At 33.9% G+C, this 57,022-nt stretch overlaps 3 protein-coding genes across 3 annotated transcripts in view; 1 reads left to right on the top strand and 2 right to left on the bottom strand.

Annotated features, from left to right (window-relative positions):
* Positions 1-132, bottom strand: part of LOC106761498 (LRR receptor-like serine/threonine-protein kinase GSO1) — a 3,448-nt gene extending 3,316 nt beyond the window's left edge. Inside the window, exon 1 of the mRNA XM_014645058.1 lies at positions 85-132. Coding sequence (XP_014500544.1) covers positions 85-132 — 48 coding nt within the window. The remainder of the gene's footprint in view (positions 1-84) is intronic.
* A 13,390-nt stretch (positions 133-13,522) lies between these two features.
* Positions 13,523-38,320, top strand: LOC106761509 (receptor-like protein 12). The gene is made up of 6 exons (XM_014645068.1): positions 13,523-13,573; positions 15,190-15,293; positions 15,364-15,439; positions 15,706-15,774; positions 30,399-32,327; positions 38,177-38,320. The coding sequence occupies exons 1-6, from the start codon at positions 13,523-13,525 to the stop codon at positions 38,318-38,320; spliced, it is 2,373 nt and encodes a 790-aa protein (XP_014500554.1).
* Positions 38,321-40,894: 2,574 nt separating this feature from the next.
* LOC106761520 lies at positions 40,895-41,751 on the bottom strand. The gene is made up of 2 exons (XM_014645080.1): positions 41,590-41,751; positions 40,895-41,293 (listed from the first exon to the last, which is right to left on the bottom strand). Exons 1-2 carry the CDS (start codon positions 41,749-41,751, stop codon positions 40,895-40,897), a joined length of 561 nt encoding a protein of 186 aa, XP_014500566.1.
* Between the last annotated feature and the right edge of the window lie 15,271 nt (positions 41,752-57,022).

Consider the following 57,022-nt stretch of genomic DNA (forward strand, 5'->3'; position numbering starts at 1 on the left):
ATATATATATATATATATATATATATATATAAACATAATCTTTTCTAAATAACCCCTTAGATAAAAATAAAAATCCATGAATACCTTTCCATTGGCAACAATTAGCAGTGGTCCAAGACGAGAGCATGCCATATCTATCAACAAAGCCACCCTTTAAGTGGAGAAGTGCCTGCCTCTACCTCTGCATGCACCTCACCCGTTTTGCACAAACATTTCACCCTGAGATAGCAAACACACAAAAATTAAGACTAGAATAAATTTTATATAAATTGGCATCATTTTTTAAATTATGGTAATGAAAACTGTGAAATTAACAAACGCATAAGCTGATACCGTGAAGAATCACAATGCCAATGGCCTTATATATAACATACTCTGAGGACTAGAAACTTTTTTCAAGAATAAGGACTATAACTTCTTTCAAGAATAAGGACTATAACTTCTTTCTAGAATAAGGACGCCAACTTTTTTCCGGAATAAGGACTAAAACTTGTTTCTAGAATAAGGACTAAAACAGAGGAAAAAGAACAGAAGATTTAGAAATTTCTCGTCAAAAAAATAAGAAAAGAATATAAAGAAGACTTGGAAAGATAAGCAGTCAAATTTTTTTCTATGATGTATGAAATTCCCATTTTTTTGTAAACTACATTTCCATTCCATTATTTGATGTTAAAATGTTTAAATGATTTGAATAAGTTATTTGATGTTCAAATAATTTTTTTTTATACCTGACATAAGGGCTTTTAGTGTTAAACACGTGTAATGGATATTTTTAGAATTAATGTTATTTGGTTATTTTAATTAAAAGAAATACCAAATTGGTTTTATAATTCATCCCCTGACAAACTCTTTTATCTTTCATCACATCACCCGTAATTCCTATTTTTTTGGTTAAATACAAGGCACAATGCCATTTTTGTAATATACTTTTATATAATAAGATGAAATATCTTTCTATTTTTATTTTATCAACTTCATTTAATTAATTGTGTTTTCAAAATAATTTGAACATTCCTGACTAGGTACTTATAAACGCGGGACTTTAAGATAAGTTAAATTTAAGTTTTGTTGAAGAAAAACTCTATCTTGATTATAAATGAGCAATAACTCTTTACAAAAATATTAAAATGGTATAATTTTGTCTTTAAAATTACTGAAATGATGTAATTTTAAAATGAGGAAATTGTGTTAGCTTTGTACAATGTTATTGTGAAGAAGTCGTGCAACTTATTTCGTTTGTTATTTTTAAATGAAAAAACTATAAAATAGGTTTTAGGGTTTAATTGGAGTTTTTTTACATTAGAGAAAATTGCGAATTTGGAGTTCCTTATATCGGAAAACATTATAATTACGTGTGTGTTGTCTCTTGGAATTGAGTATCATTTTATACGATTGGGAATGTTATGTTAATCATCGAAGAAGTTAAGCATCAAAGAGGTTAATTTCAGTCCCTATTTTGTCATTTTTAGTCTCGATTGTGGTAAGTGTTCTACTTTGTTGTTTTAGGGTTTCGTTTTCGCCACTATGTTTGTTATTGTCACATTTTGATGATATTGTTCTTTTGCATGTTGTGAATTGAGTAATTTTTCATAGACTTTGTTAATAACACTAGTGCAAATATAACCTTTTACAATGAAATTTTACATAAGAATTTTAAAATCTATTTTCATTAATATAAAGAATATATTGCGCAAAGAACAAATATATCTATTTTTTACACCAAATATTATGCTAGTTAAAAGTATTCATTTTCTTTATACCACTCTTCAATAATATAAATTTATAGGTGCTAACAATAAGAAAATAATTTTTAATTAATAAAATAAATAAAATGGTACTTATTATCCAATCCAAGTTTCAATCATTGTAATGGATGAGAATTGTTTCATAATCTATGGATTATTTATTGCTATTATTAGTAAACAATGGCATGGCTGCAGCTATTGCAATAATTCGTTGTTAAAAATCTTTGGATTTTTGGACATGATTTGAATTCACTAGGGCTGGCATAGTTCATTCAAAAATCATTAACTATAGTTAATCTGTACTATTTTATACTTAAAAAACTAAAACTATTTATACTAAAAACTTGGTTCAGTTTAAAAATACCGAACTTCTTACACAATTAACTGTTAATTGGAGTTAACTGAAGTTTAGGTCATTTCTTCTCAGTCACAATTTTCTCCCTTTCTCTTACATTCCATTACATTCCTTTCTTAGCTCGCTGCCAGTCAAACGCCATCAAAGCCTCGTTGTCAAAGGTTTGCCGCCGCCACCGTCGATTCTTCGCTGTCGTCGTCGCAGGCTCGCCTCCCTGTTGATGGCTTTTCTGTACTCTGCCGTTGTCGAACTGTCGAAGGCTCTACCACCTTCGTCGAAGGTTCGTTGCCATTGAAGGCTCGTCCTCGTTGAAGGCTCACCGCTATCGAAGGTTTTTCCGCTCTTTGTTGTCGTATAACTGTTAAAGGCTCTGCCACTATTTCACTCTATGGTACGTATAGCACCGCACATGCTGAAATGCTGCCATTTCTTTGTTTTGTTATGTCCCTCTCCCTTTTCAGGTGAAAAGGTGGTAACTTTTTTGATGGAATTTTGATGGGTGTCTCTGTTGTTTTACTTGTGTGGAGTGGGAGAAACTAGGGTTCTTTTGTATTTTTTTTTTGTTGTTCGTGTGGTTAGTTATGATATGTTGCAGTGTATGGATCCATTTGTGTTGTTTCCTTAATGTTTGCTGTTGAAAAATTGGTTTTTTGTTGTGATTCTATGTTGTTTCTCCTTGTTTCCTTTGGCTCGTGGGTTAAGATTAAGGAACTCTTTGAAGATTAAGGTTCTAAATTGTGGTAGCAAAGTCTGTTGAGTTTCTTGGTATTGTAGGGAATTGCTGCTGGAGTTATGGTTGTGGACTGTTTCTTTAAAATCTTGTTCAAGGTTTAAAAGATCTATAGACTCTTTCAAGGTTTCAAAAATGATTTGTAGTTGTAATTGTGCCACAATTTCAAGGTTTTTTGGGGTCTCCAGTTATAAATGGGGTCGCATTTGTTGTATTTATTTAGTTTTCGATAATGTCCAGGTGAATTATTGTGCACAGTTTACCTCCCCCATCAACTCTGGATATGTTGATTCCAGCCAATGTTGTTGGTAAAGCGTTGGGTAAAGGAGGGGCAAATGTAGCCAATATCAGGAAGGTTGGTTCACACTTCTCAATTTATTATTTTCTACGTTATTCTTGAGGTAATTAATTTTTTATGTGAAATTTTTCGTAAAACTAATTTGCGCTTTGGTTCTTGCTGCCATGTCACTCTGATTGTGCTTTCCAGTTGTGATACTCCCTTTAATGGATGACGTCTCTTTACCTTGTTATATTGCCAAGCCAGTTTATAATTGTCTCTAATTTGTCTAGGTGAATTGAGAAATATTTGTTTAGCTTTAATTGAGAACTGTAATTGTCTGTAATTGAGAATTGTTTTCATCTTGCTATGTATCATTTAGTTTTAATTCTGAAATGTTTTCACAAAACAGTTTACTGTTTTGTATATCAGTTAACTGAACTAAAAAATAGTTCAGTACAGTTTTTTTGAACTATTTTTTAGTTCAGTCCAGTTTTTTTAAACTACTTTATAGTTAACTGTAATGGATTTATAGTTTGGTGCAAACAGTACAGTTTGCCCACCCCTAGAATTCAAACAGTATGTGTAATAAGGCATAGTAATTATTTCATTTAGAACCTCAAATTCGAGCTTAGAACTTGCTTTCAACTTTGATTTACTATTTTTTTTTAAATTTTTTGTGTTTGTGATAAACTAACCAAATTCTTTAAGGGTGTTGCTCCCTCCACCTCTCCAAGTTCATGCATCTCCTCATTAATTTTTTTTTTATTCCAGAAAGGTCCCTATATGAATGCACCCCCACACCTCCACCACTTCTGCGCAGAATGCATCTCCACATTCGTCGATGGAGGTGTATATTCGTTGAAGGCTGAACAGATTTTCCATATCCGTTCAGCTTTCCACGCTTTCTTTCACCATTAACATTCATCCTACTTACTTGCATGCAAAGGAAAAATCCATGCTCTTCTCCTTTCAATAGTACTTGTTCGTTAATCATACAAAAAAATATCTCTCTCTCTTCGAACAATCTAGTCCCACACCCTTAACTATATACAACCATACCTTTTCTCCCCTGACAAGCACTAAACCAAGGTCTCCTCTTTATCTAACATCCATGGCCCCACACAAGGAATACACACCTACTAATTCACAAATTCAATACCTATATTGTTTACTACAAACACACTAAATGTACAAAACAACTAACCTCGTTGGTGTTTAAATCCTCAACAATTCAACAACATAGAAACACTAACCTCTTGGAGACCAAACGAGAATGAGAGAAAGGGAAAGTGGTGGGTGGGGCTACAGAGAAACGAAATGGAGAGAAAGAAAGAAAGGGAGAGTGGGGGTAGGGTTAGTGAGAGAAATAAAGAAAGAGAAGGGGGGTTGGGGTTGCAAAGAAAGACAAAAATAAAGGTAAAGTGGTGGGTGGGGTTGAAGAGGAAAGAAAATCAGAGTATTGCTGCTAGAGAGTGAAAGTGAAAATGAGAAGGTGTGGGGGTGTAGGGGGTGACATCAAAAGTTAAAAAGGTAAATAATAAATGTAAGAAAGGACAATTTTGGAATAAAAACAAAATTAAGGAGGTGTAGGGAGTAGCTGGAGAGGTGGAGGGAGTAACTCCCATTCTTTAAACGTGCTTCTTTTTTCTTCCTTTTATTGGGAATAAGGCCCAACATCCCTCCAGACCCAAAAGGGTCCACTTCGCTTGAGAGTCCGCTGAGAGATAAGATATCTCATGGGAAAAGGGCGTTGATCCCTGCACCTCCACATATTTGGTCCTCTACCTCCCCATTCCAATTTTATCTCTTCTTTTATTATTTACATTTTTATTTTTTATTTATATTCCTATTATATCCTTAAGTAAAATTTATTTTATAAGTTAATTTTAATTCCAATCTCTTAACGTAAAAAAATCTAATTTATTTTATCAACGTTCTGCGCTCTCTCTCGTTTCTTTTTCATTGTTGTTTTTTGGAATTCTTTTGTGCTCTCTTTTCTGAGAATTGGTGGAAGGAAAGTTGCAACAGAGTTCTTCATCTTCATCTCCGTTGACGGATATCTACATCCGTTTTCCATTTATGCCCGACGTCTTCTTTCTCATAAATCCTCACAAAGAACATCACACCCACAGACAAAGCAACACTGAAACTTTATATTACATACATTTAAAAAATCACATCCAAAAATCAAGACAACTATGCTCAAGAAACGAAACGAGATGGAAACTAAGCTCTCGTGCAGAGCCCTCCATAGAAACCAACAACAACATGCACGAAAGAAAAAACCAAAACAAACAAGCTAACCTCTCAAAGACCAACAACCAAAAACGAAACACCATCGCACCGCCGCACACACCAAAAAGCCACGAAATGCACAGTAGAGGACTAAGAGTTGGGAGTCAGAGGTTAACAAATGAAAACGATAGTGAAAAGGAGGAAACGGATCTGGAGTCTGAAAGTGGGAGTGTTGTTTATTGCCATGAATAAAATAGAAAAGGGGAAAGTAAGAAAGGGAAAGTAAGAAATCTAGGGTTTTAAATAAAAGAGGGTTAAAAAAGTAAATAAAAAAGTTCAAAGAAGGTTATTTTAATAATATAGAAAAAATTAAAAAAAATGGGGAGGTGGAAGGCCAAAAGGTGGAGGTGCAGGGATTAATGCCTGTGGGAAAAAGGCTCTGGCAGACAAGCTGCCTTTGTCACACGCAAAAGAGAGAGAGCTCAAAGCTCTTATGGAAACTAGAGAGAGAAAAGTGTGGAACTCCTTGCAAGCGATCAACCATGGATGTTGGGAGGAGAAGAGATGGAGATCTACACAAGGGCTTCATGAAAGGTAAGAAAAGAATAAACTTTGTTTGATTCTCTTAAATGGTATTTTTGCATCATACAACTACTGAAAATGAAAGGGGAAACTCTATTTATAGAGTTTATGGGAAGAAGGGGAAAAACCAAAAATCATAAAACCTTAACTAACTAAAATAAACTGATTATTGTCTTTAGACAGTAATCTAACCAATTATATTCGGTCTCAATACCTTTATCTTATTATCTCATGTATTGATTGTTTTATTTTTCACTTTATTTTTCCCTTTTCCTCCTTTATAATCTAATTATTTTTCATTTCCATTGTTGTTTCAGTTTACAGATAGATTGAATGTTGTGAACAATGGCTTCATTCAAGGCCTTATACATTATGTCCGTTTTTTTTAGAAGTATATATCATCTCGGTTATGTAAATAACCGATATCATATCTACTTTATATAGTGGTTTCCTAGACAATCGAAACCAAAAAGTTGATCAAAATTTTAAAATTGTCACTTGTTTTGTTTTTTTTTCTAAGAAGGACATATGACATCGGTTATTGGAACAACTGATACCAAAAGGTTGATGAAAAGGTTAAAATTGTCACTGAAATTTATAAATTTTTTTTATTTGATTAAAAGTCTTTAGGCATTAGTGTTACGAATAATTGCTGCCATATGTTTGCCTAGGGTTAAATTTGCAAAAGAAACATAGGTTACCACTTCAAAGTCTATGAGCTAGTGTCATTGTCTATTGCTCAACTCACTTCATATGATTGTCGTGGTTATTTTTTTTGGTGTTTTTGTGTTTGTGTTTGTTCCTTAGATTAATCTGTTGTTAATATTTGTCTTCAAGTATTGTAGCACTGTGACAGGATTATGGTGGGATTTGAAATATTTCTCTGAAACATGATGTCCATTCTTTTTCATTGTTGCTCGCCTTTCACACTTCCATTGTCTTATATTTATCATGAAAATTTATCTTTAATATGAGCCTATAATTTTCTAGCTTGTTGTTTATTTTTTGTATGTTGAATTTTTGATTAATTTTATGCTTGAATATATTTTGTTTTATTCAATCAGCCTTTATTATTTACTATCTCCAAACTTTTTGAATAAATGTATTTTCATAAAAATTAATATAAGAAGAAACAATACTAATAATTTAGATGTATTGAATCTTGAATTATCTGGTTGGACGATTATGTTGAAATTGAATAAAAAAATTATTTACTATCTCCAAACTTTTTGAATAAATGTATTTTCTTAAAAATTAATATAAGAAGAAACAATACTAATAATTTAAATGTATTGAATCTTCAATTATCTGGTTGGACGATTTAAGAAGATTAATAATTGTTTTTCTTTGAGAGGTTTGAGAGGTTTTCACAACCACATCAGAGTCACGAGTAGGTTCAACTTGGAAAAAAAAAACTACTGCAATGTAACATATATTCTTCCTTTATATGGACATATTCCATATTATAATTGGCATACACTAGTAAAAAAAGGCTTTTAGCATGTTATATACACCTCAACTTCATAAAAACTGAAGCCTATAAAAACGCGATGGCATTTATGTAATTATTGAAACATTATATGTCTCAGTTCAATAGGAACCAATGCCTATAGGGTTGATTTCCTCGGTTACATGGTCAACCGAGGCAGAAAACTCTACACCACCTCACCAACCCCATCTACAAATCAGACTTTTCGTCCGACAACTTTTTTGAAAAACACTGCAAAATCCCTCTACAAACATTGATATACTCTACAAAATCTCAAAAAAGGACATACTGCCTCGGTTCGTCTTTGAACTGAGGCAGTATGTCTTGCCAGACCTAGACATCATCTGGAACTTAACGTTCCAAAATCCAACCTTTATTCCCTCGGTTGGCATTGACCCGATGTCGTAGGGTCTTTCTGCTTCGGTTAGTCTATAAACCGAGGCATATAAGTTGAGCGTAATTTCAAAATTGTCATTTCATTTTTCATTTTTAATTTTTTTTAACAGTTTAGGCATCGATTTTTCCTTGAAACAAAGTAGTAGCCCTTTCTTAGGTTAAAAAAAGTTAACTTACTGTTCTTCTTCTTCCTCTCGCATTATTTGCTTCCTCTCGCGCTTTCTTCTTCTATGTTGGTGCCTTATTGCCGCTACCTCTGCTGCTTCCTCCAACGACTTCATGGTGCCTCCATTTCTGTCGCGCTCAGGGCTATGCGCTGCCTCCATTTCGTTTGTGTGTTCTTCCACTGGTGCCTCCAAGGAAATTGGTGTTGTCACTGCTTGCTTCCTTCGACAACTCCATGGTGCCTTCATTTCTGTCGCATTACTTCCTCTGGTTCTTCCTTCAACAACTCCATGCTGCTCCTACCGCTGCTTCTATCTCGCTGCTTACATTTCATTTTCTCGCACATTGTCGTTTGTCACTTGTGTGAACGAACGAACTACTCTACATCTCCATTTCTTTCGCTCATTGCTCTCTTGGTTGCCTCCATTTCTTTTGCGCGCATCTGTCACAGTTGGTTCATTGTCTTTTCTTGTGTTTGAGTGTTAATAATTGGTGGGAGATTCATATATTGGTCATAATACTAGCAATTATATTGTTATTTGGTCATTAAATTGATATGTGTTTGATATAATAATTGTTGTGAGATGTATTGGCCATAAGGTTAAGATGAATACGTGTTTGATAATTGTTTTTGTGAGATTGATATATTGGTTATTGTTATTTGATGATTAGATTGATATAATGGTTATTGTATTAAATTGGTTGATTTGCTGATTAAATAAAGTTTAAGATTAAGAATCATGAGACTAATTGATGTGTTTTTTGTTGGCTTAATACCCCTGATGGTCCCTATTTTCGTAAGGTTTGTTCACTTTGGTCCTCATTTTTTTTTGCGTTCAATTTAGTCCTAAAGATTGTAAAATTTGTTCAATTTCGTCCTTTTTGGAGACGCCGTCTAAATAGTTAATGGCAAACAGTCCAGACGTGCAAGGGAGTAACGAGTTGGCATACATTTGACCACGTGGATCCCCTTGAGGCACAATTACGTGGATTGTGAAAGAAATGTTTTTTATTTATTGAAACCCAATCTTTGACAAGTGCAGATTCTGAAATTAGGTTTTTCTTTACTTTGTTCCAGTGAAAGGCAGGGTCCGACAGCTTAACCAATCTTCTTCCCATTGTTAGTGGTTGGCTAGCCATGTCTCAATCGCAATCTTCTTCTTGTTGTTGCCAGGGCGTGAGCCGCCGAAATTGTCATTCCTCACATGGTGCTGGTTCAATGGGGGTAGGGATAGTTCCAATTTGCAATTGTGGTGAGAGGACAGTAGTAAAAATGGCTAGAACTTCAAAGAATCCTAGAAAATACTTTTGGGGTTGTCGTAACTACAAGGTGATGTGAATAAAAACATTTGTAATTAAACTCTATTTTGTTTATGTGATGGTAATTAACACTGCCTTTGATGAATAATAGAGTGGAGCTGGAAATGTGACGTGGTGTAACTATTTCAAGTGGTGCAATGAAGAAGAAGTTGATGAAAAGGATGTTATCATTGGTAGGCTAAGGAGCAAGATTTNTNATATGGAGAAGACNGTGNNAGCTTTGAAGAGAAGGATCCACTTATTAGTATTAGTGATGTGTATTGTTATTGTACTGATCATAGTGATGTTGTGTGGGTAATTAGATCGAGGCTTAATACCCCTGATGTTGATGTCTTCGAAGTGGGTTTTTAGATTGACGTGTTCTGTGTGTGTTTAGGTCATCCCAAATGTGGATTGTAATGTGTATTGTTTAGTGTTTTGAAGGTTGTGGTTGTTATGTAAGGTGGTCCATTGTGATGATATGGGCGACTGTCTTTTGTAACATATCACTTAATGGAATGTGTATTGTATTTGTGTTTAATTGTTCAATTTAGTCCTCTTTTTAGATAAAAATATAAGAATGTGGTCCCCTTGATAATGAGTGATGTGTCCATAATTGGTGATGGTCAAAATCTAGGCTTAACCTGTGTACGTCAAAACATTTAAACAACAATATCTTTCACATGATAACATGATAACACATGATAACATTTAATCAAAAGTTAGTTCTTGGGTACATCAAAACATCAAAACAGATCCAGTTACTACAATAAAGTATTTCAAAACACAACATGTCTTAATAAGTAAAGTATTTCAAAACAGATTGAGTGTCATGTGCACCAAAATTTGAACATTATAAACTCTAGTTTGGTCTCCTAATTGGTAATTTGTCCCTTCTGATTGGCTGAGGTGGTTGTTCAGTGGAATCCTGTGTTGGTTGGGGTGTTTGTTCAGTGGATTCCTGTGTTGGTTGGGGTGGTTGTTCATCACATGGTTCTGTCCTTTCTTGACTTGGTTCTTCAGAAGGTTGTGGAGGTAAGGGGCACTGGTTTCTGTTATGCCCAACGATACGACATATGCTGCATTTTTTACGGTGGCCACCTTTGCTCATCTGCGTTTCATCCCTTCTTATTTCCCAACCCTCCAACCTTCTTTTTTTCTTAGGTCTTCTAGGTAATTTTCTCTTGAATGATGGGAGGACGTCTGGACATGATGTTCTTTCCCATAAAAGGTGCCCATTCACTGGAAATATGATAGACGAATAGGTTTCATCATATGTTGACCTTCTGAACCAAATGGGTACAAAGTCTTTTGGATTTAAATTTAAGAATTTGATTGCTGCAATTGCATGGCAGCAAGGGATGCCACTAACGACCCATTTCCTGCAGGTACAGTCTTGAGTGTCGAGGTTGACTGCAAACCTGTTTGTAATCATTGCAGAATGCCTTACTTCAAACAATTTTTCTCCACACCAACTGCCATCAAGTAATACATCAATCAAATTTAAATATGAAGTGATGAATAGGAAATATTTAATCACAAATGGAAATGCTTACCTAGGGATCCAATTTTTAGATAAAGTTGATTCTTTTGTAAGTCTCTTTGAAATCTTGGGGCAAATATGAAAGTCCATATTAGACATCTTGATTCTGTTGGTTGCCCATTTTTTCATGATGTAAACTCTAATCTCCTCTAGCATGGTTATAATGGGCTTTCCACGAGCATCAACAATAACACTATTAAAAGCTTCACTCATGTTATTTACTAATGTATCACATACAGCTCGACTTGTAAATCTAGATCTAGACCAATACCTATTACACCGAATAATTAATTATTAGGAAGGTAAAAATATATAAGAGGATGATTAAGAAATTGTCAGAAGGAATACCTTGGGGGAATACCAATGAGGTATTTGTAAGCCTCTACGTTGACATCTTTTATATTTAACATTTCTCTTTCCCAAGCTTGGGGTTAGTAACTAGTAGCAGCCTTCCACATCAGAGTTTTCAATGCGTGCCCTCTGAACTTTTTTCTGAAATTCGCATATAAGTGTCTCATGCAAAATCTGTGCTTTGCCCTAGGTAAAAGTTCAATCATAGTTTCTTTTAAACCCTGTTAAAAAAGGGACCATTTTAAACATTTTTAACGAAAATGAGGACCAAATTGAACAAACAGAACTTATAGAACGAAATTCAACAAACAGTAATTATAGAGATACCTTTTGTTGGTCAGACATAAACGTGCATGAATTACAAACTTCTGAGCCTCCAAGGTCTGCAATCAACAACTCCAAAAACCAAGTCCAAGTTTCTTTGTTTTCTACTTCCACAATTGCATAAGCTATAGGCAACATCTGCTCATTGGGATCTCTACCAACAGCGGTTAATATCTACCCCTTGTACTTCCCTTTAAGAAAACATCCATCTAACCCAATAAATGGCCTACAAGAGGCGAAACTATTCTTGCAAGCTTTCAAACAAACATAGAACCTCTCAAATATGGTCTCACCACTTTCACTGTCTGCTTTAACTTTCACTGTTGAACCAGGATTAGATTTCAATAATTCATGAGCATAATCATATATTTTCGTGAACTGTTTCTGAAATGAACCTTCAACTTTGCATAAGGCTAGTATTTTTTCCCTGCGAGCTTTTGATATTGAGACATTTGTATTCCATTTCCGCAAAGCTTTTGATCTTATTTCATTTATCTACAAGTTCGGATTTTCATGTAGTGAGGTATCCAATGACTCACTCAACCACTTAGCATTCATCATTTTCACATTGAATTGCCTACTGCAAGAATGCCTATCCAATATTTTTCTCAATTGTCATGTTCTACAGCCTTCTAAGTATCCACAATAAGCCATCCATTCACATTTTTTTTGGGCACCCAAGCATCTCACTCGTACCCTTTTGTTGTCATTTTTGACAAACTTTAAATTCCTACCAGTATGGATCGCATAACTTCTAATAGCCTCCATAAAGTCTTTTTTATCACTAAACTTCGTTCCCACTTCCCACTTGTAGTCTGACATATTTTTTTGGCTTAACATACATCCCAAATGGACCACTACTTTGCCTTTCATCACATCCATCCTCACTTCCACTTTCTTCTGGACTGTCCAAAAATTCCGAGTCTCACTCATCATCTGACAACCCTCTATCCTTTGGGTTGGTCTGCCTATGTGTACTATCATTTTCACAAACTTCTACTGGCACAGAACCTTCATCGATTTCTTCTTCTTCTTCATCCAGTTCGTCTTCTTCATCATCCACTTCTTCTTCTTCATCATCCTCACTTAAACTACATTNTTCAATGACTACTTCTTCCTCTTCCCTCCCTTGCATGCCCTCCACATGCACATTGACTTCATCCTCCTCCACATGCACATCCACTTCAGCCTCCTCCACATGCACATCCACTTCAGCCTCCTCCACATGCACAGCCACTTCAGCTTCTTCCACATTCACAGCCACTTCAGCCTCCTCCATTCCACCTCCACTTTATCTTCCTCATTCCCACCTACATGGATACCTTCACTATCTACACTTCCATCACAGAGCAAATAAACTTCTTCATTTAATTCAGTTTCATAAATAATCTCTGGCTCATCATTGACAACGTGGACCACATACAAGTTAACTACCGCGCCAAAATACTTGGCAACGCCTACCATGTTAATTGCATCTTTATCATCGTACAACTTATGCAGACAATTTTCAATTGAATAAAATAACTCAGACACTTTAATATACCTCAACTCCTTAATGGAATCTACCACTTCGAAATAACTCCACTTGTCAGGGTCCACAGTCCAATATGTTTTTTCCCCACCAACATATTCAAAAGGTAGGTCCTTAACTAGGGTCCCACCATGGTGGACCACAACTTTAAAAGTATCTTCAAACATTCCAAACGCTACCCTACAAAATCAAATTTATGGAAATATGGGACCACTATGGAAACCGTAAACAATGGAAATATGGGACCACTATGGAAATATTACCCACCACTATGTAAACGCTAAAAGTAAGGGGTAAATGGGAAACCATAAACAATAAACCAATGGATCAACATAAAACACTCACATTTACCATAAACAATACACAATCAACATAAACTCTGCCCTAAACAGTTCGCACAAACAGTTCGCACAAAAAACAGTGTTCAAGAAAATCGCACAGAGGAATGGCAGAGCACTAACCATAATGGCAGAATAGTAACCTTAAATCACGACAAAATGAGTGAATGTCTCACTGCCAACGAACAACGCTTTCGATTTCAGCAAGACGTGAGTGATCTTCTTCCCACCATGTTCCAGACTTCGCTACTAATTGGGGATAAGAAATTGCATTTGAAGCACCCTTAATTTAAATTAGGTCAACATAAAAAAAACCTAATATTTTGACCAATTTCAATTTCAATATAATTAAATCCACGTAATTGTGCCTCAGGGGATCCACGTGGTCAAATGTATGCCAACTCGTTACTCCCTTGCACGTCTGGACTGTTTGTCGTTAACTATTTAGACGGCGTCTCCAAAAAGGATGAAATTGAACATATTTTACAAGCTTAAGGACTAAATTGAACGCAAAAAAAAAAATGAGGACCAAATTGAACAAACCTTACGAAAATAGGGACCATCAGAGGTATTAAGCCTTTTTAGTTTTTGTGCAAATATTGTAGTTTTTGACCACCTTTCACGCTCTCAGGTTTCTATTCTTAAAAATTTCCTTTTAATATGAACATATAATTATTTCTTTGCTTCAATATAGTGTTTGCTTGAATATATTGTTTTCTTGTATATATTGTAGATCACATAGGTAATTATTTGTTTGCTTGAATATATATTTTTATGAATTATCCTTAGTTTCCTGTTTGAGATTCAATACAAAAATTATTTACTATCTCCACATTTTTTTCAACAAATGCACTTTTTACAAATGAATAGAGAGGAGATGGTAATAATAATTTAAAAGTACTGAATCTTAAATTGTCCGGTTGGACGATTTAAGAAGAGTAATAACTTTTTCATAGTTTATTAATATATATAAATTTTAATATACATGTTTTAAATTTCATGAAAATTTGCAGTTGTGTTTTGTAATGATCTTGAGGTGCATATTTGATTTTGATTTATAATCACTTTCATTTCGTGTAACCTGAAGACCAATGCAAAATGCTGGCAAAATTTTGTGAAATTTTAGATAAGTTGTTTAAAATTTATATGTTTAATAAACTAATAAAATTGAATCTTCTTGAATGAGATAGGGTCACACCTTGAATACAAAAGTGATCGAAGTGCTCATTCCAAATTATTGAAATTGTGCAAACAATTTCAGTAAATATGCGTACAGATTGACATTGGATTAATTCACCATGCATCAGTGGCGAGTACGACAGATGGGTAGATGAATTTATACAATTTGCGTAATATAATGACAATACAAGTGATGATGAAGTCAAGTTTAGGTGTCCCTATGTCAACTGTTTGAATGGGAGAAAGTTGAATGCAACTGATATTAATTAGGGAACATCTTATCTGTAATGGTTTCGTAAGAAGTTATACAACATGGATATGACACGACGAATTAATAGACTTTTCAATTGTCTTTCCAACTGAAAATTGATTTATCAAGTTACTTATATCAGAAATTTTCTTGATTTCAGGTATATGTTTGGTGTAACTAATAAGATGGGAGTTCAATTATGTATATGGTTTCATTGACCCCTAATGAATCACGAAGAAAATAAATTTAATGACATCCAAGCATACGTCACCAGTTGTTTTGCAACGGGGAAGAATCTATATTTTTTCCCTTATATAGTTGGGTAAGTGAAGTTTTTTAATTTTAAAGTTTCATTTCTGATTTTAAAATATAACAATCAAGTTATTACCAATTTCAGGCATCATTGGCAGCTACTTGTAGTTTGCCTAAAAGAGAACACTACTACATGATTTTGTTCATTGCACAAGTCTCCTCCAACCCTCTCAAACAAGTAGTAGATTGGTAAGAACCTCAAAGTTTGGACTTTCTTCCTTATAAATGTATTCTAATGTTAGTTTTTCTTTTTTAATAGTTTCCTTGCAGCACATATGATGTTGTCCGGGAGATCAACTACTACAACTAAAAAGCTTGCATGGTTGACCCTTAAGGTTTGGTCTTTTAGTCCATAATTTGTTACATTTTGTACCATTCCAATGAGGTTCCTTAACATTTTCTAACTATGATGATATATTGTTGTGTAATAGACAAAGGGGGTCATATGAGTGTGGTTACTACATCATGTATTGGATGATAAGCATTATTCGTGCCCATGTTACAAGTGGATGAGAAATGCTAATATTTAGTTTTATTTAATTGCTTTTCTCTATAGTTTATAATTCATATACACTAATTGAAATCATTGTGTCTTATGCAGATATTCAATTCTACTACTTCAATTCTAGACAAGTCCCTTAAATCCATAAGGAAGACACTTGCAAAATATGTAATTGAACTCTATAGTAGTATAAAGATGTTAGTATATAGTAAGTTCTACCTTAGCATATTTATGATTAGGTTAACTTGGTACATTGGATTGATTTATTCTTCTAAGTTGATTTATGATTACATTGAATTGATTTATGCTTCTAAGAAGTTCATTTATGATTACTTTGAATTGATTTATGTTTTAGTTAAATTTTTATTGAAAAAATATGCTTCAGGATTGTTCTGGAATGTTCTATAAACTTTAATATATACAGGTCTGTTTTTGTAGTTGGGAATGTTGCAGAAACAAATCTATTCTTAAAAAAAACGAAAATATGCCTCGGTTGTGTATTATATGAAGTGTTACTATGTGCATTACTATTGTCAGGACCGAGCGACTGAAAGGCCTTTTCGTACATGTTGATCGTTTGGTTCTCTAGAGTCGTGTGACATTGTACTTGATCGGTCGGCTATGAGTCCATAGTAAAACTTCATATAGTACATAAGCCCCCCAAACCCAAGCAAGCTCCTAATTGAAAGAGGTGCATAAAGATTATTATGAGCTTTAAAAGAGGTAGCTCACATTGTATTTAGAGAGTTTATTCTTGATGCGCTTTATGTCTTCATTCCTTTCTGTACCAAAACATTTCAGTATGGATTTGTAGGACCGAGAGACTGTTAGAAAAATCATGAAGATGAAGTTTTGATGATGCCCAATTCAAGTCAAGAGCTACAAGAAGATCCTTTGAAGACTTGTTTAACTATTAAAGGCTTTTGTAATAATTGTAGTTGGATGTTTAGAACTTATATTTGTATTACGTTTTTATTCTTGTTCTTACATAGTGTATATTTGTTGTTTAGAGTAAAAAACGCAAGGTTTTAATCAATTAAACCAAGTTATAACCGATTAAAACATTGCAAATGCTGAAAACCCAATCGATTAAAAAGAAAAATGCAAGGTTTTAATCGATTAAACCAGGTTTCAATGCTTTAAGTTTTGAAGCAATGTTTGACATTTCCATTGTCTTGATACCTCATGGAAGTCAAGCTTTGAAGAAATGCACTTACTTTCGCCTTTTCGCTTTTCGCAAAGCATTTTTCAATCTCAATAAGGAAATCTTAAGCACTTATAATTTCTTCAGATATAGTACCTCTATAAAATTCTAGAATGTCGCGCTTAATGACCATCAAACACATGTGATTTTAGCAATCGCACTTCTCATATTCTCTCCTCTCATCAGAGGTACTTGAGTCCTGAAGAGAAGGAGGTTTCTCAATCCTTAACGCGAGGTCAAGATCTAAGCAGCCAAGAATTATCTCTATGTTGTCTTTCCAATCCTTAAAACTTGTACCGTTGAGGATCGCAACTGATTTTAAGTTGGCAGATATTGAAGCTATTGTAACTGTATTCTATACAAGAGAAATAAAATAATTAAGCTCACATCGTAAAATCAATAATTATATAAATATATTCAAACAATGGTATATCCCATCTCAAGACACCCAATGCCACATCAATATCAAGTCTTTGGACAGTAATATTAATTACTAGAGGTATCTTGGTGTAATGATCAACACTAATAATAAGAACATGTCCATTAACAAACCTATCTTTGGATTGATTTTATTATTGACATGTAAAAGACCTTATAATTATCACATATTACCATCATAGGTGCGTATACAATTCGACTAAATATTAATCTTCCTTAAAGCCGACCAATACTCGCATGGATATACATAAACACGAACATTTATAATTTCTCTATGAACTACTTCAGATAAAAAAGACTCACTTTAGTGATTTCTTAATTATCAATAGCTCATTTAAAAAATTATAAACAAGACCAAAATTGAATTTTATTTATTCCTAATTAATTACTAATTTTACTTTTATTTATTCTTAATTAATAATTAATTTTATTTTTATTTTAAAATTTTTTAATTTTAAAAACCATAAAAGTCTAAAATTAAATCCAAATCCATGTAACCCAAAATTAAATATTTCAAAAATGGATCATTTAAAATAAATTGGGTTGACACCAAGTTTGAGTTTTAAAAAAAGAATAAAAGTTCAAAATGCAAATCTGCTTAAATCCATATTCATACAAAAAAAAATCTCCAAAAAAGATCTGCCTTATTTGACCATCCCAGATTATGCTTATTGGACCTTCCCAAATTGGTCCTGCGTCATAACCTGCAAGCCGATGACGCAAAATGTAGAGGGTTGAACCTCACCGTCAGCCACTCTAAGGTTGCCGTCAGCCACTCTAGGGTTGTTGTCAGCCACGAAGAACCGTTGTCGTGATCATATCTGTTGCCATCAGCCACCACACTAGAGAATGAGAGAAGCTTGTTCATGGCAGAATGTTAAAGATGCGACGCGACTCCATCGTAGGCGACGAACGCAAGCAAGCCGCGAGCCCACCTAAACCATAAAACAGAGTCGTGGCTTTACACATCTCGCCGGCATCAAACCAAATTGAGGGAAGAGGAAGAAGGACGTGCCACAAGTCTAATCGCAACAGAGGACAAAGACCACCGCTGAAGAAAGAAACCGGAAACTTCGTCCTTCGCCGGCGATGAACCAGGTGGAAGAACTCGAACCTTACTTTGAGGCCAATCTTACACCTGCAGAAAACTAGAACCAAAAACCACCACAGATCACCTATGCTCTGCGCGAGCCATCACAGCGAATTCCTCTATTGTTCATCGACAACGAACCATACCACACCGCGAAGGGAGATAAAGTTGTTCCTCTGTGGCACGACACGAAAACAGAAAAAGAAGAACGAGAACGCGAGAAATCCAGGTTCTAAAACTATCTCTCGTTCGTGATGAAACAAAGTGAAAACTTCAATTTGAGGCACAAACGAAACAGATTGGGAACAAAAATTGATTAAGGATTTTTCCAACTTAGGGTTCACAATCATTAGGGTTTCAAATTGGGAATTTTCCCAATTTAGATTTCTGATTTTAATTAGGGTTCTTAAAAAGGATTTTCTAGAGGATTAAATTCCAGAAACATAATTGGTATTTTAATTTCCAACTTTATGATAAACATTAAGGTTTCCAGAATAGGGTTTATCATTAATGCTAATTGGTTTGGGTTTCAAGTACTAGAGAATATCAACTGAAGAAAATTTTATTATCATAGTCCAAATGCATTCATGACCAAAAATTTAATACAGATTATAAACCATTAAATGAAAAGTTCCCAAAATTTTATAATCACAATTTCTCATAAAATTGGAAAAATCAAATTAAACTTTTTGCCAATTAATCACATATCAATAATTAATGAGCAATAAACCTTTAATCAAAACAATTCTCAATACCCTTACCTGAAGACATTAGGAACAATTAATGAACACAAACTCTGATTTTCTCTTTGGAGAGTATCTTTAGTTTCATTTTCTCTTCTGATGGGGATAAAGAGAAAGAAACATGAATCAATAGTTTCATTTTCTCTTCTGATGGAGATAAAGAGAAAGAAACATGAATCAATAGTTGTGCTCACATATGTGGACCATGACACTTTAAATAACCTCTGACGGTTAATATTCTTTTGTTTCAATAATTATAATTTGGCTCCGCTGGTCTTTACACAATATTATTTCATGAAAAATATACCCTTAGTCATATTTATCTTAATTATATCACTTTATAAGGTTGGCTAATAATCTTCCACTGGCCACAAATATATATAAGTGACCCAAATTGCTAACACCAATTTCTAGGGTTTTGGAAAGAGGATAGGGTGATGGAAAAGAGAATTCAAATGAGGCTAAGAGGGCAAGAGAGTTAGGGATTGTCGAAGAAGAGAACTTAATTGTGATAGACGAAGCTCAAGCAACAATGATGGACAACGAAGGACGCGACTTAGGCGAAGGACGCGACTTAGGCAAAGGACTCAACTCAGGCGAGGACGCGACTTAGGCGAAGAATGCGACTCAGGAGGACGATGAAGACTCAGACCAATGTAATGAACAACACAAAACGGTGTCCAAGAACAGCTTTGGAGAGAATTATGAAGAAGAGGTGTGCCGAAGTGTAGAAGAGATCATGGAAATTAGAGAGAAGAAAAATGTGAGCGCGGAAGGCCAAATTATTTTGCTCTTTTTTAGCTATTTCCATCCCAATGCGCCAAAAGCATTTGTTTTTTTTTTAAAAAAAATCATAACTTTACTGCAGTTTTTATAAAAACCGTCTGAATTTATTGGAGGTTTCCATAACCGCCCAAAATAAACCTCCACTAAAATATATTATTTTTGTAGTGGTGCGACAAATAATGAAAAGTATTAGTGTATAATGACTCTCAAATTTAGATGACTACAAAACAGAAAAACAAAGTGATTTGAATGGGAAATAAAACACTTATAAACTAAATTATATACGGATATTTCCGTATATAATTTATATACGGATTTTCTGTATATAAATTTAGCTACGAGGGTATTATATACGGAATTTTGTCCGTATATAATCCGTATATAACCAAATTTAATATACGGATTTTTGGGTTTATATACGGATTTTGGCGGTAGATAATTGCAATTTTTCTTGTAGTGAAAGCTATTTGAAGTCAAACATGTCTTTCAAAGTGGGGACAAGTTTGTGGTGAACATAAATGAATATTCATGCTCTTGCAGAAAGTGGACAATTAATGGAATTCCTTGTGTTCATGCATTAGTAGCAATGAGGTTTCTGAACATAGATGGAGAGGACAACATACCTTGTTGCTTTCAGAAGTAAACCTATGAAGAAATTTACTCCTCGATTATCTATCCTATTAATGGAAGTAACCTCTAGGAGATCACACAATATCCTGATGTGATGCCTCCATAAAAAAAAAGTTTCCTGGTACACCTAAAAAGAAAAGGAGGTTAGAGCAGTGGGAGGTGAAGAATGATACCACCAAAATGACAAAAGGTGGATTGCTGAAGAGATGTAAGCTATGTAGGGAAGTGGGTCATAACATAACACAGTGTCCGAAAAGAAATGAAGAACTTGTTGTGCAGTCATAGGGAGAATAACCCATTCCATTGTCTCGTAGTCAACAACATTTGGAAGAAGCTTAACCATAGCACGACATGTCTTATGAACATTTTAATACATGAAACGAAATGTAATAGATCAAAGGACTGTTGTATGAACAATGTTTTATATTTTGGTTTTAATATAGCATGTCCATCTTGATGTCCTAAATATTAATAAAGTTTGGCAACGTTCGGCCTTTGGGGTAATATTAGGGAATGGAGAGTTTATGAGATGAGGAGGAAGGCTTCCTAAATATTGATTGTATGTTTGGCACCATTCAGCTAAATTTGGAACCGTTCGGCCTTTATTAAGGAGTGAAGTGTTTTTGAGAAGAGGAGGAAGACTTTTTAAAAATTGATCGTATGCTCAACACATTCGGCCAACGTTTGGCACCGTTCGACCTTTGAGATAATATTAGGGAGTGGAGATTTTCAGAGGAGGATGAAGATTGAAGTGTTATTATCGTTCGGTACCATTTGGTCTTTCACTTCTTATGAATTAACTCAACAAAACCAATCCAAATTGCCTCCACTTCTTCTTCAAAAAACAAAACCAAAATGTACCAAATCAGACACACCATTTCATCTCATTGGTTCAAAATCTTACATTTAGTAAACATTTACAACAACAAGAATACATTGCAACACATCTTAATTACATTAAACTGGAAAAATACATTAAACTGGCCTACATTACACCTACAACAACACATCATGCCCTTCCCATGAACATTGCAACTACAATAATGTTCATTACACTTACAAGACTGACAACCCCTACGAACAATTTTGTCCACGTTTGAAGACTCATCACAGCTTTCTCTTGATCAACTATCATCTTTGTTGGAAAACAGGCAGGCTTCTTTTTAAAACCAAGAGGGGGGTGAATTGGTGGGTTTGCAAAATCAGAGTCTTTTCACAATCTTTTACACAAAAGATAAAACTTTACAAACTTTATTGAATTTCAAGTAATAGAAATTCATGTGCAGCGGAAAAAGTAAAGTTGACTACGTGAATTGTAAAGTCGAATGAATGTAAAAGAGTAGGGATAGAGAATTCAAACGTAGGTTTTTATACTTGTTCGGTCTCAATGCCTACATCCAATGTCCTTCTAGTACCAGGAAGCAAATGCACTATAATGGTCAAGGTTTTTCCAACAAGTCTTTTATAGAAGACCTCCAATTAAAAAGTATAAAACACCTCTCTAACCCTCTAACCAAAATATAGGCAAACCGCTCAGCAAGACTTGCAGCGAGATGTCCTCTTTCCTGTAATCTGCAACCCACTTTGAGGAATCCTCAAAGTGTACCAACAAACCCTACAATCACAACAGGTAGCAACAATCACCACGGATGCCAACAAAAATCTTGATCAACCCAAAAACACCTCAATTGTGCAGATTTTGATCAAGCAGTAACGCAATGTCAATCTCCTTCAGAAACTCCTTCAAGCAAGATCACCACCGTCTTCTTGATGAGTTCTTGGAGCTCTAAATCTCAGGGAATCAATTTGAAACAGAATATGAAAATGTTAGTTCGTCAAAAGTCCCTTAGTAAGATCAGGTCTCGTCTATTTATAGATTTCTATAAATTAGACGCTCCTATAGTTGATTATGCTACTAATTCAGTTGACTGAGTTATGACAATTATAACAGATCAGTCAAAGCAGTAGCAATCAAGTCAAACAAATTAATTCCACATTCAATACAATTGACTCTCATTCAATGCTCAACTAACTTTTAAAAATATAGTCGTTACTGTTCATGAGCATAACAAAATTTCAAAACAAACAACTAATGCAGTCTAATGCATGGCGCACACAGTCGACTTCGACAAGACAAAACATTTTTAAATTCTTTCCTTCTCAAAATCTCATATGGAATTGTTTCTGAAAATTTGTACAAAGACTTTAGTACAGTCGATTCAATTAATAATGAAGTCAACTTTAACTGTCAACTTTGTCACACAGTTTAAGTTCACAAGAGTGCATGTGGTTTTCTTCTTTCAGAACATGTGCAATGCAACCAAATATGATGTAACATGTACAAGCTCAGCAAAAATGCATTCACATATCAGTAAAATCATAGAAACATGTTCAACAAGATATCAATCAATAAGCAATAAAACATGTAACACATCAACAACATATGTGTTATTAAAAATGTATTGTCTTCATAAACCAGAGTGATATAGATATTGTGTTGTCAACAATCTCACACTACAAGAAAAATGCTATTTATATACGGATTATTATATACGGATTCTAATTCGTAGATAAAAGTTTCATTACATACGGATTTTCTATACGGATCAGTTACATACGGATTTTTCCGTATATAATAAGAAAAAAAGTTTATATACGGATTTTTCGTACATAAAATATGTATATAATGGTAGTGTCTATTGGTAGGAGCTTTGCCAAGGATAAATCCGTATAAAAAATCCGTATGTAAGTAAATTCTGCTTATATACAGATATTACATACGGATTTTACAACAAATAGTAAAAAAAAATTAAAAAATTAAAACTAATACAAAACTAAGAGATAGAATCAGTACTGCAAATTTCTCCTTTCATCCTATTTCCCTCTCATCGAAGTTTCTCATCGAGTCCCCCTTTTGAGCTCTTATGCTTCCCTCTAATCGAGCCATCGAACCCCTCTTCTTCCCTCTCGTTCTCTCTCGAGCTCTTATTCTTGTGTCTCATCGACCCATTATTTTCTAGTCCTTCTTTTGTAGCCTCCATTGAAACCCTAACTTCCATTGCAAACGCCTCTTTCGCGATACCCTCTCCTCGAACCCTACCCTCCACCCCTTGCTCACTACAAGGTTGAGGGGACTGGAGACCGCTTCACCAGTTATGCCTCCTCGTTGGCTCTTCCCTTGGTACCCTAACTCATTCTCAGACTCACGTGGAGATGGTTGGAATGGTAGCGCAAAAGTCTCGTGCTCACCGACTAAAGTTTTCTCACCCACACTCGCTCACGATCATTGGTAGAGAAGAAGAATGTCTCACACTAGCCGTTCTTCTCGCTCACTCTCACTCAAAGAGAAGAAGTTCGTCCATTCTTCTTGCGTTCACTCACTTTGTTGGTTTCTTCGTTCAATCGGTAAGTTTATTCGTTCAAACCTTCTTCTTTGATCATTCCCTAAATCCCTAAATCATTAAATCCATAAATCCCTCTCTTCTTTGTTGAGATTGATGCAGAATGGTCCGTTGTGGGGTTTGCGCAAAGATTACATTGAATTCCCCAACAACAATAGGGTTTAGTTCACCATAGACATGGTGAAACTAGATGAAAAATGGAAGAAGAATGAAGGAGCAAACCCTAGAAATGATGAAAAGGAGCCTAAGCATCCAAGAGATCCTCTCTAGAGAGCAAAATTAGGTCTGGCCGTCTTCCCCTGTCAAAAGAATGACTATGAATTCGTAATAGGGGTATTTATAGGCGAGGAGTGCGTCAGAAAACAGGCCCAGGCCCAGTGGACCACCGCACGACGGTAATCGCCACCGCCCGGCGGTTTCCCTAAAGCCACAGAACCGTCCGGCGCCAAAAACAGCCGCCCGGCACTCCGGTCAATCGCCTGGCGGTACGATTAACCGCCCGATGGTTTGGTCAACTTTTTCTGGTTGACTGGTTGACTTTTCTTGATTGACTGGTTGACTTTTCTTGGTTGACTGGTTGACTTTCCTGGTTGATTGGTTGACTTTCCTGGCATTTGCATGTGAAGATTTTGATTGCTTGAGACGAATGACAATTTTGTTTCATGTGACTTGTGAATAATAGAGAGTTGGAGTGTCACCTTAAACACTTGAGTGATTGAGTGAAACACTTGCTTAGTGAGAATTGATAAATTTCATGCTTACATCTTTGCTTAGTGGATTGGTCATTCATAAAGTGTAACATCTGTTGAGAAACAATGCAAAACAATGCAAACGGTTGCAGTGCAGAAAAGTCAACCAGAATGCAAAAAAGTCAACCAAACAACCAGAAAAGTCAATTAGTCAACCAGAAAAGTCAACCAGTTGACCAGAATGCTGAAAAGTTGACCAGAGAGCAGTTGACCAGCGCCCAGCGGTGAAAATGACCGCCAGGCGGTGGCCAGATTCAAGGGAAAGCGTCGAGCGATGAAATATGACGCTGAGCGGTGGTGCGGCTGATGGGAAACCGTCGGGCGTCAAAATATGATGTCGGGCGGTTGTCTGCTGGGTTGAGCCTAAATTTTGTTACTTTTCTTGGTTATAAATAGCTCTAGTGCGAGTTTAGATGTATTCTTTTGACAGAAAGGGGCGGCCAAACCTAGTTTTCACTCCTTGGAGAAGATCTCTTGGATGCTTAGGCTCCTTTTTATCCAATCTAGGGTTTGTTTTTCCATTCTTCCATTATTTTTCATCTAGTTTCACCATGACAATGGTGAACTAAACCCTTTTATTGTTGGGGGACAATGTAATATTTTGAAACTCTCTTTTATTGAAACTCTTATTTATTTATATGCTTGTCGTGTGCTTTGATTATCAATTGTTGGGTTCTCATGTGCGCTTAATGCTTTTATCGTTTAACTCATTTGATAATTGTTGTTTGTCTTTATTGATACGGGAACGTACGGTACTGTCATGAACTGATGGGAAATTCCTTGATTAAGCAATACCACCTAGGGATAGGGGGTAGGACGATCAATTGTTTTTGCTTCCGTTTATAATGCATTATTAATTACTAGGGGAGGCTAGGGATAGCAAGCCAGTAATTTATAATAGGCTCTTTTCACCGAGGGATCAAGTTAAGGGTAGACTAAGAAAGTTTGCATGACAATTAGATAACAAAGAGAATTAAATAAGAGGAGTAGATAAGAGAGAATGAATAAGATGAAATTGTAAACCCCAACAACTCCATTCATCCATAGTTTTTTTTCTTGTCAATTGAATCAATCGCATTTGCATGTTTACTATTTGTTCTTGCATCCAAACCGATTAATTTTTCTTTAGAAGTCTTACGATTTCAATTTGCACGAACGATAAGGCCTTCGAGTCTTTTAGGAAGAACGATATTGGGTTTACCAATTATATTACTTGAAACGATCTAGTACACTTGCTAGAGTGTTAACAGGAGTCGGTCACAAAGATTATTTCTCGTCCAAAAAGCACCATACACACCATGAGCATGATACATTGAATGCTCAAATGAAAGACATGACTGGAAGAATGGCATGATGGAAAATGAGATTTTTTCACTTCGAAAAATTACACACCAAATACTATTGAAGAAGTTGATATTGGTGTCAATAGTGGCCAAAGGAGTTTCACATTATCATCAAATAGTTTTCCCGAAGTAACTAACTAATCTATTATACTTTCATTATTTCTTTAATTTGCTTACTTTAAACTTACATAGGTCTTCATATTTAGTCCCATTGGAGATTCTCTTATAATTTTATTTTCTATATTAAAAGTAATGTTATTGTAATTTGTTTACTTTAAAAGTTATTTACATTTCATCACTTTAAATAATTAATCTTATAGTTATATTTTATAATGTAGGGTCTCAAGTTGTAAATTGTTTGTATCATCACCATCACTTTGCTTAGTTGCCGATGAAAAATTGCATAATTTTAAAAGTGATACATTACATGGTAGACCTCTACCTAAGAGATATGTAAAAGTTAGTATAGATATTGCTTTGGAGCCAAATGTATCATTGTTTATACCTATTATTGATGATGACATGATGGCATGGCCAATCAATCTCATACAGGTTGTTGATTAGGTATGTTTATACAACTATATTCATTCATATTTATGGACATATTTTATCTATTACCTAACTAGTTTAATTAATGATGTTGTAGGATTCCACTCAATCTAAAAAAGAAAGATGAATAATACAAATGAATGTGTCGCACCTAAAAAGAAATGTCAAGAGAAAATGGTCATTCAACATACTCCTCGTAAATTGTTTCATCCCAATCTTCCTTAATGGTGCGACTACCTCTCTTTATACCTAAAACTAAAGCCATCAGAGTCACTTGCTCCAATACAAATGGAGAAAAACATATTTGGACTAGATGATCATAAATAAATCATTGATGTAGAAATTATTGAAGAAGTTATTAACTACGCATGGTTAGGTGTACCTACAATTTCTATATATATCGAGTACAACATATATACTACATTTTATCATTAACTCCATTCTTAGATTGACACCTTATCATATTACTAATAAATATTTATATTTTTCTTTTATAACTTACCTATAACAAAATTATGTTAAGCCAAATGATAAGGCTTTCCCTTTTATATCACCCTAAATCATAACACATGAGCTACCAATGAAAGACAAAATGCAAAAAATAGTTATTTTTTTTTTCCTCATAATTGGACGATGGTTAAGTTTGTTGGGTAATACTTTACAACTTTATCAACAACGTATTATTTTCAAAGTTAGATGCACGGATTCTAATTTTATTGATTCATTTCAAATTGTAGCCAACAATGGGTCTTGCTCAGGATCAATCTTAAACTGGAGATAATTCATTATCTTAACCTAGTGGCGGTAGACATTAGTTTGAGGCAAGATTTGAAGAAATTGTTTGACATGTAAGAATTGTATACTTTTAGTTCACATATATGTATACTTTTAGTGGTATTGTTTTTACTTACACATGCATTAATTTTATTTATTCACTAGGGTTATACAAATCTATCGAGCCCAGACAAGATACATGGTTTCAAAGTCTAGGTCAAACAATATCAAGTAGACACCAATTAAGGTACATTACTCTAGTATGTTTTATGTGTAGTATAGTCTTGACTGTGATAATTAAATTGTTGAATGACCTTATGTGACCTTTAGTTCACATTGTGACGCCCTACATTGTTTGGTTAGGTGAATGATTTGTATTCTTGAATGATTGAAGATTTATTTCCTTGTTGTACATGGTTAGGGAAATAACTTGTATTATTGTGAAACTGGTTGGAGGAGTGTACGATTGTAATGAAATTATGATTTACTATTAGGAATTTAAACTTGTATATGGTATATAGTTGTTTGTTACCATGCACTGAATGTGTTTGGAGTTTACTAGAGTTTTGGTTTGCTGTTATATTCAAATTATAAAGATCTTTTCTAATTTTGGTTTTTTAGTATCCAAAACAACCCAACGACAATGATTATGGGTATTACGTATGTTGATATATGAAGAAAATTATCACATACTGTGAATGAGGGACAATTCCAACTGATGTAAGTTATCTTCATTGTCAGAATTAATTTATAGTAAAAATTTAATTGACTAATTTTATACTATTTTTCTTTCTTACAGTATTTTTCTAGTTGCAAAGATCAACAATCTCGTGACAGCAATATCGTGACAACAATATCGTGACAATCAAATCATTGAAGTTAAGAAATATTGGTGTTTACATGTAATTGGTACATGCTTATAGGTTATGTTATGATGATGTACATGCTTATAGGTACATATATGATATATATGTTATGATTGTATATATTGTCTTATAAAATAATGTCATGTCATGAAACGTACTAGACAATTCAATGATTATATTTTGAAATGTTATTATACCAATAGTTTTTATTCATACACTAAAATAATAAAAATTCTTATTGAGACATTTGTCATTGTCATATTTTTCTTAATATTGTATATTTGTTTGTATATAATATAACCAATAAATAACGTATGTTTATGCATAATAAAATTAATATTTTATATTTTCTTTTGAATTTTTATTTATTTTTCAAAATATTTTATTGAAAAAATATTTAAAAAAAATTAAAAAAAAGATAACGCTTATTTAAAAAATTACTATTTATTAATTTATGTGGCTCAACTCAGATTTGGTTGTCTCATCTTAACATTAAGCCAAAACTAACTTGAGCATGGGTCAGACTGAGTTCATTTTACCTATGTCCATGCCGATTCAATTCCATTGGAATCTGGACAAACTTGTCTTGAATTTCATCTCAGATCTTTTGATCTGTCTTGATTCTATTGGATCTTTCAATTTTATTATCTTTCAATTGTTCATTTATAATTTTGTCACTATTTTTTAAGGAAATGTTTGATGGATTATTTTTTATACAGAATTCTCTTTTAATCTAAAAATTCCAAGTGTGAGTTACCTTTCTTTTCAAAAGTCTTCGGATAAGTCCATTGGAATAGAATTATTGCCCTAAAACTTTTCTCACGATTTGATTTATTCTACAAATACCAAACTTGTGTTCATACTGTAAAACCGATAACATTTCATTTAATAACAATTTCATTGTAGATGCAATGTAATTTGTAGTTTATTTTGTTCATCACGTAAATTAAGTTATTACTTTATGTAAATTGAATAGATACTGTAATTTTAAAAAGAAAAACAATAATCCCCAATAATAGATAAAGATGTATTTAACTAATTAAATATTATATATGAGTTGGAGTGACATTTAGGGTGAGGACTTGGAAAATTGAAAAGTAAACCCATCACAGAAGTATGATATGACAAACAATGAAAAGTATTTGTGTATAATGACCCTCAAATTTATATCACTACAAAAAAGAAAAACACTGTCATTTGAACGGGAAATACAACACTTATAAATTAAATATTCAAATATAATGTAAAAATAGTTAAAATTAAAAATATACCATCCCGTGTTTAATTAGTAATTTTTCATGCAAAACAAATGATGAAAATAAAATAGAAAATGTCTAGAAATATCACTTTTAAATCATTGTTACAGTAGAAATTCACAAGATTTAGAAATTTTCATATTTGAAAAAGTAACAAAGAATTGCCGTTGTTGTCTTAAATATTAATTAATTTATATTTTGTTGTCTTAGAAAAAAGGAAGTTTCCTTTTTGATTTGTCAATATTTCCTTATAATTTATAACTAAGACAATTTGCCATAGCGAACTTATTACGTATCTGGATTTTTATTATTTAAATAAATTTGTTTCGTAGAACTTAAAAAATTTATAAAACAAAATTAGAAAGAATAATTTCAAAAAGTTTTATAAAAAAGAAACACAAACTAAAAAATTTTGTTATGACATTTATTTTATATGTTTTAGTTCTACATAAATAAATAACGTTATTTTGTTACTCATATGTAAACTGTTGGGCTCTGCTGTTGGGCTCTGTTAATTAGAACTCTTTCTATGTCAAATTAACCATCTTGCTATTCATAAAAGAAGCTGTTGCAACTTGTTAAAAAACAATTGCTTTGCAAAATGCATTTTCAGAGTACTTTTTCATTTTTTTTTCGTATAATATTGTCGTTTAAAATGAAAATACACAAGTCTTCTTCCAAGTCAATTGATATTATTGATATTATTGAAATGCATAATAAAGTTATTTATGGACCACAAAAATTAGTTGATATAATGAATAAAAAAAAATGGAAACAGGCAAACACGACGACGACTTAGAATAAAGTAATTAAGGAGTTGGTGTGAGTATAAATATGGGATTGGGAGTGCTAAATTCACAACACATATCAATATAATTCTATACTACTCACTCTCTCTATTTCATCATCATGAATATTCTCAAAGTCATTATATTTATGTTTGTGCTGAGTGTGGTCTTGCAGGTTGCTTATGGACAACACCATATCCGATGCCTTCCAAATGAGAGGGAAGCACTCCTTCAATTCAAGGCTGCCATTGTTGATGACTTCGGCATGCTCTCCTCTTGGACCACTCCCGACTGTTGCCAATGGAAGGGGATTCGCTGCAGTAACCTCACAGCTCATATTATAAGCCTCCACCTTCCTGGATATTATCATCGTGAATCTCTTTCTCTTCGTGGTTATTATGACATCTCGTGTTACATCATCGGAGAGATACACAAGTCGTTAATGGAGTTGCGACATTTGCAGTATTTGAACCTCAGTTTCAATTATTTTCGAGAGACTAATATTCCAGAGTTTCTTGGATCTCTTACCAACTTGAGATATCTTGATCTCTCTTCATGTGGTTTTAGTGGACAAATTCCAACTCAGATAAGTTCTCTTTCTCATTTGAAATATTTGAATCTATCAAGAAATTACTATTTGAATGGTTCAATCCTTCGTGAACTTGGAAATCTCTCTCGGTTGGAATATCTTGATCTCAGTTGGAATTCTTTTGAAGGATACATTCCTTCCCAACTTGGAAATCTCTCTCGGTTGCAGTATCTTGATCTCAGCTACAATTCTTTTGAAGGATACATTCCATCCCAACTAGGAAACCTTTCAAATTTACATCAACTCTATCTTGGAGGAAGATATGATAGTGCTCTCAAAATTTTCACTAGTGATCAATGGTTATCTAATCTTAATTCTTTAACCCATCTTTCCTTCAATTCCATCTCTAATTTTAACAGTTCTCCTAGCTGCCTTCGAACCATTGCCAAGCTACCAAAACTAAGAGAACTCAGTTTATCTAAATGTGGCCTTTCTGACCATTTCCTCCTTTCATTCAANCCTTCCAACTTCAATTTTTCTACTTCCCTTTCTGTCCTTGATCTTTCTCGTAACTCCTTCACACAACCAATGGTATTCCAGTGGGTGTNAAACACCACTTCCAACCTTGTTGAGCTTGACCTTAGTTCAAACCTCTTGAAGGGTTTGACATCAAATCAGTTTGGCTTGGCCATGAATTTGCTTGAGCACCTTGACCTCTCCTATAATGTGTTCAAGGGTGAAGATTTGAAATCATTCATGAATATGTGCACCCTACGTTTATTATACATGTCTGAAAACAATATGACCGAAGACCTTTCGTTAATTCTTCATAATTTCTCCAGTGGTTGTGTTAGATACTCACTACAAGAGTTGAGTTTGTCATCTAATCAAATCAGAGGCTCCGTACCTGACCTTTCAGAATTTTCAAATTTAAAAACGTTGGATCTTTCTGATAATCAATTGAGTGGGAAGAAACCTGAAGGNACTAACTCTNTAGAAGNTGGTGGTTCAAAATCATTTGGGAGCATATGTACTTTGGAGTTATTGGATTTGTCTGAAAATATGTTGAGCGAAGATCTTACGGTCATATTTAATCATTTGTCTGGATGTTCTACATACTCATTACAAAAATTGAGTTTGGCATCCAATCAAATCAGAGGCTCCGTACCTGACCTTTCAGCATTTTCATATTTAAACATATTGGATCTTTCTGGGAATCAATTGAGTGGGAAGATACCTGAAGGCACTAGATTGCCATCTCATTTGGAGCAATTATCAATTGGGTATAACTCTTTAGAAGGTGGTGTTCCAAAATCATTTGGAAGCACGTGTACATTGGAGTTATTGTATTTATCTTCAAACAAGTTGAGTGAAGATCTCACAGTGATATTTAATCATTTGTCTGGATGTTCTAGATACTCATTGCAACAATTAGATCTGAGTATGAATGAAATTAGTGGTACTTTGCCTAGCAACCTCGCCATAATGTTCCCATCGTTAAAAGAATTGTACCTTGATAGTAACAAGCTAAACGGGACAATTTCTGAAGATCTTCGATTTCCAACAGAACTTGAGGTATTACACTTGACGTCAAACTCTTTGAAAGGTGTGTTTACTGACTCTCATTTTTATAATATGACAAAGTTAACAACATTGACGTTGTCAGATAATTCACTGACGTTAGAATTTAGTCAAAATTGGACTCTGCCTTTTCAATTATATACTATTGAATTGAGGTCTTGCAAGCTTGGTCCATTGTTTCCCAAATGGCTAGAGAAACAAAACCAATTTGACACCCTTGACATTTCAAATAGTGGAATATCAGGTACCGTTCCAAAATGGTTTTGGACCAAATTTGGATTGTCAAAACAGATGAGTATTGATGTTTCATGTAATAATTTACAAGGTACAATTCCAAATTTGCCAATAGAGAATTATTATCATTCTCTTAGTCTTGCATCAAATCAATTTGAAGGTCATGTTCCAACATTTTTACGAGGCTCAATAGTTCTTGATCTATCAAACAATAAATTCACAAATTCTTTTTCCTTTTTATGCTCTAGTGGTGTAGTTGAAACTTTATACCAATTAGACCTTTCAAATAACAAATTTTCTGGACAAATTCCAGACTGTTGGACCCAATTTAAGTCATTNACTTTCTTAAATATGAGTCAGAACAAGTTTTCAGGAGAGATACCTTCTTCAATGGGATCACTCGTTGGACTTCAAGTTTTGTTATTAAGAAATAATAATTTAACAGGTAAAATCCCTTCCATCTTGAAGAATTGCACACAGTTGGTGATGGTAGACATAGCAGAAAATAGATTATCAGGATCTATCCCAAATTGGATCGGGAACGAATTATCGCAGTTGCAATTTTTAAGCTTAAGAAGCAACTATTTTCGTGGGAGTTTACCGTTACAAATTTGTTATCTAAAAAGCATTCAACTCTTAGATCTCTCCCAAAACAACCTATCCGGAGAAATTCCNAAATGCATAAAAAACTTTTCCTCAATGGCTCAAATGACTTCTTTGAGAGATTATCAACGTCATTTTTATTCCTTCAGCACTAATTTTACCTCAGGTGGCAGTTCATATGATTTGAATGCAATCTTGATGTGGAAAGGTTCAGAACAAATGTTCACAAACATGGGATTATCACTTTTAAATAGCATTGATCTCTCCAGCAATCAATTATCAGGAGAAATTCCAAAAGAAATAGAGGGTTTATTTGGATTAGTGTCATTGAATTTATCAAGAAACAAATTGAAAGGGGAAATTCCTTCAAATGTCGGAGAGTTAAGATCACTTGAATTTCTTGATCTGTCACAAAACCAACTTTTTGGTTCTATTCCTTCAAGTCTTGCTGAAATTGATCGACTCACTATGTTAGATTTGTCACATAATTATTTATCTGGAAAAATTCCAACTGGCACACAATTACAGAGTTTCGATGCATCAAAATATGAATATAATGTTGATCTCTGTGGACCACCATTAAAGAAATTGTGCATTGATGGAGTGGCAAGACAAGGACCAATCATTAAATTTCAAGAGGATGACAATTTGATTTTCAACCGTGAATATTATTTAAGTATGATAATTGGATTTGTTATAAGCTTTTGGGGAGTATTTGGCTCAATCTTAATAATACGTTCTTGGCGTCATGCATATTTCCAATTCTTAACTAATTTATCAGACAGCCTCTATGTCATGACAATGGTGAAAGTTTTGAAGAGATTGCACACAACATAGGAGGTAATATATTTTATCCTTATCTTACAAACTTAATATATTTTTCTTTATTATTATTATTATTATTATTATTATTATTATTATTATTATTATTATTTTAATAAACTATTTTAACAATACGTGATATTACCATCAATATTGAAGGCATTTTTATGGTAAATTTCCGTTTTTTTTAAACTATCAATATATAAATAATTATCGATCATATTATTATTGTAAATAGAATCTTAAAAAGCACAAAAAGTAACTAAAAGATTTTAGATTTAAAAATGTTTTTCTCTCCACGTGTATTCATCCATAATATTTCTTTTATCTTTGTTTTTCTTATTTTTTATTTCACGATGGTTATTAGTTAGTTCGCTAATTCACATATAACCAAGATTTGCCAAAAAAAAATAAATTTCTTGAACATAAAGAAAATCCATAAATATTTCAGAAAATACTTAACAGAACAAGAAAATATATAAAAAAGAGATAGGAAACAAAAAGTAATTTTTTATTACAGACCAAATAAAAATCAGAATGTATTTTAAATCTAAAAAAACACATTTAAAGCCAAAATTTGTATAAACATAAACGATTGTATGAACAATATGTTTTTATATTAATACATCATAATTATTGTTACTAATTATAAAGTATTATTTACTTAAAAAAATTAATAACGTCAAATTTTAATTTGTCATTCACTATTTATTATTTATGTTTTGTTGTTTTTACCTTTGGCGAAATTAACTATTTGTTTAATTTTTGGCAGAAGAAATCTGGATTATTGTTGTGAAGTAGTGTAAAGGAAGAAATGGAATTATTGTTGAAGATCGAAAGGGTTGTGGGGGTAGCCTACTGAAAGGATATCAAAAATCAGACAAGAGAGCTACTTCACTTGGATTTGGATTCCACATAACAGAATGATTCCTCTCAATTCAAAATTGAGTGAGACTGGATTGATATCCAATCCTTTTATTAATATATATTAAAGGGAGATTTGTAAAATATCAGAAAATAATATTTTAAAAGTAATGGTAATCTAAATATAATAGAGTCGGTTCTTTTAAAACTCATTGTCTCTTTAAAAATTACAAATTTTTATTTTTGAAAAAGTAACAAAGAATTGTTGTTGTTAACTTAAATATTAATTAATTTATATCTTAGAAAAAAAAAGGAAGTTTCCTTTTTCATTTGTAACTAAGACAATTTAAACGAACTTATTACGTATCTGGATTTTTATTATTTAAATAATTTTTTTCACAGAACTTAAAAAATTTATAAAACAAAATTATAAATAATAATATCACAAATTTTTATAAGAAAATCACTGAAAAAATAAAATTTTCGAATGGTATTTGTTTTATTTCGACATAGAAATAAATAACGTTATTTTGTTACTCATATGAAAACTGTTGGACTGTGTTAATTACAACTCTTTCTATGTGAAATTCACCATCTTGCTATTCATAAAAGAAGCTATTGCAAATATTACAACTTGTTAAAAAAGAATTGCCTTGCGAAATGCATTTTCAGAATACTTTTTTAATTTTATTATCTTTAGAATATTGACTTATAATCTTTCACTATTTTTTAAGGAAACATTTGATCGATTATTTTTTTATATTAAATTGTGGTTTAATCTAAAAATTCTAATTTTCACAAGTCTTCGGATAAGTCAATTGATTGGAATAGAATTATTGTCCCAAAAAATTTCCCACCGTTGATAATGAGGAAAGTGAGAAAGGTGGAAAAGTGGAGGATTCCCTTGTCATTTTATTTGAATAAAGACCAATGTCTAATTTTCCAATAATGACTGCATTTATTGAATTTCCTTTTTAATTTGGCAATATTTTTTACATTTGGTCCCATTACCCCAAATTAATTTACTATAACAAAATCATTTCCTAGTAATATGAGATGACGATATTATATGAACAACGTAGAAATGCTGGCATAAGCTTTCACTATTAAAATATTTTCTTAATATTTAGCTGGACTTAAATTTTTTTCTTAAGATATCCTTAAAGAAAAATATAGACAACATACGAATTTATAATTGTATCTATTTTCATACAATATTTTGTCTGTACGAATAAATAACATTATTTATTCGTGTAAAACTATTAATTTGTGATAATATGGACTCTTTCTATGTTGTTAGGAAAATGAACCATCTTGGTACCCACAAATAAAAATATATTGCATACGTACAATTTGTTGGACAGAATTGCATTTTGAAGTGCATTTTCCGGGCACTTTCTTAATTTTGTTTTCAAATATTAACTTCCAATTCATTAATTATTTGTAAGGACGATGTTTATTTTTTTTTTCATATAATATTGTCGTTTAAAATGAAAATACACAAGTCTTCTGTGAAGTCTCCGCGTCTCTCCGAGTCTCGCCTAAGATTATGTATATGAAAGCTTTGAAGACTCTCATACTGGTTTAGGAACGACTAAATCTTCAAATTCCAAATCGTCCCCCAAGTCCTACCTTTTAGATTAGATGATTGTTTTAGTTTCACTCATTGTTGTCTTTTATGTTCCTACATATTGTGTGTGTCGTAATTTCATTTGTGTAAATAAATCCAACCTTCTCATTATCTTTTATTTCATAAATTTATTTGTTGAGGGAGAGAACAAATTGAGAGGGAGTACTTATATTTTCTTTTTTCTTATGATAAAAAACGGAGAGAAAACTTCTATTTAGTACAATTATAACTAACATGCTCATTTGTGTTGAAAGACTTTTTGATCGCATAAAAAGTCAACAAATCCTAGTTCTTACTAATGTAGTATAGGGTATTCAGGGGATCATTTCACAGATTCAGTGAAAATCAAGTTTAGAAAATGTAAAGTTAGATCTTGTTTTATTTATTAACTATCTAAACTAGGTGGAGACATTAAATGAATAAAATTGAAATTTAAAAGGAAAAGAAAATCTAAAATCTATAAATTGTTTAAAAGAAGAAAGAACTTGAATTGAAATGAAAGAAAAAAAATAGAACTATAAACTACCTATGACAGAAACAACAGAAACAACAACAGAAGCTGATATGAAAATTTAAATGCAACTAAAATGATCCTAAACTAATGAATGTGAAACTAAAATAAACCTAGATACCAACCTATGAAACTAATGAACAACTAAATTTCCTAATTATATGCATATTCTAAAAAATGTAAATGTCAATGCAAAGAGAAGATCATCACATAACAAAACCAAATGGCAGATAAAGTAAAATCACGATTTGAACTAAAATTATTCTAACATCAATTTAACAGAAATACTAAAAACAAAGAAGCAAAATGAAGATATTAGGCAAAAAGAAAGAATAGAGGCAACAAATGTGCAATAGATTGAATGAAAGAGTCTCAATTGCTCTTCAGAAAGACATTCCTCAGAAAGACATCCATAAAAAGTTAAGTCCTCTTTAGGGTCTTTTTAATTCAAAACTTGAAATGATAGTTCTCACTCAATTACTCGACCAGTGCACACTTTCACAAAAACAGAAAATACAAGACTGAAATTGAACATAATCTGACAATTATGAAGCTTAACATCTCCCAAGAAGACCTCTTGAAAATTTAGACCCACCTCGGGGTCCTATTACATCTAACAAGATGTAGAATTATGGATGTTTTCCTTCAAAATTCCCAAACACAATTTAATTACAACATACAATCACACATACTAGAAACAAAAAAAAGAAACAAAAATCTGATGAATCTTTATTTAATGGACTCATCTCTGACTCGAGAAGACATCTCGAAAATGAACGCTCACTATGGAGTTTGATTCCAAAGGAATCATATAATGTAGAGTTATAGAGTCCAAATCAATTTGTCAAAACATAACAAGTGCATAAACACACAAAAACATTGCACGAACAAAATCGAATTCAGAATCACTCAGCTCGAAACAGAAACAATGAAAACATCAAAGAAAAAAAAAACATTTTATTAAGAAGAACGAAATTTACAAAAAATGTACCGAACGAATGAAAACCCTAACTATTTAAAACTGTAAACTGAAAGTGTCTCCGTCTAGAGTGTTTTTACATGGCAAGAGGCCGCTTTTTATAGGGTTGAGAAAAGAGAAAAATAAAAGAGGTAAAAAGGGAACAAGAAACTTGCTCGGGACGTTTCATTATCAGACGACTCTCCCTTCTTTAATTTCAGCCCTTCAATCATCTCCACGGGCAGCTCCTCATCTCTTCAGCTCCTTCAGTCAGCCTTTTTGCACGTGCCCTAGCCATCGCTAGTTCAGAGATTGCAAGCCATGGAGCTCTTCGAAGTCTTCTCTTCCTCTCACTTGATCCTTAGCACATGGGTTTTCTCCAATCGCTCTTCTCTTGCTTGAAAGAGTGTTTTTGCCGAATGAGGTCTCAAACAAAAGACCCTTGCAAAACTTCTTTAGTCAGGCCTCTCCAACCCCAAACGCAACGTTTCATTTAATTGAAACCCAATTATGCCAGCGGCCCAAGTTCATCAATGCATACCAGTGGCCCAGGAGCATTTCAGCACAGCGACCCAAGTTACATCTGTAGCACCAACGTATCAGCCTTTCAGCGTTTCTAATTTGCATTGCAGCTGCAGCGGCTCAAATAACATTTCTTTTGTTGACCAAATCAACCTAGTTGACCAAGGCCCAAAACCCAATTTGCAAAAAAAAATCAATCAACAATTAAAGGAAAGGGCATTTTAGAAATTAAAGAAAAGAAAATCCTATCTAAACAAAAATAAAGAAAAGAATTCTATAAAAAAATACTAATTTCCTATTTATCACAAACACTAAAAAAAAAATACTTCTAAAATCCTAATTTTAGCTACAATATTATAAAACTAAAGAATTAAAGGAAAAACCTAAAACTATCCTAATTCTACACAATTAAAGCCTAAAAGAAACTAAGAAAGACTCCTAAACACTGAAAAATAGGCAAAATTAGAGAGTTATCAGTATGTTTGTAAGTCTGAAATCTGTGTAGGAAATCAAAGATGCTTTTAAACCAAGAGATATTTTATCATCATCAAAAAGGTGGAGATTGTTACCAATGAGGAGCATTGGTGTCTTCAAGATGTTATGGTTTTTTGATGATGCTACAAGACGAAGAACTTGAAGACTCTTGTTGTGTTCATTTTAAAAGCATTTTTGTAGAATAAATTGTAATAGGAATAACTTTGTTGATGTAAACACTTAGAAGTTTTTCTGTCCAGAGAAAGTTTGCGCAAATAATTGATTATTTAGTATAATAATCAATTATCACAAGATTATATGGAAAATAGTTGCTCGCACAAATAATCGATTATTGCTCAGAATAATCGATTATTTCAGTCTGAGTCAGTAATTCCTAAGTCACGAAAATAATCGATTACTCCTCATGATAATCGATTATCACTTTTTGAAAACCCCATAACGAAAACAAATAATCAATTATAACTTATAATAATCGATTATCACTGGCAGTTAAGAGTTGGTTTTTCAGTTTCTGACCCATGTCAAGCTAAGTCTTGTGAATAGGAGAAGGTTGGACTTAGTGTGTATAAGGTAGAAGTTGTTCTCTTCAAGTTGATTGAGCAGCCTATTCCATTCGTTTTTCGAAGGAAGGTGTTTTCTTTTCTTTATTATTTCATTATCTCATTGTAATCTGTACAACTACATTTTAGTGAAAAAGGTTAATCACTATTCATAGTGATTAACGACTGGATGTAGAATCTTTTGATTCGAACTAGGATAAAATACTTTGTGTGATTTTCTCTTACTCTACTCCTTTTATTCACCAATTGTTTGTCAAAAGTATTAAAAGAATCAAGATTTTAAAAAGAACCATTTCACCAGTTTTTAACTTGGCTATTGACCGTAACTAGCTTTCCGCTAAATATCTTTCCTCTATGCGGTACCGGTTGTTCTAACCAATAATACATATTAGTCAATGTTGTCTTACATCAGAAGGTGGTGTGACACGTAGTGAAAAGATCATAATATTTTGATAATTATATCAATTATCAATAGCACAACCAATGTCTAGTATAGTCATTCACTTGTCCATATTAAATTATAATTAATGAAACAATTTGTTATAAAAAGAAAAAGGTAAGACATAATAAGTAAAGTGTAAAGTATGACAACACATACCCTTGATTATGAGTCGACTAACGAAGATTTCCTTAGTAGCCCTCTTAAAAAAACAACTACAGAACGCGACGCCCAAGCGCCCCTCAGAGGGCGCTTGGGGGCGCTTGAGCGTGGTGCGACACTTCTCTCCCTTAGCTTTTTGGCTTGTTTTGGGTTTCCCTGGCCTTGAGTTCTCAGATTCAACTTAGCTCACACAACAACACTCAAATCAAACAATTAATCTCTCTCCACCCCTCAAACATTCTGTAATTACAACTATGCACACTGGAATCAAGCAAACAGAAAATAAACAGAAACATAATTCAAATAACAAAAATCCAAACTAAAGAACAATAAACAAATTAAAATGAAAGTTTTTAAAACACTGGGTTGCCTCCCAGCAAGCGCTTCTTTAACGTCACTAGCTTGACCTAATAAGCTCATGTCACATCTTTGATCTTGGTGTCATCTTTCCTTCTCCACACCAATTGATCTTCAGTAGTTTCCTATTCACCTTTTTGGCTCTCCTTGAAATTGGTGATTCAATCTCTATCAGTACATCGGCTTTGAGTTCTTTCACAACCCAAAGCTTTTTATTGAATCTCACAAGTAAACCTAGTCTAAGTTCTTCATGCTACTCTAGGGAGTCTTCATGAGCACATTTTCCTTTGCTGTCTTTTTCTTCTTCCTTTACCTGTGACAAAAAACACTTTTTACCTTTCTTGCCTGGCTTTGCATCTTTACATGCAACTTTGAGACTAGTCTTTTTCACTTGGACTTGCTGCTCAGCATTGAAGACAATGAAAACCACCTTCTTTAAGTGCTATAGTTCCATCATCAACATTGATGACCACCTTGGTCGTCTTCATGAATGGCCTTCCAAGAATAATAGGGATCTCCAAATCTTCCCCCATCTCCATTACCATAAAGTCCACCAAAAATCTAAGATTGTCAATTTGAACCATCACATCTTCTACCACATCATAGGGCCTTTTGGTGAATCCATCTACCATAAAAAGAGTCATCTTTCCAGGCTTGACTTCAAGACCACCAATCTTTTCAAGAACAGTTAAGGGCATCAAATTGATACTGGATCCTGAATCAATTAGGGTTTTCCCTATTTTGTGGCCCATAATAGTGCAAGTGAAACTTCCTAGATCTTTAACCTTAGGAGGAAGTGCCTTCTGCAAGATCACACTGCACTCACCCTATACCTCAATTGTTTCCTCCTCTAGATATTTCTTTCTTTTGAGGAGTTTCTTCAAAAACTTAACATATTCAGGATTTTTCTCATATTTTGAACACTCCTTCAAGTAAGGAGGATTTTTCTCATTTTTTTCTTTTTTTCTCTCAACCTCTTTTTTTTTCTTTTTTTTCTTCTTTCACAATCTCTTCTTTTTATTCTCTCTCTTTTAACTCAAATTTATTTTCTCTCTTCTTCTTTCTCTTTTTTTCTCTCTTTTTCCTTCTCATCATTCACAGTCACAATAGCCTTGCATTCTTCCTCGGGGTTAACTTCAGTGTTAGCCCCAAAACAATTGATAGGTATCTCCTCCAATTTCTTGGCTATTTGACTAACCTGCATCTCTAGATTCCTTATAGCAGCAACAGTGCTCTTCTGATAGGAGAGAGTTGCCTGCATGAACTGTTGGAGAGTCTCCTCAAGCTTTGTAGTACAATCAGTTAGAGAGGGTTGTTGTTGCCATTGTTGTTGCTGCTATTTTGGTGGTCTATTGAATTGTCCGCCAGCTTGCCCAAATTGACCTTGTCCTATGCTTGGATGAGATTTCCACTCTTGATTATAATTGTTGGGATGAAACTGGTTGCCCATGCAATTAACTTCTTCGTTGAGATTCTTAGGCACTGCACATTGACGATTAATGTGGTCACCACCACATAGTTCACAAAGTTGTTGTTGAACCTGTGAGACATTTTGGAACTCCTTTTGTGGCTGAGAAAGCCTTTTTGTCAAGACCTCCAACTGTTGAGTGATAATCTTGTTTTGAGCAAGCAAATCATCAGAAGACTGTAACTATAGAACTCCCTTAGGTTGTGATGGAGTCCCTCCAGCTGAGGCATCCAACATTAACTTTGTCTGCGAGTGAAGACCTCCAAGAAAAAGAATGACTATAATTGCTTCATTAAAACCATGAGTAGGCAGGCGTCTTTCTCAGAAAGCTCTTGTATTTATCCCATGCTTTCCCTAATGTCTCCTCCATGCCTTGTTTGAAATAAGAGATTTCCTGCTTTCCTTTGTTGATCTTTGTCTATGGGAAGTATTTATTCATGAACTTTGCAACCACATCTTCCCACTCAGTATAGTTGTTTTCATGAAAAGAGATCAACCACAATTTAGCATTGCCTCCCAAAGAGAAAGGAAACAAGCTCAGTCTAATAGCATCATTTGGCACTCCATTTAGCTTCACAGTATTGCAGATCTCATTGAAAGTAGTCAGATGCTCACATGGACTTTCATGTGACAGTCCATTTAATTTGTTGTTCTTCACTAGATGGATCAACGCAGGCTTCATCTCCATACTGGTGGCGTTGACCCTCGACTTTGCAATGCTGTTAAAATGGTGAAGGCCAATAATTGTTGCATAATTTTCCAAAATACGCTTACCATCATGCTTTCCTGATCAGATTGTGAGGCCTATGAAATTTTATTTAGAGAAGGTTCTCTAGATAAACCATTTCTTCTTGGCATTCTACTAGTCTCAAGTCCTTCAAGAAGGGGTTCGAAATTTTTGTTGCTCCTAGTCTTGACTATATCCTGCATAAACTAGACACAAAACCCTAGAAAACACTTGTAGCACAAAAAACGAAAACACTGACACAAAACACAATTAAAATTAAAATTAAAATAAAATTAAAAACAAGAAAAATAAAATAAAAATAAAGTCAAAGTTAATAAAAAATCACACAAATAGAATAACTTAAACTGTGAGTCCTCGGCAACATCGTCAAAAACTTGTTGATGGATCGGCAAGTGTACCGAATCGCACAAGTAATATAAAATGGTAAGAGCAAGTATCGTGTCCCAAGAGACTCTTGGCACTAGACAGTCGTGTGATAACTCGATTAATTAAGGCTTAGAGAAAACGAGATCATTGGTTTCAGATCCAAAAATAGAAAATTAAATATGAATGCAGTTGATCGATAACAGAGTAGCACAATGATGAACAAATGTTGATTAATATGAGATAAGTATGTTGTTGGGGTTAGATTTCACCAAATTCCGTCTCATGTATGTAAGAATTCTTCTTTATGCATTGATGTTAACGTCACTCACTAAATCACTTAAATCCGATCCCTCGGAGAATAAGTCTGTCCTTAACGCTACCTCATGCAATTCCTAGCATTTCTAGTGATTAATTGTGAAGATCAAGAGCTTTAAGACGACCAAGACTCATACCCTCATCCTTGAGAAATATTACTCTTGGGAGTAATTCAACAAGAACCTAAATTGTAAGGAACCTCTCGACACTCATGCAATTCATAAATCATGCTATTGAATGAATTAAACAAAGCAAGCGTTGCAACAGATGAATTACTCTAACAATTAATGAAAAAGCATATATAATTAAAAATCAATTCAAATACATGCGATTCACAAGGTTAGATCATCCCCCAACAAAATATAGAGTTTAATTCCCCATAGACATGGAGAAACTAGATGAACAATGGAGAATAATGAGATAGAAAAACCCTAAAAATTGGGGATGGAAGCTCTCGCATCCAAATCCACCTCCAAAGATTCAAAGAGTATGTTGTTACGCTCCCTCTGTCAAAGATACAAAACCTGGGACGCGTCGGTCCTTGAAATAGAGCGAAAATAGAACAGAAACGAAGTTCAACCCATGTCGTTGATGCTCAAGCGCCTCATTTACGGGCGGTGGGCGATTATCCTTGACACTTAAGCCTTCAAAAGGGGCGCCCAAGCTTCGTGCTTCTGGCGCTCAAGCGCTCCAAAGGGGTGCCCAGCGGTGAGCGGCACTCTTCTGCGCTTAAGCCTCCAAAAAGGGCGCCCAAGCTACTAGCATTCCTCCCTTCTAGTGTTTTTCCAAGGCTTTATGAGCTCCATCTCCTTGACACTTCACCTCTACTCTCAGTACTATCTTATTTCTTGCCAAAACAAGGGGAATTAGTCATAAAATCATCAAATTCAGCCTCAATTCTCTTATTCACACAACTTAGCAAAAAATCATGATTTCAAGCAAGTTTCTAAGCAAAAAAGGGTGCATTTAGTATCAAAATTACATCACAGATAACGGTATTTTCAACCATTATCAATACCTGTGCACTGAGCGAATAACACAAGTTGAAGCGTAGCAGTTAAGAAAATTCACACAGCGCATACGCACCTATGCGCTAAGCAAATTAATGAAGTTAAGTTGCTTAAAAAGACGTGACAGAAAGACAGAAAACTATCTTCTGACACGAAAAACACGAAAAAGCTCTAGAGAACTTCAGGAGACACTTAGGAGACTTTAAAAGACATCTAGAACTTCACTTTCTGCAAGGAATTGTTGTAAAGAGTGTGTTTTAGATTTCTGTTCATTGGAATTGGTTGTAAGATGATACATTAATGTAAATTTCCTTTGCAATGTATGTCTTTGTTCTTGTTCTTTTCTTGACTTGCTTGTGATTATACGGAAGTATAATTCTTTTTAAAAGTTCTTTTTGTATTGGGGAAGTATTTTTAGAACAGAAATATAAAAAAAGAAACTAAAAGTAACTACGCTAGGAATAACTTTAGTGCTTTTGGTCATTCTCAACATCTGAATTTAATTAAAAATTATCCGTTGAATTAATTTAGGAATTAATAATTTAATGGATAATTTTAGAACTTGTTTTAAGGAATTAAATCAAGATACACTTATGTGAGTGCTTGAACAAAGAACATATTTTGTCCAGGATGTTACTGTAATGTTACTCTAAGACCAATTCCAGTGATCTTTTATCATATTTCTCAATCTTAAATTTTTACGTCATGCTATTTTTCAAAGTTAAAATCAAATTCTCTTAGGAGAACGATACTTTACTTATTCACTGTATTACTTGTGACGATTTGGTATACTTGCCAAAAATATATCAATCGGATGAATTGATGTTTGAGACTATTGATTGCATATTTGTAGGTCTTCTTTTATTGGGTATAATGCACAATACAACTGCACTAGAAATTACAATGTACGTTACCGGCGACCTTAGCAACGGTCTAAGATCGTCGATAATTCAAACATAGGCTACGCCTTACCGACGGCTAAAAGTCGTCGTTAATGTCATCCCGTTTAGCAACGGTTTTTGTCCCTCAGTATTATCGATGACTTTCTGGCTTTCGGTATTACCGACGGTTTTCTGACCTTCGGTATTATTGACAACTTTCTGGCCTTCGGTATTATTGATGACTTTAAAGTTGTCGGTATTGTTTTCGACAAGTATATTACCGATGGTTTTTTGGCCGTCGCAAGGCCGTGAGTAATTACATTTTACCGACGGCTTTTAGTCATTACCGAGAAATTTAGAAAATGGATAAATCCCTTCTTTTTTATAGTAACGTTGAAAATTTAGAATCAAACATTTTTACATATTGAAAATAAAATAAAAATATAAATATAAAAAGGTAAAAAGATGATGAAATATGCGTCTTTAAAATAAATTAAATTTTTTGAAATTAAGATATGTGTTTCTTAAATTGCAATTCACCGTTTTAACAAAGATATACAAAAGAAAACAAATATCTAATTGAGGTCGTAAAGAAAAGAAAAATAAGTCAGAGATTTAAATAAACTTGATGAATATAAAATAAATTGAATAAATGAGAAAAGAAATGAACAAATGTCTAACAAAAGGAATCAAAACAAAATAAGAACTAAAGAAAACTATGAGTATATATTCTTTTTATGCTATCTAATAAACTAAAAGTGTTTCAGTAATTAAAAGAAGATAGTTAAAAAGGACCACGATAAAGTAATCATATTCTCATTTCCGAACTCAATTTTGCAAAATCGAAAACTATCTTTCCATCACTTTACCAAAATAAACGTTATCGTTTGTATTTTTATTTTTTTTTATATAATCTGTAATATTCTTACGATAGGAGAAAATTCTAATGTCGAGTAGATTAGAAGTTTAATTTTTTGTTGTTTTTTTTTTTTATATATATATTCCACACTTACACCGAAATAATTTTACTATTATAAACTTATTCGGTAGTGTTGAGAGTATCAGGAAAACAATTAAATCAAAGAAATCAATAAGCCAATTTTTAGGCAATTGTTAGGCAAAAGGTGAAAAGTATATGTTTTAGGATCGATAAGAGAAATCGAGCAAATGACTTTCTTAAGTGTCAACACCCAATTTCGTCCGGGTGGCTAAAAAATAGAACTTATTTTTTTACTTTTATCTTATTTTTTTATTTTTGATTTTATTTTACTATTTTGTTTAGTCTTTTAAAAAAAGAAAAGAAAAATAATTGCAAACAAAAAAGAAGAAAAAAATGAAAAAGAAAAACAAAAGGAAATAAGGAAGAAGAAAAAAAAGAAAAGGGGATGCACGTGAATAAAATGGGAGAGGTGTTGCACGTGATGAATTAGATTTGATTTCCTAAGAAAACTGCCCATAAGCAATTAATATTAATAGATCACTTTAGAATTTTTTTTTTTGGAATTTTGTTTTATTTGGTAATAATTTGATTGCCAATAATTCTAAGCAATAATTAAAATAATATATTGATTGCTGCATTCAGTTTCTTCCTAGAAAGAAAAAATATGATTTCCTTTTAATGGATAATTTTTTGACAATTATTATAATTTGATTTATTAGACCATTTCTTTCCATGTTTTGTTAATTGTCAATTAATTCGTCATTAAGATAAGATCACAATAATATTACAATGTGTGTATATAAATACGCAGTTTGAAGAGAAAATGAGAGAGAATTGAACTTCGAGAAGAGAGCATAAGGGAACAGAAAAAAAAAAAAAGAGGAGAAAAATCCAATTTCGAAAAGAGAACATAAGGGAACAAAGAAAAAAGGAGAAGAGGCAGAAGAAACCTAAGATCTCTTGAAGAATTTAGGCTTGAGCCAAATATTCCGTGCGATACCCCTGGTTTTTCATTCTTACCGCCCTACTTTTTTTTTTTAATTCTTATTTTTACTTTTTGCTATTGTTTTCTTTACCCATTTGTTATTTGGGTGATTTTTTTTTTTTTACACTCTCATATTTTACAATGGTTTTTGTTTGCTTTGTTTTATCTCTTTTTTTTTTCAACGTGCATGAATACTTTTCCACTTATTTTAGACTTTTAACTTTTATTTCATTTTGAACATTTATGTAACTATTATTTTGTCATAAAATTAGGAAAATGGATTTTTTTAGAGTTATTAGCATTTAATATTGTTCTGCTTCTTTATAACTAAATAAAGTTTTCTTTATTTTCTATTTAAATACTTATGCAAACATTATTATTATTCTCATTTAATAAAAAATCAATTTTTTTTTTCTAAAAGGTTTAAGCACACGTGCGACCGTTCGCGTAGACCTTGTGCTAAAAATCTTTTCTTTTTCTTTTACAAAAATTAAAAATCAATAAAAAATATTTTAAAAAGGTTTAAGCACACGTGCGACCGTTCGCCTAGGCCTTGTGCTAAATATCTTTTCCTTTTCTTTTACAAAAATTAAAAATCAATAAAAAATATTTTGAAAAGGTTTAAGCACACGTGCGACCCTTCGCGTAGGCCTTGTGTGATGAGTCGATATTTTCTCGACTTCACTTAGTTTATTGTGGTAGAATTAATCAGGGAATTGTACTTAATTGCCCGGTATTTTCCCGTTTTCACTAATTGTGCTTAATTTGATCGGAAATTCTAATTTTAATTAATTTGAATTTTTTGAGCTAATTATTTGCATTATTATTTTGTAGGGAAATTATAGGTTAATTTTTGGGACTTAAAGAGAATTGTCAGATAACTCAAAACCATCCACATGAGGAGAATAAAATTTATTTCATTTCAAATAGAAGGTGATAATTGTATTTGATGGGCTGAAAGCGAAACACATGTGGAGAGCACAATTTGATTTCCTTTGCTTACGTGATTTATGGCCTGGCTGGAAGAGGCGTTGCTTACTCTTGCAATTGGAAGAGAAGTGTTGTTTAATTGAAGAAAACATGCAGCAACCACAATTCCTTGCAATGCACACAGGTCACGGCCCATCAATTTGGACGTCCAGGAGGCTTCATTTTATTGAATGAAAAGGAACCAACGGGGCCCATTAGTACAAGATGGACTGTCCAGCACGTGAAGCAAGGGGGTCACTCATTTCTTCACAAAAAGCTTCAAAAAGAAGATGTATTGGTTCTTGGGCTGGACTCCACGTTCCCTGCTAGACTTTAATTTTTGTGCATGGCCTGAACCAAGGTGGAAGACACGCTGCAGCTTCAACATCCAGCTTTTGAAGAGGTGCGTAAAGCACATGGGTGAAATTGGAGCATCACACTGGCAGCAAAGAAAGGCCCAAATTGAAGAGCAACACGGTGCATCCAGAGAGGGCTTGATTGATGGAGTAAGAAGGACACGCAACCCTAGATAAACAGAGAAGGGAGCCACCACAGGGACGGAGAAAAAAAAAAAGAAAGACTGTTACATTGGTGCAAGCGAGAGAAGGCATGTAGCTGCAGTTTACCTATATTGCTTATGGAGGGTGACGTTTCTTGAAGCTTGATTCATTTAAATACATTTCAGTAATGATTAATTAGGAAAGCATCCAGCGAAGGGTTTATTTTCATGTTATTTTACTATTTTATTATGTTGCTTGCTTTAAAGAATTTAGATGCTGATTCCATTTATGATTTTCTTAAACGGTGAATTTCTTTGCCTTTATTTAGACTTGTTACGCTTATTTCTATGAAATGAAAAATAGAATCACAATTTTTCTTGCATTTTTGAGCACGCGCTGAATCTTATAAAAGTAGAAGCACTTTCATTTCCTTTCTTTGCTAGTACAAGTTCTGATTCAAGTGAGAAGACGTTGATTAATTGGAAGCACACAGCTTGACGTTGGCATTCAATTTCTTTGAAGAAGAGGCATGAATTTTATTTGGAGAAGGTATAAGCGGTCATTGCTTATGATGAGGTGTCACGGCAAAGAGGGTTTTTAGGCTATTGCAATTTTAATTTTATTTGGTAGATGTCATAGGTTAATTTGGTTAATTGCTAAAGGTAATCTGTGTTGTTTATTTCTTGTGTTCTAAATTAATTTGCATTGTAGGATTAGTTGTGTTTCATTTCTTTTAGTTTAGTGATGCATATAAACAATTTTAATTGTGCTAGATAATTATTTGTTGCAGTATTTGGTTTAGCATTTTCACTCTCTGGACTCGATTTTAAAAAAATAACTGCAACCACACCAGAGCTCCAAATGCTACGTTTTATATATCAAATGAAAGATAATTGAGTCTACTTTCCAGGAGAAAAAACCTCATCTCATTTAGAGCTCTGTAGAAAAAGTTATGGTTAAAACATTGTGCGACCCTTCGTGTAGGCCTTGTGCTAAAAATCTTTTCATTTTCTTTTACAAAAATTAAAAATCAATAAAAAATATTTTAAAAAGGTTTAAGCACACGTGCGATCGTTTGCGTAGGCCTTGTGCTAAAAATATTTTCCTTTTCTTTTACAAAAATTAAAAGTCAATAAAAAATATTTTGAAAAGGTTTAAGTACACGTGCGACCGTTCGCGTAGGCCTTGTGCTAAAAAATTTTTCCTTTTCTTTTACAAAAATTAAAAATAATAAAAAATATTTTGAAAAGGTTTAAGCACATGTGTGACCGTTCGCGTAGGCCTTGTGCTATAAATCTTTTCCTTTTCTTTTACAAAAATTAAAAATCAATAAAAAAATATTTTGAAAAGGTTTAAGCACACGTGCGACCGTTCGCGTAGGCCTTGTGCTAAAAACCTTTTCCTTTTCCTTACATAAAAATACCTAAATTATAAAACACCCATATTTTCAAACAACAAACAATCTTTCTGCCAGAACTACGTGATCCTTGATTCTCCATCCAAAGTGGAGATACGTAGGAGCAAGGCTAGTCCTTGTCAGGTTCACTTCCCAAAAATCCAAATCTTTTCCATACAAATTCTCTGAGCAATTTCCTAAAAAACTAAAAAATATTTTTTTTCTTTATAATGTCTTTTTTGGGGATAGTTAAACAAATTGCAAACCACATCAAAGTTAATTAAAGGTACTACCTTCGGGCAGGCGTTGTAGGGTGCTAATACCTTCCCTACACGTAACTGACTCCCGAACCCAATCTTTGGTTTTCGTGGACAGTGTTTTATCATTTTATGATTTTTCCGTAGTTTTCCAGAATAAACTATGGTGGCGACTCCAAAACTTCTTTTCTAATTGTTTTCTTTTGGACGGTCGTCCCGTCGCGATTCCAGTTGCGACAGATGGCAACTCCGTTGGGGACCATGTGAGAGTCAGGCCATTTAATTAGATGCGCGAATTCGATGTTGTTTTGCTTTGTGTTTTTTTCCCTTTTCTTTATCTATACTTGATATTTGGAATAACTGCATGTGAATTGTTGGATATTGAACCCTAGGGTAAAAAACATGTTTATATCTACCTGGGAATCTTCTGGTTGTTTTGCAGGTGAGGGTTTGGGTGCATTGCATTCTCCCTTCACACACACATATTACGCATCTATTGAGTGAGGCCCTATACTCGGGTTTGAGTGCAGCTTAAAAATAGAGGGGTTGTGTAGCGGTGCCACTTGGGCCATACTGCCTGTTTGGCTATCGTGAGAACCCCAGCTAGAGTCTGTTCTCTTCATTTGTCTCTCTGCATCTAGTTGATTACTCGACTGTTGTGGAGACGATATGAAGAGGGCCATAGCTCTAGTGACCATCGACCTTTAGGTTCAGGTAACCATCCTGGTGAGATTGCATATACTTGACCTTGAATCTTAAGCGTCAAACCTCCGTAGGGGCACAAAGGGAGATGTGTGCAGTCTTCTAACCCTCATTTTTGCTTGATAAAATCACGCATCTTGTACATATCTTGAGTCACTTGTCTTTCTTGCGAATCGTCAAACTCATTTTTTTCGAAAAAAAAATGATAAATCAAAAACCAAAGTTGCAGTGTCAGACTTTTCCAAGGTCAAATATTTAATCAAAAATAACAATTTGACATTTTTCTCAAGACGTTTGTGCACATCTTGCTTGAAGACCTTCACCCTTCACTTTTCCAAAACAAAGGATCTTTCCCAACAAACATTGTCACTACCCTCAGTTACAAAGTAAACCTTTACACAGGGGTAGATTGGCCTAACCAAAAGTTTTCTCGCCTGCGCTAGTAAGGTGATCCCTGAATCCATTGAAAATAAAAGGAAGAAAAAAACAAAACAAGAAGAAGCATTCCACTAGATGGAAAACCTGAAAGGACAATCTAGAAAGAAAAAAAAAAGAAAGAAAAAACGAATCATGTTGAGGTCGTCTAGTCGCAGAATTAATCTTTTAAAAATAAAGCAATCAGAATTTGAAATGATGTGTGGCCTTCTTTCTTTATCCAAAAAGCAAAAAATTATATTCATTGTCACCCCGCTTGAGCCCAAAATAAATTCTTTTTCAAAATTATCCCCAAGCAAGGGTTTCCATCACGCAGGAGTCAACTCATGATACAAATGAAGAGTACTCAATGATTAAATGGAGAGAATTCATCAAGAAGAATGAACAAAAAAAAAACAAAAAGAACGAAAAAATCACAAAGTGATGATGAAAAAAGAATGAAAAACCAAAGTTCAAGAAAAGCAAAGTGCTCAAAAAGTCAAATAGTTGATGCAATGCCTAAATGATAACCCTTGTTTCAAAAAATATAACCAACAAACATTCATTTGGGCCTTCATATCCTTTTTTTCAAATACCTTTTATCCCCTAGCCATGTTACAAGCCTAATAAAGCCCACACAGATTGAATAATGATTGCTCAAATTTTCATGAAGCTTAATTTTGCTATAAGGCGAAATGACTTTCAACGTGTCGTAAAAAAAATTGAAAATGAATGAAAAGAAAAACAAAAAAAAAAAAAGAGAAAAAGTGATGTCTCAGGAAGAGGGGATCATCCTGCCATCTAACTGGAAGCATGCAAAAAAAAAAGAAAAAAAAAACAATTGGGTACAGCCTCTTAGCCAATCCTTTTCATGCCTATCACCTCTTCCAAATGGAACCCTATGACAAAGAAAAAAATTGGGGCAGCCTCGTGGATCTCACCATCCTTCTTCGCCCTGAAATTCATCAACCCATAATCTCAAGACTAGGGCAGCTTTACTGATCTCCCTTGAATTTTCACCCTAATTTTCATGGATCCAAACCCTAGCTCATTTTCCCAAACACCAAATCGGGGAAAAAATTTTGGTATATCGTGTTTTGTCTTGACACTCACATATTACATCTCCTTTGAGAATTGTAGTGCCCACGTGCCAGTCCCGACCTTCCAAACCATTCTAAATAGCTTTCATTCTCTTCAAAACCATCCTTTTGCCAATAAATTCAGGCACGTGTGCACTAATGTCTCGGAAGAAAAATCAAAATGTAATAATCTCAAAGTGTAGACCACGAAATGTATGACACTCCTCTTTTTCACAAAATACAAAATAAAAATAAGTATGATGATTGCAAATAAGATAACTGACTCAAGCATGAACAAAAAAGAAAACGCAAAACAAGGCAAATGTTTTTGATATGTGAATTAATCTCATAAAAAGAAAATTTTTCGAATCGAAACCCTCTTCATTCATATGAATGGTTATCGAATCCTTCCTCTTCAAAAATAAAAAATAATAATAATAACATTCAGATTTTTCTCTTTCAAGCCATATTGTTTCAAAAATCAAATTTCTATGAATTTCAAGAATGTCACAATTTGTAAGCCCAGTTTTACCTGGTGCCCCAAAGCCCAGTTTCCACACTGGCCAGTAAGCCGAGCTGTCTTGGCTCCAAAGCCCAATTTCTACACTAGCCCCTAAGCCCAGTTTCTACACCGGCACCTAAGCCCAGTTTCAACACTGGCCCCTAAGCCTACACTGGCCCTGAAGCCCAGTTTCTACACTGGCCCCAAAGCCCAGTTTCCACACTGGCCCATAAGCCCAGCTCGCTTGGCTCCAAAGTCCAGTTTTTACACCGGCCCCTAAGCCCAATTTCTACATTGGCACCTAAGCCTAATTTTTACACTAGCCCCTAAGCCTAGCTCGCCTGGCCCCTAAGCCCAGTTTTTACACTCTGCACTGGCCCCCTAAGCCCAGTTTCCACACTGGCCCTTAAGCCCAGTTTCACCTGGCCCATAAGCCCAGTTTCGCACTGGCCCCCAAAGCCCGTCTTACATGGCACCCTAAGCTCAAGTTTTTCTTTTTGTTTCGACCCTCTGTAAGACAATGGTCGAACCCAACAATTACACCTCATTCAATCATCCATAGGGTTGTTACACCCTCCACGAGGTTGTTACACCTCATTCAATCATCCATAGGGTTGTTACACCCTCCACGAGGTTGTTACACCTCATTCATTCATCCATAGGGTTATCACACCCTCCACGAGGTTGTTACACCTCATTCAATCATCCATAGGGTTGTCACACCCTCCACGAGGTTATTACACCTCATTCATTCATCCATAGGGTTGTTACACCCTCCACGAGGTTATTACACCTCATTCATTCATCCATAGGGTTGTTACACCCTTCGCGAGGTTATTACATCTCATTCAATCATCCATAGGGTTATTATACCCTCCACGAGGTTGTTACACCCCATTCATTCATCCATAGGGTTGTTACATCCTCCACGAGGTTAGTACACCTCACATCATTCATACGCAGGGTTGGTACACCCTCCACGAGGTTTGCGCACCTCATTTATCTTAAGCCCAGTTTTATCTCATACCTTTTATTTTTGTCATGTGAGTTTGACCCTCTGCTAGGCAATTGTCAAATCCAGGTTTTAGTTTTTCTATCGGCCCTCTGCTTGGCAATGGTCGAATTTGAGTTCTGTGAGTTTGGCCCTCTGCTAGGTAATGGTCATATTCAGGTTTTAGTTTTGCTATTGGGCCTCTGCTTCGCAATGGTCAAGTTTTAGTTTTGTTCTACGATATTGACCTTTTGCTAGGCAATGGTCGAATTCTTTTTGTTACTTCATGGCACTCTTCATTGATTTTTGTTATCATATGTACTTGGATTGATTTTTATTTTTCCTCTTTCTCTTTTGAAACCCAGACAAAATTAGTGTTTCTATCTTTACTTAGCTTTTACTTAGATAATACAAAAATATCAAATTTTCATATTATCGAATAATATCTAAGTAAAGAGGGGCAGCTGTCAACACCCAATTTCGTCCGGGTGACTAAATAATAGGACTTGTTTTTACTTTTGTCTTATTTTTATTTTGTTTTATTATATTTAATTTTTATTTGGTATTTGATTTATCTTTCTTTATTATTATTTAATTTTATTTTATTTTTTATATTCATTTTGAAAAGAAAAGCAAAAAAGAAAAAAAATAAAAAGAAAAGGAAGAAAAAAAACGAAAAGAAAAACAAAAGGAAATAAGGAAGAAGAAAAAAAAGAAAAAAAAGAAAAAAAAAAGGGGTGCACGTGAATAAAATGGGAGAGGTGCTACACGTGATGAATTGGATTTCCTTGGGAAAATGCCCATAAGCAATTAATATTAATGCATGATATATCACTTTAGAATTTTGATGGTAATAATTTGAATCAACATTATGGCAATAATTCAAAGCAATAATTAAAATAATATATTGATTGCTGCATTCAATTTCTTCCTAAAAAGAAAAATATGATTTCCTTTTAATGGATAATTTTCTAACAATTATTATAATTTGATTTATTTTTTCAATCAAAACCATTTCTTTCCCTATTTTGCTAATTGTCAGTTAATTAGCCATTAAGACAAGATCACAATAATATTACAATGTGTGTATATAAATACGCACCTTAAAATGTTGGAGAACAAAAAGAATCCAATTTCGGAAAGAGAACATAAGAGAACAAAGAAACAAGGAAAGAGGCAAAAGAAACCCAGCACCACTGGTTTTTCATCCTTACCACCCTACGTTGTTTTTTTTTATTATTACTTTTACTTTCTGCTATTATTTTCTTTACTCATTTGTTATTTGAGTGATTTTTTTACATTGTCTCATATATTTTACTATGCTTTTTGCTTGTTTTGTTTTATCTTTTTTTTTTTCACCGTGCATGTACTTTTTCACTTATTTTAGACTTTTAATTTTTATTTCATTTTGAACATTTACGTAACTATTATTTTGTCATAAAATTAGGAAAATAGATTTTTTAGAGTTGTTAATATTTAACATTGTCCTGCTTCTTTATACACTACAAGAAAATACTCATTTATCTGCAGATTGTTACATACGATTTAAATCCCTATGTAATGAACATATTATATACGGATGATTTATACGGATCCCCGTATGTAATGGAAAATATCACTCGCCCAAATATGTTTCCCCCTTTACTCTCGCGCTCCTTTCCCTCCCTGAATTCACTAAGACTCTCGTGCTCCCTCTCTCTTGCAAACCCATCTCACTCTCACCGAATCATTTCATCATCTTCCTCCTTCAGTCTCGCTCTCTCTCAAGCTTCGTCATCTTTTTCATTCAATCTCGCGTTGCACTCGCACTCCCTCCCTCTCGCTTAGTGACACAGAAGATCTTATAGGGTTCTCAAGTGCAAACCTTTCTTCTAGGGTTCTTGGCCAAAGCATGGAAGGAGAGTGTAGAAGAAGAAGAGACAGATTGAAGAGTGGCTCGTTGCTAACGCCAAGACCAAAACCCTCTTCGAGCTCCAAACAAGGTCAAATCTCTGACCTTCCTCACTCTCACTCACTCTCGCGACTACCCTCCCTACTTCCTGACTCTCGCTCACAATCGCAACGACTTCCCATGACTCTCGCTCGCAGTTGCCTATCCTCCCCCTCACTCAATTCACGAACTTCAACTCACACGCAAGTGAAGAACATCAGCTCACGAACCCTAGTCCCGTGCCCTCGTTCATTGTCACCGACTCTCACCTCACCTCCTAATCTTGTTCCTTCACTCACCGTTGTCTCACCTCACTCTTGTCTCATTCACCATTGTGTCGCGTTCACTCATAAAGTTTGTGGGTCTCGGTGACGCTCTCGTTCTTCTCGCGATGAAGATGACACTCACAGAGTTCGTTCATCTGGTAAGTAATCGCTTTGTTCGTTGATATTATTAGTAATCCCTAGAACCCTAAATTTCTAAAATCGGAAAGCCATAATCCCTTTTTTCTTTCTTTCATTGGAACATAACGCTCTGTGGTGTGGTTTGCAAGACNTTGTTGCCTTGTTACTAGATTTCGATTGAGGCACGGCGTTGCAGTTTAGAAAGATGTGAAGTATGATCGTGGATCCTTTACGACTTTTCATTATGGTTCAAGTACCTTNCCTAATCAAGTTTAGAAATTCTTAATTGATTGCTCTGTTCATTAACAGAAATGTTTATGTATAACATACAGTAGCTAATTATTAGGGTGGAGTGAAACCAGTAGCAACTGGCATAGAGCATTATGCATATTTCAACTGGCCAAGATTAGAGTTATTCACTGGACAAGATTTCAATATGGATCCCAAACTAATGATTCATTACAACATCCTTTCCACTTGTTCTGTAAAAATAAAATCTTTTGGCAAAGCTACATTGTTTTAAATTGTTTTTGTATACTCCCATTAGACGAAAAGGAATGAAGACAGATTTTAAATTTTAGTGCTTCTGTCAGCAGCTCCCTCTTTTGCTTGTGAGTATACATCATAGTTAACTCATTCTTGTTGATGACCTTTTTCTATTCTCGAATTCATCCT

The sequence above is a fragment of the Vigna radiata genome, chromosome 1, assembly GCF_000741045.1.
Source record: "Vigna radiata var. radiata cultivar VC1973A chromosome 1, Vradiata_ver6, whole genome shotgun sequence".
In the NCBI taxonomy this organism is placed as follows: Eukaryota; Viridiplantae; Streptophyta; class Magnoliopsida; order Fabales; family Fabaceae; genus Vigna; species Vigna radiata.

Excerpts from the sequence above, each read along its gene's own strand:
- LOC106761520 (XM_014645080.1), bottom strand. The coding sequence starts at position 41,751 with ATGCAGGCAACTCTCTCCTATCAGAAGAGCACTGTTGCTGCTATAAGG. Across the intron at positions 41,294-41,589 it reads AATGCAAGGCTATTGTGACT|AAGGCACTTCCTCCTAAGGT; the intron begins GTGAATGATGAG and ends GTGATCTTGCAG.